The sequence below is a fragment of the Pongo abelii genome, chromosome 5 (assembly GCF_028885655.2).
Source record: "Pongo abelii isolate AG06213 chromosome 5, NHGRI_mPonAbe1-v2.0_pri, whole genome shotgun sequence".
Lineage (NCBI taxonomy): Eukaryota > Metazoa > Chordata > Mammalia > Primates > Hominidae > Pongo > Pongo abelii.
The window spans coordinates 116,857,193-116,929,281 of NC_071990.2; the positions used below are offsets into that span (position 1 = coordinate 116,857,193).

The 72,089-nt window shown below is 35.8% G+C and overlaps 1 long non-coding RNA gene across 7 annotated transcripts; it reads left to right on the forward strand.

The window, feature by feature from the left end:
- The first annotated feature begins 10,501 nt into the window (after positions 1–10,501).
- LOC129060047 (uncharacterized) lies at positions 10,502–30,854 on the forward strand. 7 transcript variants are annotated; one of them, XR_008526387.2, is made up of 6 exons: positions 10,502–11,007; positions 14,826–14,995; positions 15,616–15,783; positions 20,563–20,630; positions 21,941–22,018; positions 30,567–30,854. It is a non-coding gene; the product is annotated as an uncharacterized LOC129060047 (long non-coding RNA). The 7 variants fall into 7 exon arrangements; XR_008526389.2 differs by lacking the exon at positions 21,941–22,018 and having other exon boundaries at positions 10,504–11,007; XR_008526383.2 differs by lacking the exon at positions 15,616–15,783 and having other exon boundaries at positions 10,511–11,007.
- Positions 30,855–72,089: the final 41,235 nt, after the last annotated feature.

Sequence of the window (72,089 nt, forward strand, 5' to 3'; positions counted from 1 at the left end):
AGAATGGGAGAAAATATCTGCAAGCCATGTATCCAACAAAAGACTAATATTCAGAATCTATGAGGAACTCAAACAAATCAAGAAATCAAGAAAAAACAAACAACTCCATTAAAAAGTGGACCAAAAAGACATTTTTCAAAAGATAATATACAAATGCCCAACAAAGAAATCAAAAAGTGCTCAACATCACTAAATATCAGGGAAATGCAAATTAAAACCACAATGAGTACCATCTCACACCAGTCAAAATGGCTACTATTAAAAAGTCAAAAAAAAAAAAAAAAACAGATGTTGGTGAGAATGTGGAGAAAAGTGAACATTTATACAGTTTGTGGGAATGTAAATTAGTACAATCCCTATGAAAAAGAGTATGAAGATTTCTCAGAGAACTAAAAATAGAACTACCATTCAACCTAGCAATCCCACTACTAGGTACCTATCCAAAGGAAAAGAAATCATTATATCAAAAAGACCCCTTCACTCATATGGTTATCACAGCACTATTCAAGATAGCAAGGTCATGGGATCAACCTAAGTGTCCATCAACTGATGACTGGATAAAGAAAATGTGCCATATCCACCCTTCAGAATACTACTACATAGTCATAAAAAAGAATGAAATCATGACTTTTGCAGCAGCACGGGTGAGCTCAAGGGCATTATCCTAAGTGAAACAACTCAAAAATAGAATATCAAATACATGTTCTCACTCATAAAAGCAGGAGGTAAACAATGGGTACATAGGCACATACAATGAGAAATAATAGACTCTGGGGACTCCAAAAGGAGGGAGAAGTAGAGGGGGATGAGGGTTGAAAAATTACCTATTAGGTAGAATGTTCATTATTAGGGAGATAAGTACACTACAAGCCCAAACTTCACCATTACACCACATATCCATGTAATGAACTTGCCCATGTACCCCCCTGAACCTATAAAAATAAAAACAAATAAGAATAAAATAAAAAGAAATGCATTGCCTAATTTGTAAACATATGGGTATTTCCAATTATCATTTTGTAATTAATTTATAGATTATCCACTATAGTCAGAGAAAATGCTCTGCATATTTTAAGTTGAGGTTTGAAATGATTTGTTTTGTGGTCCAACACAGAGTCAATTTTTTAAAAAGTGTTTTATCTATGCTTGAAAATAATGTGTATTCTTTTATTACTGTATGCAATATTCACTAGGTCAGTTAGGCAAAATTTAATCATTGCATTGTTTAAAACTTTTATAAATTTATTAATTTTACATCTTTTTTCTTATCTCTTACCAAAAAAAGTGTGTTATCTTCCATTATAATTGTGCATTTCTACAATTCTTTTAGTTCTATCATCTTTACCTTATATTTTTATTCTATATTTTATTAAGAGCATATACATTTAGAATGATAATATTTTCCTGGTGAATAAAACATTTTATCATTATACAATGTGCCTTTCTGTTTCTAGTAATGTTTTTAACTTAAAATCTACTTTGTTATATATTAGAGTAACTTCACATCTACTTTCTCCTGCATCTCTTTATTTTGAGGGATGTATGTCTAACTATAATATATCTGTATGTCTAATTATAGTATATCATTTGTAAGCAACTTCTAGGTAGAAGTTATTTGGCCTTTTTGTTCAGTCTGACAAGCTTTGTCTTTTAGAACTGGAGTATATAGTCTATTTACATTTAATCAAAATACAAATAAATATTGGCTTAAATTCACCATATTTTTATTTGGTTTATAGTTGTATACATTCTATGTTCCTTTTTCTCTCCTGTCTTCCCTTTTACAATATTTCTTCATCATTTTAATTTTATTTCCCATTTATTAGATTATTTAAATTATATTACTATTCTTTTAGTGTTTACTCATAAAATTAGAATGTGACTTCTTGATTTATTAAACTCTAATAAAAATTAATACTGTTAAAGAATGAAAATGTAATTTATCATTCAACACAGGACACTTTGAGAGTGAAACAGCACCCTATCATTAATTATGCCTGATAAGAGGCCTAATGCAAACCAGAACTTACAGTCAGCCCATACGTTTACCACTTTCCAGGCAATACACGAACCATAGGACACAATTACTCTCTTTATCCTCCTCCTGATTTATGTGTTATATTTGTCGTGTATTTTAATTCTAAATATATTTGAAACCTAAAACACATTATTATTGTTTTGTATAGTGAATATTTATTTATATTTACAAATATATTTACTGAATCTCCAGACAAATGTGATTATTTTCCTTTTGCCTAGAGAACATTCTCAAGTGTTTATTTTGGTGTAGCATGGATAGAGATAATTTCTTTGAATAATTCTGTGAAAAAAAAATTTTATTTTCTAAAATATATTTCCACTGAATGTAAAATTATAGTTTGGAAATAATTTTCTTTCACTGCTTTCAAGATATCATTCTATTAACTTCTAGTTTCCACTATTTATCATAAGTCAGCTGTCATTCTTATCATTCCTTTTTGAGATTTAATGCGCCTTTTTATTCTGATTCTTTAATATGAATGTCTTTGTCTTTTGCTCGCAGCAGTTTTTCTATAATGTGCCTACATGTGATTTCCTTTATATTTACCATGCTTAGAGTTTTAGAACGTCTCAAAACCATAGCTCAATACATTTCTTCAGTTTTTTAAAATTCTCTATCATTTCTTCAAATTTCTAGTTTTCATTTATTATTTTTCATAGTTTCCATTTATCTACTAAAATTCTCCATCTTGTCTTTGAATTGTACAAACACACAGTCATTTTGAAGTGTGCCATATAACTTAATTTTCTGGATAACCTGTGCATTAGGTATCATGATGAATCCCCAAAGATGTCCACATCTGACTTGAAACCTGTGTATATGTTAGGTTACAAAGAAAATGGGAATTAAGATTCAGATGAATTTAGTTTATGAATAAGCTAATTTTAAGCTGGAAAGATTATTCTGGATTATCCTGAAGGATTTAATATAATCATAAATGCCCTTATCAGTAAAAAAGGAAATAGAAGAGGCAGAACCAGAGATTTGCAGTGTGAGAAATATTCTGCGTGAGGTTGCTGGCTGTAAAACACGGAGGAATGGAGCCATTAGTTATGAAATTCAGATAGTCTCCATCATCTGGAAAAGCAAAAGATATGTGTTCTCTTCTAGAGCCTCCAGAAACAACACAATCCTGCTGATACTGAGTTTAGCCCAGCGAGACTCATTTCAGACTTCTGTCCTCAAGGATTGTAGTTCCTAAGTTTACATTGTCACTGAGTTTATGATAATTTGTTACCACATCCATACATCCATCGAAAACCAATACACCTTGTTAAGTCTATTTCTCCCATCTTTTTTTTTTCTTTTATTTTAGTCAAATGTTGTCTTCCTATAAGCTTAGGAAGACATTTTTGTTTAAGTACCTGGCATTGTGTATAAAAAGTGTACAAATAATTTGAAGCTCCAACAGGGATTAACTTTTGCTTTTAGCAGGTAGCTAAGTTAAGGGCAGATCACCTTAGTCCAATCAATGATTAAGCTGATTCAAAAGTGAGCTTCAATTTTTGTTAAGGTTGCTTTATTTCAGGTTCATCTTTTCCTATTTGTCAACTATAATCCTGCATTTAACAAGAGATCCTTCTGTTTGGTAGGTTTTGACTTTAATTTTCATACCTCCAGTGCTCTGCTCAGCTTTGCAACTCCTCAGCTAAAAGTATAGAATTGGTAACAGCCTCAAGAAGAAAATCAGCACCAAACGTCAACTCCCTATTCATGGCTTCCTTGCTATTTCAGGTCTTGTTTTCATAAATTTTCACTGCCTTGGTGGCATTCTGTTACTATTAAAAAGTATTTCTTTAAATATTATGTCCAGCTTTTATGATTGTTCTAAGCAGAAAAGTTGTTTCAAACAACCCAGTCCTCCATTTTCTGTAGTTTTATTCTAGCACTGCCTCTTATGTGGAGGTGAAGACTCAGAGTAGAAAGTGTAATTAGAGGCCTCATTTTCAACTTTCTTGCTGGTATAGAAATATACTGAACATTAGGGATGTGTTGGTTAATGGTCGACAACCAGCTAAACATCTGTATTTCCTTTTTTTGCGGCATAAATTTCCCATCATAATTAACTTGAAGCTACCTTCATGGTTTTACTGAATTTGAAGTTTGGAAGAAATTTGCACAGTTTGCTCTCATGAACCAATGTAAGCCAGACCAAACACATCTCACGTCTGGAGGACAAAACAAAATTGTTATAATGAGTATGGAAGCACCCTTGTGCTAGCCTTACTATTTTATTTTTGAAAACCTTGTTTTAAGTACATTACTCATGTTCCTCAATTACTAACTGAACATACATCTCATAAACCAGTGAATGCTGAGTTCCAGACCCCAACCTAAGTGTCAATGATGTAATAGTGAGCAAATGAGACAGCACACCTCTTCTTAGGACTTACTCAGGTGGCTCAACCAAGGTTAAACACCCAAATAAATTATTAATTGTACATTGTGATAAGCACTATGAAGTAAAAGATAGGGGACAATAATGGAGATTCTATTTAAACAAGGGGAATAAGGAAGGACTTGATTTTAAAATGACACTGAAACTGAGACCTGAAGGATGAGGAGTCAATCAGGCTGAGTGGAATGAATTTATGCACCATCATTAAAATGCCATCTGTCAAACTGTTTACCTTCTGGAGAAAAAAAGCATAGGTAAACTTTTACTTTTACATGACAATTTTCAAATTATTGACAGAAATTATTATATTCCAACTTTTAATTTTTTAATGTAAATAGCTGTGACATGACCCACTCCTTTCTTCAATCTGATGTCTCCAAAATGTTTTTTTTTAATTTTTTAACTTGGTGCTCTCCCCTGAAATCTTTATATACTTGCCAATGTTTCCTATAAATTGAATTTCTATAATCCTACACAATGGACTATATACCTTCTGATCAGTGCTGAAGACAGTGAAACTTTTATCTTTATTATTTTGGGACAAAATTCTGTAATTATATTTACTGCATTCCTGAATATCTACAGTATGATGATAATATCACTAATAATGTCTCCAAAGTCTGCAAGAACTTAAAATGCCTTCCCAATGATAGTAATAAGACTTAATTATGCTCTTGTTAGTTTTAATATTAGACTACAGTTTGTTGTACTGTTATTCTTAAAATTGATAACATACTTCAGATAGTAGTTATTTTTTATAAATGCAAATAGTTGATTGATCATTATGTCCATTCACAACTCCTCTTGTCTTTTATGTTTGAGATGTTAACATACTAATGCATAGCAACTTGCTGTGTTGATTAATAATGTAGGATAAAAAGGGTGTAGTTAACTCAGTAGTTTTCAACCACAAATAGTTCTCCCAATTTGGCAATATCCAGGGATATTTTCGATTGTCATCCCAGGGACTGTACAACTGGTGTCTGCTGGGTAGAGGCCAGAGATGCTGCTAAGCAGCCTACAATATGCAGGATAGCCCCTTACTACAAAGGATTATTTGTCCAAAACAAAAGTGCTAGGTTTAAGAAACCCTGAATTAACTAGAATAACTTATGGACCAATATTTCTATCTGAATGATTTAACTATGATACCTATTTAAATTTTAAGTAGTAAGCTATGGTTACATATTACAGGATAGCCCCTTACCACAAAGGATTATATTGTACAAAAAAAAAGTGCTAGGTTTAAGAAACCCTGAATTAACTAGAATGATTTATCGGTCAATATTCATATCTGGATGATTTAACTATGATACCTATTTAAATTTTAAGTAGTAAGCTACATATTATTAAGTAGTAAGCTATGGTTACATATTACATATTACAGAATATTACATATTCTGATTCATATTACTTCACACATTTTTGTACGCTGCTTTGGTCCAAAAGAACTTCCATTTATCATTGAGAATGCAAGGCATATAGAACCCATTTCTGTAAATAGAGATCTCTCTATTTACTCTGTGAGTTTTAAAAGTGAATGTCAATCACAACAATTCAATGTTAATTATACACTTTTTAAAATCATGTTCATTTCATCATTTATTTTCAATAGGTTTTGCGCTATTTTCTGGCTAAGGTGCCCCTTTCCATTGCAAATTGTTTACCTCAAGGGAAGGAATTTGATAGTGTATCCAGTTAGACTCCTGCCACACTAAATGTTTCATTGCAATCTTTGATTTAAGCCTTTGTTATCTCCTTGTTATAAGGGTAGATTTTAAGACAAAATGCTACATCCATGGAGACATGGAGATTTAGGTAACATCCAGATTCAATTAAATGGCACTGGAGGTATTAGAGACACAGGTAGAACACAATGAACACTTACGATGGAGAATTCATGATGATCCAAGGCATCATAGACATTTTGTACTTTGAATTTGAAGGCAATTATATCCACCTAAATTTCCTCAGTAAGTGCAACAACATTCAAATACTCCATCTTTTATACTTTCAAGCACATATGCTTAGCTGACAGAAAAAAAAAGTTTCTGAGTTTTTCAGTCTGTAACCCTGAACTCTGTAGAGATCACTGAACTGATACGCAGTCTTTCAGAGGCCAGTGTTGATGACCAAAGATCGTGTGCAGCTCAGTTCTATGATGACTGCTCTTACTTATTCTCCATCTGCATCGTGGATAAACTTCACTTTGCAATGCGTGTCTGCCAGCTGCATGGCTGACCTGCATAATAATGGCAATGGGAGATCAATGGAATGAATGATGCAAAATTGATCTACTGATACGTTCAAAAATTCTGACACAGAATTGATTCATGGGACAGTAATGCTTCTAAGGCTCAAGACATATTTTCTAGATCTTTATTTTATGATGACCTAGCAGCCAATGAAACTGCTTAGACTGTAGTATCTGATTCAAATTTGCTCATCACTTTATACTGAAGATAAAATAACAACACATTTAATAGAAATGATAAGGCATACTTTCTGCCAAACTATAAAGAATTGTTGAATGCTTGAAAATATGACCCAGTTTATTGACCAGGATCTCAAGTGGCAAATGGAAGACACCTGGGACAAGTTAAACATAAGCTCCATGACAACAGGAGCATTACTCTGTGCACAGATGTACCACTGGGCCTATCAAGCCTGACATATAGCAAGTTCTCAGTAACTACTGAAGGACTGCATGAATATAGTCATTTTAATGGGTATAGCCCTATCTTTCATTTAATACATGTTTATTCCAGTTCCTAAACGAATGTTGTTTATTGGTTTCTTTTTCACTGTAACGTCTCACAATATCTAGTACTATTCCCACGTTCAATTGATAGTAATTAAATATCAAAGACTATATGACAATATGACAGGTTTTCCTCTCATAACAAATGTTATTAGCCTAGATTTTTCTTTTGAAAACAAACATAATACCAGCTATGCCTGTATCTACTCATAAGTATAAACATAGTATAAAAAGGCCTTTCAACCATCTTCCATTGTCACTATCCCTTTTATGACTGAAAACCTCTTCATCTTCTAAAACTGATGAGCTGAATTTTATTAAGAGAGATTTGTGGCAAGTCTCAAGAAGATTTGTGTAATATTCTCTCCTGTACGAAGAAAAGATCCTCCCATTCATCATCAATGGTTGATCAGAAGTGCTGTTTTAACAACATTTCTGATGATGAATGAGTATATCCTTCTTTCACATTAAAACAAATATTAAAAAAGCCATCTTCTTGAATCCTGAAAGAAATCTTTCAGTGCAGTTTAATCATGAAGGGTAGAAGTGAGATCAGCAGAGGAAGCCTGTGTGTGGAAGGAGGTGGCCCTCTCTGCCATCTCAATTTCACCATTCTATGATTAGCAGAGGAAAGGCTAAATCCCAATTCTGTGGTAGACTAACACATTAATAATACTAATCTTAAATGTATATCTCCGTGTCATATATATTAGGAAACAAGATGGAGACATTAAGCCCCAGTTAATAATCTTCATATGAAAGAATACCCCCAGGAAACATCACACGCTCATTCCACTTTACAACTATTTAGTTCACAGGTATTGCAATTGCTGTTAAATCCTTTTTGACTTATTTAAGCTTCAGGGCAGTATGCAAAAAATGCATTTTTTTAAAAGCTGGGACTTAATCATGATTAGTTCTTTTATTACATGATTGAGGAAGGATAAATGGCTGGCCACAGAATGCTACTTAATGACTCTGAACATTTTACACGGTCTGCATAAATGTCATTTTGAAATAGCTGTAACAATAGTGCTTCACTCACTAGCTTGGGGCTTTAAAGCATTTCCATTAAACATCTCATTCTAAAAGAAAAAAAGTCAAGTTATTTTAAATCTCACTAGGCTACAATTAAGATGATGATTTCTTCTCAGTGCAAAATATTGGCTGGAGTTTAGGGGTAAATTAAAACACAGATACAAGTTTCTCAATACTTTATCTCTTTTTAAAATCTGGTTTTTACTTAGAAAAGAATTTATCAAGGTTTAACAGGCATATCGTGTGTAAAATGTGGTTGTTATGCCAACAAATGTAGATGTTTAGAGTTAGAATTTTATCACTTCAGATGCACTGATATGGCAATAATAGAAAATTCTAACACAGAAATCACCCTTTATCTGCAAGGGAACATGTTTCAAGACTCCTGGGGAATGCCTGAAACTGTGAATACTGCCAAACCCTATATGTGTTATTTTTTCTTATATATACATACATATAATAAAGTATAATTTATAAATTAGGCACAGTAAGAGATTAACAAAAATAACATAATAAAATAGAGCAATTACAACAATATATCATAATGAGTTTTGTGAATGTTCTCTCTCTCAAAATATATGATTGTACTGTACCCATCCTTTTTCCTGTGATAATGTGAGATTATAAAATTTCTACATGATGAGTTGAAGTGAGGTGAATGATGTAAGCATTATAATGTAGTGTTAGGTTACTACTGACCTTGAACATAAGTACTACTGTACTATAGCAATCAATCTGATAACCAAGATGGCTACTAAGCACTCATGGGCAGGGTTAGCATATACAGCATGGATATGCTAGACAAAGGGAGGATTGTCTCAGGATGGCATGCAATGTAAAACTTATAAATTATTTATTTCTGAAAATTTTTATTTAATATTTTTGGACTACGGTTGACCACAGAGAAGGGGAAAGTGAAACTGTGGATAAGGGGGCACTATTATACTGGCCTAATGTAGAAGTTGGCATACTTCTGCAAAGAGCCAGATAGTAAATATGTTAAGCTTTGCAATCCATAACTACTGTCTCTGTCACAACTACTCAATTATACCATTCATAACTATCAACTCTGTTACTGTAGTGCAAGGAGCTATTATGCAATACATAAATAAATGTGGTGACCCTGCTCCAATAAAACTTTATTAACAAAAATGGGTGGTAGGTTGGATTTGGCCTTCAGATTGTTTGTCACCCCATGATTTAATCAACAAGGACCTATACTGTTTATTCAAAGTGAAATTTAGAGGCTGGCAGTCAGGGGTTTATTCAACAACTTTAAGAGTCTGAGCAGCAGGTCTTATTCCCTCTGCTACTCTAGGCCTACTTCACATAATTCCAAGATGACAGCTATAGCTCCAAATACTTAGTCCACTTCTAAACAAGAAGCATGAGTATTTTCAGGGAAATGAGAATGAGTCTTCCTCACATGCTTCCCTTCTTTGATAAGGAAAAAAAAAAAAACTTCACAGAAGTTTCTTGTACTTCCCCTTTTATCTCAGTCAGTCTGGTCATATGCCTACTCCTAGGCCAATCATTGCCAAAAGGGAATGGGGTTGGCATAATTAAATGAAAGCAGTTTATTCTTTGGGGCTGATCCTATTGCCATTGAAAAAGATGGCAGTTATGATACACAGATGAAGATAGAATGGCCCATTGTGTAGGCAATCAATACTATGCCACACAGACAGTACTGAGATTTTAGTTGTTTTGGTTTGTTTAATTGGTTAAAGTATGATATCTTTAAAATGTTTCAGATTTTATTTTGATTCATTTGTGGAATAATTAAAAATGACCCCATAGCTATCCTTTGGGTCTTTTGACCTCTCCGTTAAAGTTCTATGCATGGTCTCAGGCTGCACAGATTTTAGGCAGATAATTTTATTTTGCTGGTAATTTATCTATCTGAAAATTTGCAGGGAAAGTTGGGAAAGTATTACTGTAGATCCTGATAAATGGAATAAAAAAAAAGCCTACACTTTTTAGGGCTACATTCTCAAAACAAATTCTCTAAGCTTAAACAAGTATAAATTGGAAAATCTAAGTACAGAGACTCAATTCTGGTCCCAAGAAAAGTCACAGTTGAAGATGTATATCAGCCCCATAGGACTATAAGTTGTTTCCCTACAGGAGTGTGGCTGTATATGACAGTCAGCAAAGTGGAATCCAGGGGACCATTTATGACATATAGTCTCCAGTGAGGGAGGCTTATCTAAAAGAAGTGAAGTCAGGTACCCAGGAGTAGTCAGAACAAATTCTTTACTCTTAAAATGATTGTTTCTTCTAAACAGGATATGACCCCTTAGTTGAGTTTATTCCCCAACTTGTACTGCCTCAAGAAGAGTCTATAATTAATATCGAAAGAATTATTTCATCTAAAACCCTACAAAAAGTTGGACCACAAAGTAAACCAGACAAGAGAGGAGAGGTGATCTACATGTCTTTGCTGAGAACGTGACCTGGCATTAGAAGTCCGAAGATTCCAGAAAGCATGGCAACAGTAGAATCTCAGAAAATTCAATTCATGGGCAAAAATGCTAGCTGTGCCTGTCAAAGATACTGGTGCACAGGAGAGGCAAGGATGGGGCATGGGGGTGACTGAAGCACTCAATTAAACTGCTTGCTGGACAACAGAGGAAATGGTTCCCAGTGGATTGCAGGCCACTGGAAGAAATAGTAAGACACAACTTCATAGCTGTTTTAGACCTTGGCAGCAGAAATAAACCTGGAGCAGAGGAGAACAGAAATGTGTAAGCCTCACAAAACTACTTTGTGAGTACATATGTGGCATTTCCTAAGAACTCTGAAAAAAGGTGGGAGGCTCTATAGGCATTGAAAATGATACCAAAATGCGCTTTTCAAAGTTAATGAAGTAAGATAATATTAATGTGTTTAGAAAAGCACAGGTTGTCAGCATAAATGGAGCTTAAAAAAGATAGATTTTCCCATTCATCCCCTTTTTGCCTTCTAATGATCTGCTTATATAATTCCAACATGACTGGTTAAAACCATTTTCAAATAAGTCAAATTATTAATTACTTTTGATATATGCAACCCAGAATAGAGAGTTTTCCAACTATTAAATCTTACCCCAACATAGATTTGAGGGAGATTGAAACATCTTCCTTCCCAAAAATATTTTGGCCTGGTCTTGTCAGTAGCTGGAATTCTTAAGCCTATCCACAAATATTAACTGCTGCATCCTTTAGTTGCAAGGGCCTGCATGTTCTGGTCATTCTTATCTTATTACAAACCCCACTGGGCTAAGGTATTGAAGACCTGCGTTAAAATGCAAAAGCTACCAGGAAGAGATAAGACATTAAACAATTACATGCGATTAGAACCTTAACTCATCAGATTAGTCTCAATCGCTTAGAAAGACCCTTGAGAGAACCAAACATGGGTAAATGACAAATGAATTTTGATGGGGTAATAAATGGATAATATATATCTAAGAAAACAAATAGGAATGAAGCACTTCATCTCTGAGAAATGAAGTTTATAGAATTGGCAGAAAATATACTTCTATGTCATTGATCTTTCTGTTTTTGCCCTATTTCTACCTATATTTAACCAGAAATTCTAGTAACATCTTTCTTATTTTCTAACATACATATTTTACCTATATTTACCCAGAAATTCCAGTAACTTCTTTCTTATTTTCTAACATACATATGCACACATGTACGCCCACAGTTAGGCCAGAGTATGCTATTGAAACATTTCGTTTTAAGAAATGCAGAAACTGGAGGTCAATTCAACTTAGAGTTTTTCTAGTTGTAATATAATACCTATCATTTACTGAATTCTTAGAATGTAATGGACTTTGCGATAAATGATTTAAGTGAAAGAGCCAGAATTTTTCCATTTATCTGTCTGATTTTAAGGCAGGAGGATTTTTTAAAACTTATGCAATTTTTATAGTTGGGGAAAAAAAAACAAGAATCAGAAAATCTGAAAGCCTTGGCAGCCTGCCTTCCTGCCGGAACCAAGTAATAGCACTTTACTTAGAAAAGCAAACATTCTCCTGTTTGCCACACTTAGCTGGCTGCCTTCATTTAGGTCACTTGCTTCCATTAGAGGCAGAAACATGTCAATTTGCATAATATGCAGTCCTGCTAATACTGCCTCATATTAACTTATGATACAAAACTTATGATTCTATGTTAATTTAAAACACCATAAGCTTACAAATGAATAGCACTAAAAAGTATTCAAAAGTATTATCAGATGATAAACAAAATGACTCTATTATTATAACTTCTTGGGAAGTAAAACTTATATAAGGGTAGTAAAGTTATTCTCAAGTATTAGTACTAAAGCTTCTTTTAAAAGAAGCATAAAAAAACAGAAAAGTTATATCAAGATAAATAATTTTACCACCCAGTATCATTTCATAGACATTAGTAGTCTATAAAATTGCATCAAGTTTTATAAAGCCATCAGAATGAAGAGATTTAATCCTTCACAACATATTGCTGCCCACTTATAAATTTTTGTGATATCCAGAATTACTAAAGTTCATTTTAAAATATGCATGTTTTAAAATTGCATATATGTTAAAATTTAGAAATGAAATATTATATGTCCAATACACGTTTAAACTGATAACATTTTGGTATACAACAAGAGCAAAATCATTAAGTCATACCATTAGAAAAACAGAAATTCTAATCAGAAGTACACAGAGTAATACAGCAGTCAAATTCCAGTTCTTAGGGGAGATTATTTGCTAACAATAAATGATAGTACTGTGTGTCAATAGTCATTGAGACGGTTACACAGCATGAAAACAAGCTGTTAAGTCAGTTCAATAAGAGATAAAGATCAAACCAACTAGCTATCTGGCATCAGTTATTCAGATTAATCTATTGATTAAATTTGTTCACTGTTTCTAACAGTTGCTTTCGTATATTGTAGTAAAACTATAATTTCCTCAGTGGGATCTGGCTGAAGCTTCTCCCCATCATAAGCATGAGCCCAAAAACCAACATAAAATTTATCAAAGAAATGACCAAAGAAGTTGCTGGCAGTTTCCTCAAAGACCAATTAATATTTAGTAAAGAAGTAATGAATTTTACTTGAGACTGCTCTAGCAAACATATCATTCATTCATCCATCTGCTCGTGTATTTATATAAAAATTATTGAGCACCTACTATGCTCCATTTCTGTGGTCCTCTCCCTCTTGGAGGTTATAGTCTGATGGAGAAAATAATATTAACCTAAGAATTAAAACATGAATCAAACTTTTATAAGCACCAAGAAACAAAATGACACTGATAATGTACATAGGAGATTCCATTTATACTGGTAATTCTGAGAAGCTTATATGAGGAAATTACATTTGAGATCAAGTCCGGTCGATAAGTAGGCTTTCTTGTCCCACTGAGGTTCATTCACACTAATAACTCCAATTTCACTTGCTATAACCCTCACTGGCATAATGGAGATCCTCTAGTCTGTACTACCCTAAAGTTTCACTGAGTCGTTTCTAGAACTCCCAGTAGTGTCTCAAGTGAGTTATTCCTGAAGTCCCGTTTTCTGCTCTGACAAGCTGCACTGACACCCTTGCCAGAGGAAAAAACCTTGAGAGAGGCAACTCCTCAAGCAGATCTTTCTGAGAGAACATTCAATTCTATAAATGTTATGTACCAATTGTTTAGAAATGCAGTCTCGGCCCTACCAGCACATTTCTGTGTACCTGACAACCTATGGATCCTCTAATATGGCCTGTGTCTCTCTGATCTCAGACACAGATCTAGGGTGCTGGACCAAGGACAAGTGACCATTATCTGAGAAGGTCACATGTGCTGCTTCCACCTTCTCTTTTTTATTCTTCCCACTCCATCCCAGTTACCCAAAGAAACATCTCTTTTCTCCCTCCGCCTAAAGTATTCTGCTCCCCCAGGCCGGCTTGTCAACAGACAAACCAGAGCAGAGAACTAGCAAATTCAGATACGATACCAACTCAAGCAGAACATAATTTGTTTATTATACTTTAATTAGTTACTAAATGTGAACATCCATTTAACCAACAGTTTCCTTAATTAGATATTGTATTTAACCCACATTTCTCATTTCCATAGGTGACTCAATATTCTTTCCTGCTGGAATTGAGTCTTCTTTAATTTTCTGGCTCACATTTGTGTGTGTGTGTGTGTGTTTTTAATCACCTGTGGCACTGTTGAGAGATAGCCAAGTCCAATGTGCAGGAGTCCATTGATTGATGACTGGTCATTAACCACAAAGGGGACCATGAACCACATTTATGTAGAATGGAACAATGTTACAATGCCAAATGTAGTGAACTAATAATGATTTTCTTAAATCTCAAGTTCCCCCCTCCCAAGTGATAGTCTAAAATGAAAAGTTCTTAAAATATGTAATAGTATTTGCATCTGAATAAATCTTCTGCATTAATAAAATAACTTTAAATCAGTATTTTATATTACTCTCATCTTTATTTTCACTATTCAACTGAAGATTTGCTAATTTATCTGGTTGATAAGAAAGTCTAAGTCATCTAAAGAATATTTTTTAAAGATATTGCTTCATTACACTGTCCAACAAAAAGATTTTTTTTTCCAGAATCCCCCCAGAAAAGATATAAAATAAAGATAAACTGAAGATGCATATTTCTCATCATTAAGAAATTCCTGCATGGCTGATTGCAACTTGAAGTATCATGAAACAATGGCAGATGAATCCCACCAAAACTGTATGAAGCTATGAAGTTCCCAGAAATATCAAGTAAAAATGTAATTTTTATCTGAATACTTGAATATTATATTTAAGAAATAAAATAATGGTATTTAAGGTAGATGGTAATAAGCCTGAAGAACATTATATAATGAATGATGGGACTGTCAAGAAACAAAATCATCCATGGTCAGCTTAACTTTTCTGTCTTAACATTTGAAAAAATAAATCCAAGTTCTGTTTTCCAAATAAATATTTCGATTAATAAACCTACATATCTTAATGCCTCTGATGGGAAAAAAAGAGCTATGTGTACTTTTCTGCTAATTAGCTAAGAGTACACAGTATTTCTTGAATTAATATTATGAATTTAAAATTTTTGTTTAATGAATATTTGATTTCTTTCCTTTCCAAACATGGAAAGAGTAGCTTCAAAGAATGTTTTCTGTGTTGCTCAAAATTTAAATCAGTAACAAGAACATATTTACTATGTGACTAAAGAGTGAGATAAGACAGATTATATATTAAAAAATACCAAAAGTGAAAAAAAACTTTCTATTTTATTTGACATAAGATGACGCTTGATTTATAAATTTCTAGACACCAATCAATCACTAAACAGTTGGGTTTTGCCTAAAATAAGAAGAACAAATTCTTTTCTAATTTTTTTTTTTTATAGACACAGCCCGTATAAACCTTTTCTTGACCCTATCAAAGAGCTGAGGACTCAGAGCAACCACATAGCTCAAAATCCAAGGAAAACAGACGTCTGCAAGAATAGATAGGACAAAAGCACTGGCTCACTTAAAGCAGTGCCCAGGAGTAAAAAACACAAGTCATCACAGATGTAAATAAAAATAACGCATGTAAAATTTTTAACAAATTTAGAAAAGCCAGTAGTGTAAAAGTTTAGAATCCATGGAAACTGCAGATTTAAGAAGAGTTTGTACCCATTCTTCAGCTCTTTTCCACAGACAGCTAATCAGTACTTATGAGAAGATTAGGGATGAAGCAGGAGACTAGAGAAAGTCCCATTATTTTGTGATTCTGAAGGAGAGAAGCAGCCAGAGCTTCAGGAAAGGAACAAAGTTCTACCCACACCCTTTTCCCTATAGAAAAACAAAAACAACAAAAAATCCTGAAATCACTTAGGGCAGCAGGGTACAATGAAAACGCATTAAAGTAGAAGGAAGAATAAAAATTTAAAAATATCCCCGAAGGGGGAGCAGAAAATAATCCTGGGTGAAGGATTCTATATTCAGGAGTCTCCTACTGCCTCAGAGGGGAAGAAACCCCCACCTAAGAGCTACTAGTAATAAGATTGAATCGGTAATTAAAAGTTTTTCATCAAATAAAAGTCCAGGACCTGATCGCTTTACTACTGAAGTCTATCAAACATTCAAAGAAGAACTAATATCAATTCTTCTCAAACTACTTCAGAAAATTGAAGAGGAAGGAATTCTTCCAAATGCGTTCTATCAGGCCAGCATTGTTCTGATACCAAAACCAGATAAAGACACACACACAAAAAAGAAAACTACAGACCAATATCCCTGATAATCATAGACACAAAAATCCTCAAAAAATACTAACAGGCCGGGCGCAGTGGCTCATGCCTGTAATCCCAGCACTTTGGATGGCCCAGACAGGTGGATCACCTGAGGTCAGGAGTTCGAGACCAGCCTGGCCAACATGGTGAAACCCTGCTACTTGGGAGGCTGAGGCAGGAGAATTGCTTGAACCCAGGAGGCAGAGGTTGCAGTTAGCCGATATTGTGCCGTGACACTCCAGCCTGGGCAAGAAGAGCAAAACTCTGTCAAAAAAAAAAGAAAAAATCTAACAAAATGAATCCAACAACACATTAAAAAATTACTCCGTGATCAAGTGGGATTCATCTCAGGGACGCAAGAATGGTTCAACCTATGCAAATCACTAAACATAATACCTCACATCAACAGAATCAAGGACAAAAACCATATAATCATTTCAATAGATGCTGATAAAGCATTTGATACAATTCAATATCCCTTCATGATAAAAATGTTCCACAAACTGGGAATAGAAGTAATACAACTCAAAACAATAAAGGCCATATATGACAAACCCATAGCTAATATCATACTGAATGGGGAAAAATTGAAAGCCTTTCCACCAAAATCTGAATCAAGACAAGGATGCCTACTTTCACTACTTTTATTCCGTATAGCAATGGAAGTCCTAGAGATAGCAATTAGGCAAGAGAAAAAATTAAGGGTATGCAAATTGGAAAGGAAGAAGTCAAATTATCCTTGTTTACAGACAATATGATATGATATTTAGAAAAACCTGAAGACTCAACAAAAAACTTAGAATCGACACACACGTTTGGTAAAGTTGCAGGATACAAAATCAACATACAAAAATCAGTAAAATTGCAAATGCCAACAGAAAACAATCTAAAACAAATTTTAAAAATGGCAGTTTCATGTACAAGAGCTATAAAAATTTTTAAAAATACCTAGGAATAATTTTAGCAAAAAACATAACACACTTAAAAGAATTGAAATGATACAATTTCTCGACACAATGGATTAAACTAGAAATAAATTAGAGAAAGTTGTCCAGAAAAATCTTTAAATATTTGTTAATTATACACCATACATAACCTATGAGTCCAGAAAAAAGTTAAAAGAAAATTAAAAATTCATTTTTCATTAAATGAAAATGAAAACACAAAGTATCAAAATTTGTTACAGGCAAATAAAAAACTGCTTACACAGCAATGTATATCATTAAATATTTTAATTATTAAAGAAGGAAGAGTTCAAAAAAATTATCTAAGTATCCTCTTGAGGAAACAAAGAATGTAAGAATAAATTAAACCCAAAGCAGGCAGAAATAAGAAAATTCTGAGAGAAAAAAATTTTTAAAGATGACTGAAAATAACAATAAAAATGATAAACTTTTAATCAGATGCTTCAGGGTAAAAAATAGAAGACTAAAAAACCAATATTAAAAAGAAAAGAGAAGATTTCATTGATAATTCCTCAAACACTATAAGAATAATAATGGAATCTCTAAAAATTATATGTTTATGAATTCAACAATTTATATAAAATTAAACAACTTTAAGAAACAAACTACTAAAGCATGTTCAAAAGGAATAGATAATTTATTCTATAACAATAAAGAATTTGAATTCATAATTGCAAAACTTCCAAGAATAATTTTTGTTAAATTAAAATGTCAGCCTATTTCCTAGTGGGCTTACTAGGACATAGCTTACTAGTTATCAAGAATTCAAGTAACATATACCAATTTTTAAAAATCATTTCCAGAGAACAGAGGAGAAAGAAATGCATTCCAAGACATTTTACAAGACCAAGATTACACTGATGCCAAAACCAGTAAAAGACAACAGAAAACTACAGACTGACATTTTTTATAAACACTGATGAACAATCCTGAGGAAAATATTGGCAAATCAAATTTAGCATCATATGCAAAAGCTAATACATCATGACCAAATAGATTTTATACTTGGAAGGCAGGTTTGGTTCAACAACTGAAAATTAAGCAATGTAATTCACCATATCACAAGAAGAGAAATCATATGATGATTTCAATATACGCATCTCAACAAAAGCCTTTATGAAATTCAATATGTATTAATGTTAAAATAAGCAAACAAACAGAAGGAAATTTCCTCAACCTGACATAAGATATCTACTAAAAGCCTTCATATAATGCCATTCTTAATGACAGACTTAGTATTTTTCTCTGTGATCAGGAACAGGCAAAATGTCCATTCTTATCACTTCTATTTAACATGTTATTGGAGGTCTTATTCAGTGTAATAAATAAAAACAGAAAAATTAAAGACATAGTTTTGAAAGAAAGACATGATTACCTACATACAGAATCTCAACAATCTACAAAGAAGCTAGTATAACTAATAAATAAATTTAACAATTTTACTGAATACAAACTCCATATACAAATATCCATTGTATTTTTACATGCTAACAATGAACAATGGGAAACTGGAATAAACAGACTATTGAAACAAATAGAGTATTATTTATAACATCAGAAACATTAACTACTTAGATATAAGTTTAATAAAGTACAACTCAAGATTTATATACTAAAAACTACACTTATAAAGGAAATAAAAGAGGACCTAAATAAATTAAAATATATTTTAGGTTGATGGATCAGAAGACTCAATATATTAAGATGTCAATTCCACCCTAATAGATCTGTAGAGTCAATATAATTACAACAAAAATGTCAGCAAAATTTGTTTGTGGAAATTTGCCATCAAATTCTAATTTGGTAGGGTGGGAGGAGTGGGAAAGCAAAGGAACAGAATAGCTCAAACAATTTTGAAAAGATAGAACAAAGTTGAAGGACTTATACTGTTCATAGTGGTCAGCTTGGACTGCCATAACAAAATACTACATGTTGGGTGGCATAAGCAACAGAAATTTATTTTCTCATAGTTCTGGAGGACAGAAGTTCAAGATCAAGGGGCTAGCATGTTTGGTGTTTCCTGATGCCTCTCTTCAAGGCGCTAGCATGTTTGGTGTTTCCTGATGCCTCTCTTCAAGGGGCTAGCATGTTTGGTGTTTCCTGATGCCTCTCTTCTTGGCTTGTAAATAGTCATTTTTAGCGAGCTGTGGCCTCACATTACTTTTTCTGTGTGTGTGAGCACTTCTGGTGTCTCTTTTTCTTAAGGACACCAGTCTTACAGAATTAGGGCCCTACTTTTATGACTCATTCAACCTTAATTATCTCTTTAAATACCCTTCCTCCTAATAAAGTCACAAGGACTGCTAGAAGAAAATATAGAAGAAAATCTCTGTCATCTTGGGTTAGGCAAAAAGAAATTTAAATATGACACAAAAAGCATAATCTTGAAAAGTAAAAATTGGAAAACTGGACTTCTTCAAACTTAAAATCTCTACCTTTCAAATAAAACTTAAAATAAAAAGACAAGCCACAGATTGGAATAAAATATTTGAAGAACACATATCTGATATGATATAAAAGGTCTTAATGATAAGAAAACAAGCAATCTGATTTTTAAATGAGAAAAAATTGATATTTTAATTGAGGATGATATTTAAATGGCAATTAAGCACATCAAAAAGTGCTCAACATCTGTTGTCATTAATGATACACAAACTAAAACCAAAATAAGATAGCATTACATACCCGTTATTGTGGCTAAGACTACAAAAACTTGACAATACCATGTGCTGACAAGACTAAACAACTGGAACCCTCATATATTGCCAGTTGGGATGCAATATGCTACAATCACTTTGGAAAAGGTTTGACAGTTTCTTTTTTAATTAAATATACACTTACCATGCAAACCAGTATTTCCACTCAATATTTATACTAAAGAAAACAAACATATGTTCACAGAAAAACCTGCATGCAAATGTTTATTGCAGCTTTATACTTATTATCAAAACCTGGAAAAATGCATACTGATACATGTAACAACATAGAGGTATGTCAAAAGCATTATGCTAAATGAAAGAAGCCAGATTCAAAAATTACATACTGTGTGATTCTTGAATATGGTATTTTGGATACGAAAATTTATAAAGAAAGAAAAATTGGTGTTTTCCAGGGGCTGCGTGTGTTGGGTGTGTGACCAGGGAGGAAGGAGTACAATGGAGCATGCAGAAACTTTTTGAGGTGATGGACTGTTTTTTATTTTGACTGTTGTGATTACATGTCCACCAAAAACTTAGAGGAAGGCCTGCCTTTGTCAAAACTCATAGAACTATACACTAAAAGGATAAATTTTATATATTTAATTTTTTTTCAATAAACTTGACTGGGAAGAATTCCAGAATGAATTTCTTCACCCAGGTCATAACCATAGCTAACATTTAAGCTTACTTTCTTTTATTTCTATATGTGTATGTGCTACTGTGTGCATAAAATATACACATATACATACAGGGTTTGGTCTACAGTTCCTGGCTGATAATTCCCAAAGCCCTTGTTATAGTAAACAGAATCAATCTCTCTCTGTCTGTCTCTGAACTTCTCCTGCTCTCCTTTCAACTGGCCATGGCAGGATTCTAATCTGATCATGAGTCAAAAAACAATCATTTCAGAAAGAGTCCTGCTCCCTATCGTGGAGTAAAGAATGCTGCACAGAGGACAAGAAGAATCCGAACAGACAGGCCTTACTGAGTTTATATCACATCCTTTCTGTCCAATCACATTTCAGTATGGTTGTCCATGCTTCAATCCTGCCTCTCCAATAAAGTCCCTATTAAAAGGCCCAAGAGAACAGGGTTGGAGAGCTTCCAGATAGCTGAACATGTGGAGGTTCCTGGGGGGTGTTACACCCAGAGAGGACATGAAAGCTCCATGTTCCTTTGTATATGCCTTGCCCTATGCATCTCTTCATCTGTCTTCTTTTTAATATCCCTTATAATAAAATGGCAAATTTGTTTTCATGAGTTCTGTGAGCCACTCCAGCAAATTAATCAAACCCAAAGAGAGGATTCTGGGAATCCCAACTTGAAGCCAGTTGATCAGAAGTTCAGGATGGCCTGGACATGCAAAAGGTGTCTGGAGGAGTGGGCATGGGGGAACTTGGGGAACTGAGTCCCCAAGCTCTGGGATCTGACTCTATCTCCAGGTAGTGTTGGAGTTGAATTGGAGAATACTGAGTTGGTGTTCACTACAGAATTCATTGCTCACTTGGTGATGGGGAAAACCTCCTGCCTACATTTGATCTCAGAAGTCTTCTGTGTTGATAATTGTTGTCTAGAGAGAATAGGAAAAAGCACTTTGAGTGAGTGTGTTTTATACATAAACAGTTATCATGTATGCACATTTTTACCCTGCATTTAACACCCACTGAAGCATTTTCTCATCTTTAACTCATATTCCAAAATGTAATGTTAAAAAAATTTAGTATTATCAAATTTCACCTTATGGAAAAAGAACTAGTGTACAAAAATGTATTTGTTAATTATTATTAAAAGGTATAATGTTGGCAGCTGGCAAGATGGCTGAATAGGAATAGCTCCAGTCTGCAGCTCCCAGCGAGATCAATGCAGAAGGTGGGTGATTTCTGCATTTCCAACTGAGGCACCTGGTTCATCTCAATGTGACTGGTTAGACAGTGGGTGCAGCCCATGGAGGGCAAGCAGAAGCAGGGTGGGATGTCGCCTCACCTGGGAAATGCAAGAGGTTGGGGAACTCCCTCCCCTAGCCGAGGGAAGCCATGGGGAACTGTGCCGGCCCAGATACTATACTTTTCCCACCGTCTTCACAACCTGCAGACCAGGAGATTTCCTCCAGTGCCTATGCCACCAGGGCCCTGGGTTTCAAGCACAAAACTAGACGACCATTTGGGCAGACATTGAGCTAGCTGCAGGAGTTTCTTTTCATACCCCAGTGGCTGCTAGAACACCAGAGAGACAGAACCCTTTACTACCCTGGAGAAGGGGCTGAAGCTAGGAAGCCAAGTGGTCTAGCTCAGTGGATCCCAGCCCAACGGAGCCCAGCAAGCTAAGATCCACTGGCTTAAAATTCTCGCTACCAGCACAACAGTCTGAAGTCGACCTGGGATGCTCCAGCTTGGTGAGGGGAGGGGTGTCCACCATTACTGAGGCTTGAGTAGGTGGTTTTCCCCTCACAGCATAAACAGAGCCACCAAGAAGGTGTGCGGAATCCACCACAGCTTGACAAAACCACTGTAGCCAGACTGCTTCTCTAGATTCCTCCCCTCTGGGCAGAGCATCTCTGAAAGAAATGTAGCAGCCCCAGTTAGGGGCTTATAGATAAAACTCCCATCACCCCCTGGGACAGAGCCCCTGGGGGAAGGTGCAGCTATGGGTGCAGCTTCAGCAGATTTAAACATTGCTGCCTGCCAGCTCTGTAGGGAGCAGTGGATCTCCAAGCACAGTGCTTAAGCTCTGCTAAGAGACAGACTGCCTCCTCAAGTGGATCCCTGACTCCCGTGCCTCCTGACTGGGACACACCTCCCAGGACGGGTCAACAGACACTTAATACAGGAGAGCTCCAGCTGGCATCTCATGGGTGCCCCCTGGGATGAAGCTTCCAGAGGAAGGAACAGGCAGCAATCTTTGCTGTTCTGCAGCCTCCAATGGTGATAGCAAGGCAAACAGGGTCGGCAGTGGACCTCAAGCAAACTCCAACAGACCTGCAGCAGAGGGGCCTGATTGTTAGAGGGAAAACTAACAAACAGAAAGGAATAGTAACAACATCAACAAAAAGGACTTCCACACCAAAACCCCAACCGAAGGCCACCAAAATCAAAGACTTTGGTTTTTGATAAATCTTCGTAGATAAATCCACAAAAATGGGGAGAAACCAGCACAAAAAGGCTAAAAATTGCAAAAACCAGAACACCTCTTCTCCTCCAAAGGATCACAACTCCTCACCAGTGAGGGAACAAAACTAGACAGAGAATGACTTTGACAAATTGGCAGAAGTTAGGCTTCAGAAGGTGGGTAATAACAAGCTCCTCTGAGCTAAAGGAGCATGTTCTAACCCAATGCAAGAAAGCTAAGAACCTTGAAAAAAGGTTAGAGGAACTGCTAACTAGAATAACCAGTTTAGAGAAGAACACACATGACCTGATGGAGCTGAAAAACAGCACAAGAACTTCATGAAGCATACACAAGTATCAATAGCCAAATCCATCAAGCAGAAGAAATGATATCAGAGATTGAAGATCAACTTAATGAAATAAAGTGTGAAGACAAGATTAGAGGAAAAAGAATGAAAAAGAAACAACAAAGCCTCCAAGAAATATGGGACTATGTGAAAAAACCAAACCTACATTCAATTGGTACACCTGAAAGTGACGGGGAGAATGGAACAAAGCTGGAAAACACCCATCAGGATATTATCCAGGGGAACTTCCCCAAGCTAGCAAGACAGGCCAATATTCAAATTCAGGAAATACAGAGAACACCACAAAGATAGTCCTCGAGAAGAGTAAACCCAAGACACATAATCATCAGATTCAACAAGGTTGAAATGAAGAAAAAAATGTTAAGAGCAGCCAAAAAGAAAGGTTGGGTTACCCAAAAAGGGAAGCCCATCAGACTAACAGAGGATCTCTCTACAGAAACCCTACAAGCCAGAAGAGAGTGGGGGACAATATTCAACATTCTTAAAAAGAAGAATTTTCAACCCAGAATTTCATATCCGCCAAACTAAGCTTCATAAGCAAAGGAGAAATAAAATCCTTTACAGACAAGCAAATGCTGAGAGATTCTGTCACCACCAGGCCTGCCTTACAAGAGCTCCTGAAGGAAGCACTAAGCATGGAAAGGAACAACCAGTACCAGCCACTGCAAAAACATAACCAATTGTAAAGACCATTGACATTGTGAAGAAACTGCAACAACTAATGGGCAAATTAACCAACTAGCATCATAATGACAGGATCAAACTCACACATAACAACGTTAACCTAAATGCCCCAATTAAAAGACACAGACTGGAAAATTGGATCAAGAGTCAAGACCCATCGGTGTGCTGTATTCAGAAGACCCATCTCAAAATAAAGAGATGGAGAAATATTTACCAAGCAAATGGAAACAAAGAAAAAGCAGGGGTTGCAATCCTGGTCTCTGATAAAACAGACTTTAAACCAACAAAGATCAAAAGAGACAAAAAAGGGTATTACAAAATGATAAAGGGATCAATGCAACAAGAAGAGCTAACTATCCTAAATATATATGCACCCAATACAGGAGAACACAGATTCATAAAGCAAATTCTTAGAGACCTACAAAGAGATTTAGACTCCCACATAATAATAGTGGGAGACTTTAACACTCCACTGTCAATATTAGACAGATTGACCAGACAGAAAATTAACAAGGATATTCAGGACTTGAACTCACCTCTGGACCAAGTGGAACTAATAGACATCTACAGAACTCTCCACCCCAAATCAGCAGCATATACATTCTTCTCAGCACTACATTGCACTTATTCTAAAATTGACTACATCATTGGAAATAAAACACTCCTAAACAAATGCAAAAGAACAGCAATCATAAACAGCCTCTCAGACCACAGTGCAATCAAATTAGAACTCAGGATTAAGAAACTCACTCAAAACTGCACAACTACATGGAAACTGAACAATCTGCTCCTGAATGACTACTGCGTAAATGAAATTAAGGGAGAAATAAATAAGTTCTGTGAAACCAATGAGAACAAAGACATAACATATCAGAATCTCCGGGACACAGCTAAAGCAGTGTTTAGAGGGAAATTTATAACATTAAATGCCCACAAGAGAAAGCAAGAAAGATGTAAAATAGATACCCTAATATCTAATAGAGAAGCAAGAGCAAACAAATTCAAAAGCTAACAGAAGACAAGAGATAACTAAGATCTGAGCAGAACTGAAGGAGAGACATGAAGAACCCTTCAAAAAATCAATGAATCCAGGAGCTGGTTTTTTGAAAAGATCATAAAAATAGATAGAACACTAACCAGACTAAAAAAGAAGAGAGAAGAATCATAGATGCAATAAAAGATGACAAAGTGGATATCACCACTGGTCCCACAGAAATACAAACTACCATCAGAGAATACTATAAACACCTCTACACAAATAAACTAGAAAATCTAGAACAAGTGGATAAATTCCTGGACACATACACCCTCTCAAGTCTAAATTAAGAAGAAGCCCAATCCCTGAATAGACCAATAACAAGTTCTGAAATTGAGGCAGTAATTAATAGCCTATCAACCAAAAAAAGTCCAGGACCAGACAGATACACAGCCAAATTCTACCAGAGGTACAAAGAAGAGCTGGTACCATTCCTTCTGAAACTATTCAAGACAATAGAAAAAGAGGGACTCCTCCCTAAGTCATTTTATGTGGCCAGGATCATCCAGATACCAAAACCTTGCAGAGACACACAAAAAAAGAAAATGTCAAGCCAATATCCCTGATGAACATTGGTGCAAAAATCCTCAATAAAATACTGGCAAATGGAATCCATCAGCAAGTCAAAAAGCTTATCCACCACAATCAAGTCAGCTTCATCCCTGGAATGCAAGGATGGTTCAACATACACAAAGCAATAAATGTTATCTATTATGTAAACAGAACCAATGATAAAATGACATGATTCTCTCAATAGATGCAGAAAAGGCCGTTAACAAAGTTCAACATGCTAAAAACTCTCAATAAACTAGGTATCTCAAAATAATAAGAGCTATTTATGACAAACCCACAGCCAATATCATACTGAATGGGCAAACCTGGAAGCATTCCCTTTCAAAATGGGGACAAGAAAAGGATGCCCTCTCTCACCACTCCTATTCCACATAGCACTGAAAGTTCTGGCCAGAGCAATCAGGCAAGAGAAAGAAGAAAAGGTATTCAAATAGGAAGAGAGGAAATCAAATTGTCTCTATTTGCAGATGACATGATTGTATATTGAGAAAACTCCATCATCTCAGCCCAAAATCTCCTTAAGCTGATAAGCAACTTCAGCAAAGTCTCAAGATACAAAATCAATGTGTAAAAATTACAAACATTCCTATACAACAATAATAGACAAATGGAGAACCAAATCATGAGTGAACTCCCATTCACAATTGCTACAAAGAGAATACAATACCTAGGAATACAATTTACAAGGGATGTGAAGGACCTCTTCAAGGAAAACTACAAACCACTGCTAAGGACATAAGAGAGGATACAAACAAATGGAAAAACATTCCAGGCTCATGGATAGGAAGAATCAATATTGTGAAAATGGTCATACTGCCGAAAGTAATTTATAGATTCAATGCTATCCCCATCAAGCTACCACTGACTTTCTTCACAGAATTTTTAAAGTACTTTAAATTTCATACAGAACCAAAAAAGAGCCTGCATAGCCAAGACAATCCTAAGCAAAAAGAACAAAGCTGGAGACATCATGCCAACTGACTTCAAACTATACTACAAAGCTACAATAACCAAAACAGCATGGTACTGGTACCAAAACAGATATATAGACCAGTGGAACAGAACAGAGGCCTCAGAAGTAACACCACACATCTACAACCATCTGATTTTTGACAAACCTGACAAAAACAAGCAATGGGGAAAGGATTCACTATTTAATAAATCATGTTGGGAAAACTGTATATGGCTAGCCATATATAGAAAACTGAAAATGAACCCCTTCCTTACACCTTCTACAAAAATTAACTCAACATGGGTTAAAAACTTAAACGTAAGACCTAAAACCATGAAAACCCTAGAAGTAAACCTAGGCAATACCATTCAAGACCTAGGCATGGGCAAAGACTTCATGACTAAAACACCAAAAGCAATGGCAACAAAAGCCAAAATTGACAAATGGGATCCAATTAAACCAAAAAGCTTCTGCACGGCAAAAGAAACTATCATCAGAGTGAACAGGCAGCCTACAGAATGGGAGAAAATTTTTGCAATCTATCCATCTGACAAAGGGCTAACATCCAGAATTTACAAAGAACTTAAACAAATTTACAAGAAAAAACAAACAACCCCCTCAAAAAGTGGGCAAAGGATATCAACAGAGACTTCTCAAAAGAAGACATCTATGCAGCCAACAAACATATGGAAAAAAGCTCATAATCACTGGTCATTAGAGAAATGCAAATCAAAACCACAATGAGATACCATCTCATGCCAGTTAGAATGGTGACCACTGGCCAGGCGCGGTGGCTCACACCTGTAATCCCAGCACTTTGAGAGGCCGAGGCGGGCGGATCAGGAGGTCAGGAGATCAAGACCATCCTGGCTAACACGATGAAACCCTGTCTCTGCCAAAATTACAAAAAAATTAGCCGGGAATGGTGGTGGGTGCCTGTAGTCCCAGCTACTTGGGTGGCTGAGGCAGGAGAATGGCGTAAACCTGGGAGGTGGAGCTTGCAGTGAGCCAAAATCATGCCACTGCACGCCAGCCTGGGCAACAGTGCGAGACTCCATCTCAACAACAACAAAAACAAAAGAATGGCGATCATTAAAAAGTCAGGAAACAACAGACGCTGAAGAGGATGTGGAGAAATAGGAATGCTTTTACAGGGTTGGTGGGAGTGTAAATTAGTTCAACCATTGTGGAAGACAGTGTGGCAACTCCTCAAGGATCTAGAACCAGAAATACCATTTGACCCAGCAATCCCATTACTGGGTATATACCCAAAGGATTATAAACCATTCTACTATAAAGACACATGCACACGTATGTTTATTGCGGCATTGTTCACAATAGCAAAGACTTGGAACCAACCCAAACACCCATCAATGATAGACTGAATAAAGAAAATGTGGCACATATACACCATGGAATGCTATGCAGCCATAAAAAAGGATGAGTTTATGTCCTTTGCAGGGACATGGAAGAAGCTGGAAACCATCATTCTCTGCAAACTAACACAAGAACAGAAAACCAAACACCACATGTTCTCACTCATAAGCGGGAGTTGAACAATGAGAACACATGGACACAGGGAGGGGAACATCACACACTGGGGCCTGTCGGGGTGGGGGACTACGGGAAGGATACCATTAGGAGAAATACCTAACGTAGATTACAGGTTGATGGGTGCAGCAAACCACCATGGCAAGTGTATATCTATGTAACAACCCTGAACGTTCTGCACATGTATCCCAGAACTTAAAGTATAATACAAAAAAATTTTTAAAAGGGTATAATGTTTGCAAAGTTTGATAATCCAATTGCTATACAAATTCAAATGTTTTTGTCTTCATTTATTACTTATTCATTTGTTTTGTTTACTTTATCATTCAACACACACTTAAGCCTCACTGATAAAAAAAAAGAATAAGAAATTAAGTGAGTTCATGATCTCAAAGATGTGACTGAGTAGTGAGAACACAACCAATTCAATAAATAATTATAATCCTGGTGACATATGTTACAAAAAAGGTACAAAATATTTAATTCTTTATATTTTTCATAAGTTATGATGAGACTTTCATAGTCAATCATTTTGTACAGCTAATTACCATTAAGTTTAATTGTTTTGTAAATTTGCATTTATATGCCTATATTAATGAGATTTTCTTTGGTTATAGTGGGATTTTGTCTACGTACGCTTTGAAAATACTCCGTACAAGCCTATGATATGCAGCTTTAACATCATGCCATTCATTTTTTCAGTTGTCATATTTAAGCCATAATTCTCTTTAGTAAAATTCGTGCTCCTGAACCAGATTTCTCTTGGTGTGGAACCAGGATAACCAAGAATTAGAAGGACCCAACTCTTGGTAGGGCCTTTTCTCTATCATCAGAGGTCAAGTCTTTTGCACAATAGTCTGTTTTTAATCCTTAATTAGCAACACAGAAACAACAGTTTATTTCATGCTTTACCATATTTACCATGAATAGTTTATTTCAAGTTTACGTGCCCTCTGCAGCAAAGGTTTTTATGAACAGCCCAAACACACACACACACACACACACACCCCATCCATACTTCTGAAGAGCCTATATCTCATCTCTGAATAAAGCTGCCCAGAGAGAGAAGGTGCTGTGTTTGAATTACATTGTTTTGGGGTCCTCAGAATTGCACTGAGGTGTCCTCAATCAACTTGCCCTGCTTCCTCAGCTATCATGATGGATATTGTAAAATCAGGATGCCATAGCATAAATGATGGTACAGTATTATAAGGAAGCTGTTTATATGAGTTCGCTAGGGCTAACATAACAAAATATCACAGACTGGGTGGCCTAAACAATAGAAATTTATTTCATCAAAGTTCTGGAGGTTAGAAGTCCCTGGTCGAGGTGTCAGTATCCTTGCTTTCTCCAGAGGCGTCTGTCTTTGGCCTACAATTCATCACCTTCTTGTGTTTTCACATGGTTTCTCCTTTGTATACACACACACGCACACACACACACACAGGTCTGTGTCCTAACTTCCTCTTTTTGTAAGGACAGCAGTACTATTGGATTAGGGCTCACCCATATGTCCTCATTTACCTTAATTACTACTTTAAAGACCCTATCTCTAAATACAGTCATATTCTGAGTTACTGGGGGTTAGGACTTCAACATATGAATTTGGAACTGGGGGAGAATGCAATTAAGTCCATAAGACTGCTATTACATTTACTAAAGATATCCTATTTTAAAAAGTGTTCACCATATAATCATAGAAAGAGATGTACTACTGACTTTGAACTAAACAATTTATTGTTCTCTTTACAGAGTGATAGGTTTTCAAATAGTGCAAATCATGTAAATAATGTTGTTTCACATTTTGCTTTGACCACCAGGAACCTGAAGCTCAACTTAAATTACTGTGTTTTACATAACACTACAGTCTCTACTTAAATTCTAACTTTCTCCTCGATTTTGATCAATTCATTTACTTGCTTTGCCAGAATCTTGATTCTTATCTTTTATCCATTTTCTTGTATGCTGTATGCAATATGACACCCTGCATGGCCAGATTATATGAAAAAGCAAACCTGAAAAACACCTAACATCCAAGTGACTGAAACTATGCCCCTAACAGTTAAAGAAACATGACTAACAGAAATTCTTGAGCTTACAGGAAGGCAGAAAAACAACTTGCTGAAATGCTGAAACTCCCTTTTCCCAGGTTTGTAAGATAACAAAACTGGCTGAAATCCATTGGAACCAGTATGGCCGATTGGAGTTTGCACAGAATGAGCTTGCTGACTTCACATTTCCACCATACTTTTCATGATAACTCCCTGAAGTTGCACGTGGGACCCATGAGGTAGCATGAATGGATGACCGTGCATTCCCAAAGACTTTCCAGCTCTTCTCTTTCCTTCCACCAATCACCTACTAATCCCAGAATCCACTTCCTAAATGTTTTCTAATAAAATGACTCCCTTAAGGCCAGCACAGGGAGACAGATGGACTACTGTCTCCTTGTGAGTCAATTTGCAGTAAAATGTTTTCTTTTCTCAAAAACCCAGCGTCATAGTATTGGCTTCTAGCGCACGGGGCAGCAAGCCTCTTTTGCTTGATAACGTGACCACAGGTGACTTCACTGGATTTTTCTGAGATGTGGAAGATGTATCGCTTTAAGCAATAGCATATCTAATGAAAACTACATTTCTGTGGGCTACTTGACTCCAGTAGATATTTATTGTCTTTTGGTCACAAACTCCTCTAAAATTTGAGAAAAAAAGTTCTAAAACCTATTTCCTATCTAAAGACAGCACAGTGTTTGTGCCGATTAAGAGTACAAGGCCGGGCATGGAGGCTCACCCCTGTAATCCTAGCACTTTGGGAGGCCAACATGGGTGGATCACGAGGTCAGGAGTTCGAGACCAGCCTGGCCAACATGGTGAAACCCCGTCTCTACTTAAAAAAAAAAAAAAAAAAAAAAAAAAAAAATTCGGTGTCGTGGCAGGCGCCTGTAATCCCAGCTACTCGGGAGGCTGAGGCAGAAGAATCACTTGAATCTGGGAGACAGAGGTTGCAGTGAGCCGAGATCGTGCCATTGCACTCCAGCCTGGGTGACAGAGCAAGACTCCATCTGGAAAAAACAAAAAGAAAAAAATGCTGGCTTGACCCCTTAGTGGTTGTGATGCCCTAGGTAAGTTACATACAATATTTGTATAATACATCTCTTTTTTTTTTTTTTTTACTGTAATACAAGGATACTGTGAATATTTACATTCTAGTTTGCCATGATGATCAAATGAGTAAAAACCCTTAGAACAGTTCCAAACAAATAGGACCTGTTTGCTCATTATGAACTAATATCATCTGAGAAAAATGCACTCAAAAATGTGTGTATAGTGTTAGAATTTTCACAGACACCAAAAAACTCCCATTCCCCCATGTATTCCTGGGGTCAATGAGCCCCGATTAATAACTCCTGCGCTACACATTTTATCATAAACAGTACATTAAAAAGTTGAATTAAACTTATAAACACATAATGTTCCTAGTTTTAGTTTGATATTTGCTGAGCATCCACAGACTGTGAGACAGAGGAGTGCTGAAGTATTGTTATATTGTTTTGTGCTTTATTGCATTTTTTCTAAAGAAGTAAAAAGAATACTTAGTCCAAATGGCATTGGACTGTAAAGTGCTATTTGGCCATATTTTCTTCTGGAAAATACTGGGTATTAAGGCCTTTTTTCACTTTTTTCTCTCATAACAATTAGAGAGCATCTCCTTGGTTCAAGGCAGTCAGCTAGAGACAGAGATAAAGTGTTGGGTCTTTCCAAGCTGAGATTCAATGTGGACTGTGGCCAGATCAATGAAACCACAGAAATCGGTATTGATTACGAAGACAATCAAAAGGATGAACTAAAGGATGAACTCTTTGTGCTGGCTTCCCTACCACATATGGAAAATCTCAATCATCAGATTTCCAACTATAATTTATAGTAGCATAAACTCTCCTTTTTTCCTTATTTTATTCATCTAAAGATTGTTAAAGATACCATTTGTATGTGTTTCCATGCATGTCATTAACTAAAATAAATGGAAATACGAGAAGTGTTAAACTAAATTCAGCCTGTTTATGTTAACATAAAATTGTTTTTAATTTCTTTCCATCCAAATCCTCACATGACCAACTCATCCATGCAGCCTTAAAAAACTGAGGACCGAAAAAAAAATGAATGGGGTGTGCTTGATATGAGCAATAAAGAAGGAAAAATCCTTTCCGTGAAGGCTTATATTTTGTTACATAAAAGCTCTGCATTCTTCCATTATTGTGTTTTAAAAATACTCTTTAGTTTTCAAATAATTTTGCATTAGCTTTGTTTCAGCAGTGATGTTCTTTTCTTTGAAGCAGTTTGCCCACAGCTCTTTAAGCCTTCATGTGTAAATTAAAGGGAATGAAAAATAGCTAGCATGTGGCATTCTAGAGACATTTACACTCCATCATAATTGCCACAAACATTCTTGTTAAATTTAATTCATTGATGTACCTGGTCCAAACTATTTTTTATCCTAAGAATAAAGTACATAGATTACTTATTTTCTAATTCCTATTTACTAATATCTGACCAGTAAAAAAAAAAATTTAATTTAGTTAGGTAGAAAGTATTTATATGAAGTTCAACAATTATGGAAGAATTTTCTACATGGGCACAGCCTTAGTAGTTTCTGCTTCAATTTGACTTTTGTAAATACAGTTGACCTTGAACAACATGGGTTTGAACTGCATGGGTCCACTTATACATGAATAATTTCCAATAAATCTCTCCAGCCTCACCTTCCACCTCTTCTGCTTCTGCCACCCCAAGACAGCAAGACCAACCTCTCTTCTTCCTCCTCCTCCTCAGCCTTCTTGAAGATGATGAGAATGAAGATCTCTGGGATAATCTATTTCCATTTAATGAACCAGTAAATATATATTTTCTCTTCTTTATGACTTTCTCAATAACATTTTCTTTTCTCTTCCTTACTTTATTGTAATAATACAGCAAATAATACATATAATACACAAAATATGTTAATTGACTGTTTATGTTATTGGTAAGGCTTCTGGTCAACAGTGGGCTATTAATAGTTGAATTTTTCGAAGGTCAAAAGTTATACATGAATTTTCAAGTGCACAAGGACTGGGGCTTCTAGCCCCCAATTGTTCAAGAGTCAACTGTACATTGTATTAAGATACAATAAATAACCTTATACAAATTTAAAAATATATCTATAATAAAATTAAATTAGCAATGAGATTAAATAATTGTTTGAGGGTTGATGCCAGTGTTTCACTAAACAAAATAAATATCTTAAATTTCCCTTTATTATTTTAGGGTGAAATCATGAAACATCAATAAAATGAAAAAAAACAGACTCATTTTCACTACAGTGTTACTAGGAGAAATTTTTTTTTATTATTATACTTTAAGTTTTAGGGTACATGTGCACAACATGCAGGTTTGTTACATATGTATACATGTGCCATGTTGGTGTGCTGCACCCATTAACTCATCATTTAACATTAGGTATATCTCCTAATGCTATCCCTCCCCCCTCCCCCCACCCCAAAACAGTCCCTAGAGTGTGATGTTCCCCTTCCTGTGTCCATGTGTTCTCATTGTTCAATTCCCACCTATGAGTGAGAACATGCAGTGTTTGGTTTTTTGTCCTTGCGATGGTTTGCTGAGAATGATGGTTTCCAGCTTCATCCATGTCCCTACAAAGAACATGAACTCATCATTTTTTATGGCTGCATAGTATTCCATGGTGTATATGTGCCACATTTTCTTAATCCAGTCTATTACTGTTGGACATTTGGCTTGGTTGCAAGTCTTTGCTATTGTGAATAGTGCCGCAATAAATATATGTGTGCATGTGTCTTCATAGCAGCATGATTTATAATCCTTGGGTATATACCCAGTAATGGGATTGCTGAGTCAAACGGTATTTCCAGTTCTAGATCCCTGAGGAATCAACACACTGACTTCCACAATGGTTGAACTAGTTTACAGTCCCAACAACAGTGTAAAAGTGTTCCTATTTCTCCACATCCTCTCCAGCACCTGTTGTTTCCTGACTTTTTAATGATTGCCATTCTAACTGGTGTGAGATGGTATCTCATTGTGGTTTTGATTTGCATTTCTCTGATGGCCAGTGATGACGAGCATTTTTTCATGTGTCTGTTGGCTGCATAAATGTCTTCTTTTGAGAAGTGTCTGTTCATATGCTTCACCCACTTTTTGATGAGGTTGTTTGTTTTTTTCTTGTAAATTTGTTTGAGTTCATTGTAGATTCTGGATATTTGCCCTTTGTCAGATGACTAGATTGCAAAAGTTTTCTCCCATTCTGTAGGTTGCCTGTTCACTCTGATGGTAGTTTCTTTTGCTGTGCAGAAGCTCTTTAGTTTAATTAGATCCCATTTGTCAATTTTGGCTCTTGCTGCCATTGCTTTTGGTGTTTTAGACCCTAGAAGAAAACCTAGGCAATACCATTCAAGACATAGGCATGGGCAAGGAGTAGGAGAAATTTAACTCAAATGAACATTAATTGTGGTTTTGATATGTCCTTATTATGTAATAATTTAGGCTCCTATGTAAACACACTGGCACAAGGAAATTATACCTTCTGAAAAAATTAGTCACACATATGCTAAGATAGTCATTAGTGGAAAGAGAAAATAAACTAAGGAATGAAAGGGGCATTTAAAAACTAATTCTGAATTGAATAAAGACAAAGGAAACATGGAGGGAGCATGTTTTAATTTTAGCATTTAGCACTAGAAATAGATAATAAATCAAGACACCAGTCAGATCTATGATTACAAAAGCTAGAATCTTGACAAACTTAGAAGAGAGTGGAAACAAACCAACTTTCCATCATCAGATGAATAAATCAGCATAACGTGGGTATGCATACAATGAAAAATTATTAGACATAAAAAGGAATAAAGTTCTGATATATGCTACAAAAAAGGAAAAACCTTAAAAACCTTATGCTAAATGAAATAAGCCAGATACAGAAGGAAAAATATACGATTCTGCTTATCTGAACTGTATAAAATAGGCAAATGTACAGAGAGAGAAAGCAAATTAGAGGTTCACAGGAACTTTGTGGAGGAAAGAATGAGGAGTAACTGGTTAATGAGTACAGAGTTACTGTTTGAGTTAATGAAAAATATTGGTAGACAGTGGTGATGTTTTTACAACATTGAGAATGTAATTCCATGGAATAGTACACTGAAATGGTTAAAATGGCAAATTTTATATGTATTTGATCAGAATTTTACAAGAAAAGGACATACCATGGGCAGGGATGAGGAAGGGGCTATAGGTCAAACATAGCAGGAAAAAAATGCATATTAAGCACTTAGCATGGAGATAATGCATATATCTGGCACGTGTCATGTACTCAACTAACACTGGGTTGCTTTTAAAGGGGAAAAAGAAGGATTCTCATCTTTATTTATTTATTTTTATTTTTATTTTTTATTTTTCCATAAGTTATTGGGGTACAAGTGGTATTTGGTTACATGAGTAAGTTCTTTAGTGATGATTCGTGAGATTTTGATGCACCCATCACCCGAGCAGTACACACTGAACCCTATTTGTGGTCTTTTATCCCTTGCCTCCCTCCCACCCTTTCCCCCCAAGTCCCCAAAGTCCATTGTATCATTCTTATGCCTTTGCATCCTCACAGCTTAGCTCCCACATATCAGTGAGAACATATGATGTTTGCTTTTCCATTCCTGTATTACTTCACTTAGAATAATAGTCTCCAATCTTATCCAGGTCACTGCAAATGCCATTAATTCATTCCTTTTTATGGCTGAATAGTATTCCATCGTATATATGTATACCACAGTTTCTTTATCCTCGCCTTGATTGACGGGCATTTGGGTTGGTCCCACAATTTTGCAATTGCAAATTGTGCAGCTATGAACATGTGTGTGCAAGTATCATTTTCGTATAATGACTTCTTTTCCTCTGGATAGATACCCAGTAGTGGGATTGCTGGATCAAATAGTAGCTCCACTTTTAGCTCTTTAAGGAATCTCCACGCTGTTTTCCACAATGGCTGGACTAGTTTACATTCGCATCAGCAGCGTGGAAGTGTTCCCTGATCACCACATCCACGCCAACATCTACCGTTTTTGATTTTTTGATTATGGCCATTCTTGTAGGAGTAAGGTGGTATCGCATTGTAGTTTTGATTTGCACTTTCCTGATCATTAGTGATGTTGAGCATTTTTTCATATGTTTTTGGCCATTTGTATATCCTTTTTTGAGAACTGTCTATCCATGTCCTTAGTCCACTTTTTGATGGGATTGTGTGTGTGTGTGTTGTTTTTTTTTTACCGATTTGTTTGAGTTTGTTGCAGATTCTGGATATTAGTCCTTTGTCAGGTGCATAGATTGTGAAGATTTTCTCCCACTCTGTGGGTTGTCTGTTTACTCTACTGACAGTTCCTTTGGCCGTGCAAAAGCTCTTTAGTTTAATTAGGTCCCAACTATTTATCTTTGTTTTTATTGTGTTTGCTTTTGGGTTCTTGGTCATGAAATCCTTGCCTAAGCCAATGTCTAGAAGGGTTTTTCCAATGTTCTTTTCTAGAATTCTTATAGTTTCAGGTCTTAGATTTAAACCCTTAATCAATCTTAAGTAGATTTTTGTATAAGGTGAGAGATAAGTTGCATTCTCCTACATGTGGCTAGCCAATTATCCCAGCATCATTTGTTGAAAAGGGTGTCATTTCCCCACTTTATATTTTTGTTTACTGTGTCAAAAATCAGTTGACTGTAAGTATTTGGGTTTATTTCTAGGTTCTCTATTCATTTCCATTGTTCTATGTGCCTGTTTTTATACAAGTACCATGCTGTTTTGGTGACTATGGCCTTATAGTATAGTTTGAAATCAGGTAGTGTGATGCCTCCAGATTTGTTATTTTTGCTTAGTCTTGCTTTGGCTATGTGGCCTCTTTTTTGGTTCCATATGAATTTTAGAATTGTTTTTTTCTAATTCTGTAAAGAATGATGCTGGTATTTTGATTGGAATTGCATTGAATTTGTAGACTGCTTTTGGCAGTATGGTCATTTTCACAATATTGATTCTATCCACCCATGGGCATGGGATGTGTTTCCATTTGTTTGTGTCATCTACGATTTCTTTCAGCAGTGTTTTGTAACAAGTTTTCTTTGTAAAGGTCTTTAGCCTCCTTGGTTAGGTATATTCCTAATTATTTTAATTTTTTTGCAGGTATTGTAAAAGTGGTTGAGTTCTTCATTTGCTTCCCCGCTTGGTCGCTGTTGGTGTATAAGAGAGCTAGTGATTTGTGTACATTAATCTTGTATCCAGAAACTTTGCTGAATTCTTTTATTAGTTCTAGGAGCTTACTGGAGGAGTCTTTAGGGTTTTCAAGGTAAATGACCATATCATCAGCAAACAGTGACAGTTTGACTTCCTCTTTACCAATTTGTATGCCATTATTTCTTTCTCTTGTCTGATTGCTCTGGCTAGGACTTCCAGTACTATGCTGAAGAGGAGTGGTGAGAGTGGGCATCCTTGTCTTGTTCTAGTTCTCAGAGGGAATGCTTTCAGCTTTTCCCCATTCAGTATTATGTTGGCTGTGGGTTTGTCATAGATGGCTTTTATTACATTGAGGTATATCTTTTGTATGCCGATTTTGCTGAGAGTTTTAATCATAAAGGGATCCTGGATTTTTGTCTAATGATTTTTCTGCATCTATTAAGATGATCTTGTGGTTTTCGCTTTTAATTCTGTTTATGTGACGTATCACATTTATTGACTTGAAAATGTTAAATCATCCCTGCATCCCTGGTATAAAACCCACTTGATCATGGTCAGTTATCTTTTTGATATGTTGTTGTATTCGATTAGCTAGTATTTTGTTAAGGATTTTGGCATCTATGTTCATCAAGGATTTCTCTCTGTAGTTTTTTTGGTTTTTTTGTTTGTTTTTGTTTTTGATTAATACCAAAACTTTCCTGATTTTGGTAATAGGGAGATCCTGGCTTCATAGAATGAATTAGAGAGGGTTCCTTCTTTCTGTATCTTGTGGAATAATGTCAAAAGGATTGGTACCAATTGTTCTTTGAATGTCTGGTAGAATTCTGCTGTGACACCTTCTGGTCCTGGACTTTTTTTTTTGCTGGTAATTTTTGAATTACCATTTCTATCTCATTGCTTGTTATTGGTCTGTTTAGGGTATCTAATTCTTCCTAATTTAAGCTAGGAGGGTTGTATTTTTTCAGGAATCTATCCATCTCTTCTAGTTTTTCTAGTTTATGTGCATAAAGGTGTTCATAGTAGCCTTGAATGATCTTTTGTATTTCACTGGTGTCAGTTGTAATATCTTCTGCTTTGTTTCTTAATGAGGTTATTTGGATTTTCTCTCTTCTTTTCTTGGTCAATCTTGCCAATGGTCTAACAATTTTATTTATCTTTTCAAAGAAACAGCTTTTTGTTTCACTTTTCTTTTGCATTCTTTTTGTTTCAATTTCATTCAGTTCTGCTCTCATCTTGTTTATTTCTTTTCTTCTGCTGGGTTTGGGTTTGGTTTGTTCTTGTTTTACTAGTTCCTTGAGTTGTGACCTTAGAATGTCAGTTTTTTCTTTTCAGTCTTTTTGATGTAGGCATTTAGGGCTATGAACTTTCTCTTTAGTACCGCCTTTGCTGTATCCCCGAAGTTCTGATAGGTTGTGTCATTATTGTTGTTCAGTTCAAAGAATTTTTTAATTTCCATCTTGATTTTGTTTTTGACCCAATGCTCATAGGGGAGCAGGTTATTTAATTTTCATGTATTTGCATGGTTTTACAGGTTCCTTTTGGAGTTGATTTCCAGTTCTCTTCCACTGTGGTCTGAGAGAGTGCTTGATATAATTTCAATTTTCTTAAATTTATTGAGGCTCATTTTGTGGCCTATCATATGGTCCATCTTGGACAAAGTTTCATGCGCTGTTGAATAGAATGTGTTTTCTGGGGTTGGTGGATGAAATGTTCTGCATATATCAGTTAAGTCCATTTGTTCCAAGGCATAGTTTAAATCCATTCTCTGTTGACTTTCTGTCTTGATGACCCATCTAGTGCTTTCAGTGGAGTATTGAAGTCCCCCATTATTATTGTGTTGCTGTCTATCTCATTTCTTAGGTCTCTTAGTAATTGTTTTATAAATTTGGGAGCTCCAGTGTTAGGTGCATATATGTTTAGGTCTGTGACATTTTCCTGTTGGACAAGGCCTTTTACCATTATATAATGTCCCTCTTTGTCTCTTTTAACAGTTGTTGCTTTAAAGTTTGTTTTGTCTGATATGAGAATAGCTACCTTTGGTGTCCATTTGCATGAAATGCCTTTTTCCTACCAAGCCACCACTACAAGAACTGCTAAAAGGAGCTCTAAATTTTGAAACAAATCCTGGAAACACATAAAAACAGAACCACTTTAAAGTACAAATTACACAGGACCTATGAAACAAAAATACAAGGTAAAAAGCGAAAACAAAACAAGGTACACAGGCAACAAACACCATGATGAATGCCATGGTACCTCACATCTCAATACTAATATTGAACATAAATAGCCTAAATGCTCCATTTAAAAGATACAGAACTGCAGAATGGATAAAAACTCACCAACCAACTATCTGCTGCCTTCAGGAGACTCACCTAACACATAAGGACTCACATAAACTTAAAGTAAAGGGATTCTCATCTTTAAAAGGATGGAATTCACAGGACTGGAATGGCAGTATAAACTCTCGTTCCTCCATACCCTACCCTGGATGGAGCACAAAGCTTTAAATCAGTAGTTATTTGGTATGTGTTTGTTGAGTGACAAGTTGAACAAGATTGAACCTGGTTACCTTGAAGGGGTCAATATCACCTCTGCTTTCTTGGGGAAGAAACAACCTGGGGCAGCATAAATAATAGAGAATGGCAAAGCCCTCAGTAAAATAATAATAATAATAATTTAAAAATTTAAGTCAGTGAAGAGAAAAAGCATTGAAATCTCGGGTCTATGGAATTGCAGACTGTTCTAGCTAGAAACTAGAACTCTATATTAAACTCAAACTTTTATAGATTAGAAAATTATACTTAAGGAGAAAATGGAAATAAAAAGGATATGTGAAAAAAAAATAATATGAAAATGAGTTAACCACAGCCAAATAGACCCATGCAAACGTCTTTCGGTTTTATCAATATCTTTAAGTCAGAGAGTATTGTCTTGTACTACTTCTCCCATGCCTAGTATATTGCTTTGTTATATTGCATGAAGTAATCAGAAATATTAATTAGTCAGTTGATTTTGGTATCTATACACTAAAGGGATTAATGTAACCATGCTGCAAATATAAGAATAGGCAGAAGAGCAAAATTTCTCATCTCTGTGCCCAGTATGCATAATTCATATTAGACAACATTAAAAATAGAAATCTATAGACAAAAATGTCCTTATCCTTCTAGTTTATAGTTATGCTTTTTAAAAAGCAAAATTACTAAAAGAAAACCCATATTTTAAGAAAAAAATATATTGTAGTAACTATCCTTTTAATGGTACCTGTGTTCTATGTTGGAATATAGCTGCTTTTCTCTTCCCAAAAGTATGCTAAACAAACAAATCAAAAACCCCTACCAGGCTACATAAGAGCTACTAAGTAAACCATGAAAATATATCATATGAGATAAACAAACCCAATTAGAAGAAAAGGCAAAAAGTTTTAAGTGCTGTGAATAAAAGAGACACAAAATAGAATCAGGCTATACATAGATTACATATCTTTCTTCCAAGGACTCAGTCCCAAAGGAATACAAACCTCATCTATGGTATTCTAATGTCAATAGAATATTTGAACTTTGTGCCCATTATTATCCATATTCTATTAGAAAATACTTTTATCCTTAAATTTTCCATTCTTAGTGTATTGCTTCATGTTATCTATAAATATTATTATATTCAGAGGCCAAAGTTAACATAAAAATTTGTTTTATACCCCATTATTTTAGGACATAATTTTACTTAAAATCTGTTATGTTTGACCAAAACTTGTGAGTACCACTTACAAAAATTACACTATAAAAAGTTGCATACTTTCTTAAAAAGAAACCACAAACATCTAAGCTTTGCCTAAAATTGATGAACAAAATACAAAATTATTTTCAAAGTATGTTATTAACCCTATAATTAAGATAATAGTGTATTTTTTTCAGACATTGTCAATTATGTGTCCCATCTCTTCCACAATGATTCCATTAATATAATTATTTCACATACTTATAAATTGATGTTTACAAGAAAGCATATTATAAATTGCATTTTTTTATTTTATCAACATTTATTATGTAGATACATTGTGCCAAGCATCAAAACCAGCACTTAACTGCAACAAGCTCACAAACTGCCATAAATGCAATATAAAACTTCCTCTTAGGTAATACAAGTCATAAACAAAGTATTTAAAGTTTTATTATTTTCCTATCTAATAAATAATATTCATATTTATTTTTATATTAAAATATACATTTTTTTCATTTGACTGCTTTTGTAAATCAAACAAAAAAATTAGAATACAAAAACTGGCCTACCTCTACAGCTCTTATTTATCAAGATAAAATTCACACCACTCATCTTAATCCATAACTTGATGTTTATTTTAATGACAAGTGTTTGTTAGGCATGTATTGCGTGTCAGGCACTGGAGTAGGAGCCAGGGATCCAAAGATGACATTCATGGACTAATCTGTGTCACAAAGAAGTTCCCAGAATTGTGAAGAGGATTTTATTTTTCCCTTCCTCAGTTGTAACCTTCATAATCTGCCTAGGTTGTACCAGCTCCAAGTCTGCAATTCTGTCTGATACATTTCTGCTACCACAGTCTAGAATATTGCCACATGTTCATCCCTAATGCCTACTGAGTAACTTTCCTGATATTCATGATGTGTCACCCTGTCTACATTACAGAACATGGCCTCATCTTAGAAACTGCTTCATATGCCTTGTGGAGCATCTTTCTATCACTGACACACCAAGCTGGACATCACTGATAACCACTGTTTGTCCACACTTCCCTCTGGTACCCACCACTTATGTTTCAAGATATAATGCATCAACAAACTGACCACTCCAGCATGCCTTCTCCTGGATTACAACCCATTTTTGTTTGTGACATCCTCTGTTAGTCCATCCTTTTCAGGGCAGTTTGGGTGGTGGAAAGAAATATCTCTCATTTAGTCATTTTCTTCACAGAAGGAAATTCTACCCAGAATAAAATTCTATTCTGAATCTAAATAAAAAGTCAGAAACCCCAGTTAACCTCTTTCTTCCATTAATTTGTTTCATAATTGGTCTAAATCATAGTTAATGCTTATTTTTCAAAATATTACCTTCAACTTTTCCAAAGCTAACATTTCATAAACATGGAAAAAGGAAAGCTCGAAGAATTCAAATGACTTTTCCAAGGTCACATACTGCTAGTTAATGTTAACAATGGTATATTTTTTCTTACTCCTAAGACTGATTTGTGTGCTAAAATATCAGACCTGGAAGAAAAATCCAGTCAAAGTATTCACAAAAATTTCTGAGTCCTATTACTTGTGAGGCAGAACATTAACAGACAGACGTTAAAAATTATCCTCAATGAATCTAACTGATTATATACAGCTGATTATGTATCCCATAGGTATCTGATATTTTTCTAGTCTGTATACAAGATAATAGCATAAAAGTGGTATTTGCTCTATAAGAAAGAAGAGAACAAAAGATGCTTATGTAGAAAATGGGGGTCAAAAATATATATGCATATGTATACATATGTATGTATGTAAACACACACAGGGTATAAATGAAGATGTTAAAATAATGCCTATTTCTCAACCACGCCATCATTAGTTCATTTGCTATAAATATGAATATTTATATTAAACTTCTCCACGGGTCAATTATAGGGCCCACTGAAGACGGTTTAATATCAAAACTTAAAGAAACAATACAAACAAGTGAAAAATATTATTTCTAAAATAGGAGCTCCAAATTCTAAACATGTAGCACTGGCTGTAGTATCTGACATCTGTGTGAAATCAGTTTTGCCCAAAATATGCAGCTCATGCTGTGACAGTGACAGTGACGTGCACTGTTTAATGTCAGTTCAAGAGGAGAGGCCACAGCAGAGTGGAAAGGACCTCACTCAACATGCATTTCATGACACTATGGAATCACTGAAGAACCCTGACTGGAAAGTGACTGAACAATAGGCAGATATGACATTTGCTTTTTGACCATTTAATAAAAAGTCTACCAGGGTGTCTTCCCTTTTGATTAAAAGGGAATTTTTATTCATTTTACCATTCTGTATACCCAAATATTGGCCATGCTTTTTGTATATTCAGTGCAAGATGGCACATTAATCCAGTAACATTGTTGCTATATTGAAAAATATTTAACCATCTTTGTTCTGCTCTGAGAGGGCACTATTGTTGGGAACAGGCTACTCACATCCTGAACCAAACAGTGAGGACACGTGGACATAAATATGGGAATAACAGACACTGCAGGCTAGCAGAGGAGGGAGAGAAGGAGAGGGTTGTGGGTGGAAAAACTACTTGTTGGGTACTATGCTCACTACCTGGGTGATGGGGTCCATACCCCAAATCTCAGCATCAGGCAAAATGCCCCCTGTAATAAACCTGCACATGTACCCTCTGTATCTAAAATAAAAGTTGATATTAAAAAACAAAATGAAATAGCATAGTCATTTCAGTTAATGGCAAAAACTAAATTACACAATAATATTTTGCACTATTGCTGACTAGTGGTCATTCATTAGCTAATAGTTATTCCAATATTGTGAAATTATTTGTTTCACCAGTAGAATTCCTTCTTTGTGACCTACAAATGTAGGTGATATGATAATGACCTAGCACCATACCTTTAAAATTCCAAAAGTTATTTATTCCTGGTATGCACAGTAAGATTTATGCCTACTGCACATGATTATATAACCACCACTACTGAAGGAAAGCTTTATTAACCAAATATCTCAAGGAAATCAACATTCTTGTCAAGTCTCATTAACTGCATGAAGTGAGCTAGAAAGATAGATAAATGTGCCTTAAATATTTTTGTAAGTTCTTAATTTTATTTTCTGTAATACTTATTGTATGGTGAACGGTATAACCCCTGGTAAAGCCCAACAGCTATGTTCTTACAATAATACTTTGAATCTAAGAAAATAGTTTTCTGTAAACAAAATCAAACAGAAAAAAAAAGTTGCCATTATTAATCATGAAAAATGCTTTGGCATATCTATATGTATGTATGTAGGCAACATCACTTTCTTCTTCATTGATCATGCCTTGGCCTTAATTTTACACCTCATTCACTGAAGGGGTCTCACCTCACACAAATCTATAATGCTGATGGCTTTCACAGTGGGAAGATCTTATTAATTTATTAATCATTTTATTATTTTTGACATATTTAATTTCTCTCATTAATTACGTGTTTCGCAAATTACTGTGGTTGGTGGTCATTTTATGAGAATCCAATATCTATTCCTCTATTTCTCAGCAAATGCATATCCAAAGAAAATGTCAGTACTATGTCATCTCTAACTCAGATTTGTAGGCAACAAAGCTCTATGTATGGGAACTTTTCAATCTGGCAGGTAGACTAGGCTTCTACAGCAAGTAAATCCAGAAGTGTTGCCTGGTAGAGCTCTCCAGACCTTGTGGTTTAAAGAGATTCTCAACGGAGAGAAAGTCCTCCCTCCCCAGCAGTCCTATCGTCAGCATGCTATCTCATTGTGATGCTCTTTTTACTTCCCTGCAGTGTTCCTGAAATAATTGGAAATGAGGGAGAGCTTCTTGTCAGAAATGGTTTAGGGTCTTCTGTTATAGAAACAATCATCCACAAATCTTATGATTTGCTTCACCACAAGTGAGAAAATTAGCAGGTAGTTTATAAAATTAAACAGAGAAAACAAAGCTTTTGGCTCAAAATATTGTTTTACTAATTTACCTAAATCAGTTTTTAGCTGAATCAAAATTATTCTCTTTTTTACCGTTGACAAGGCATAAGAACAAAGACCAATTCAAATCACATTTTTCCTTTCTTAACGGTCTGCAACTTAGTTAACTTAATTGAAATAATTTGTTTTAAATTTGGGGTTAGAATATTGCAGGAAGCCTCGGTTAGGGAAACAGTCTCTTAGTGATCTATGGCTTTTGTGCATATACGGCCTTCTGCTCTATGATATACATAGAAGACAGAACACTTATTGAGGAGTTGCTTTAAAATATGAGGTTTAGCCCTGAAAATGAAAATTTTATTTTAATATTTTATTCACATAAATTATTTTATACATAAATAAAATGTAAAGATGACTATTTTGATGAAAGTTACTATTGTTCAATGTGATGTAGCAGAAGAGACTCCCATAGCACCCTCTGCCTCCTTTCTACCCAGAATAAAACAATACTTTCTTGATTTGCTATTACAATTGTATTGCCTGTTCTGGTGTTTTACAAGTCACACCTTACAATCGGAATTGACCTCTGCTTCCTATGGCTTCCACTCCTGAGAGCTGCAATTATGAGTGTGTCCTCAGGTGCTTTCCTCATTTAGACCTGAAACTCAATTTGTCCCCACAATATGTATTCTGTGTGGAGACAAGATAAATATAAGCAGGAAGAGAGCAGAAGGGTTTCCTATGTCTGGTAATAGCCGAAATAATTTGGAAGAAGGATCCCTGAAGTAGCTTTAATTACCCATGTAATCCTGAGTAACTATATCTTTCAAAGCCTAGAAAAATTAAGAATGCCTCATTTCTCTGGGCAAGATTGTACTCTGGTTATTTTTATTGCAAAGATATGGAAATTGCAAAATACCAAGAGCCAGACCCGTTAAAAAGTTCCAAACTCCCTTTAGCCTACATCCAAGTCTGTGACAAGTTAAATCTGGATATTACCCACACTGCTCTTGCCCATACTCAGTCTGAAGCTAGGATTTTTCAGTCTCTCAAAAGACCCTTGCCTCCAGAGAAAGTATCACACATTCCATTAAGGTGAAGAAATTTCATATATTCATCCATCCACCCATCCATCCATTCATTCATTCAATGCTATTCTCCTCTATATGCCACATGCTCCCCTATATACTGAGGGTACAATACTAAAACAAAATAAATAGGTAAATAAACCCATTTTTCTCATGGAGCCTACATTCTACTAGGAAGAAACAAACTACAGATACATAAGTATTTAAGTTAGAATTTATGGTGTAAATGCAATGAAGAAAATGAGGCCAGTTAAGGGGATAGAGGGACAGTGGGAATTGCCATTTTAGCTAACATAGTCAAGACCAAAGGGAGAAGGTGACATTTGACATTAAACCTGAAGGAAGTGAAGTGGGAAGTAACAGGGATCAGTCAAGTGTTTCACGTAGGTCATAGAGAGCCTTGCTAACTCTAAATGTGGTCTGGGGACCATGGACAGAAGCATCAAACAGGAGCTTGTTAGAGATACAGAATTTCAGGCCCCACCCCAGAACTCCTGAATCAGAATCTGTATTTTTATAATATCCGCAGGGGATTTGTGTGCACATTAATGATCGAAAAGGCCTAATAGTGTAGTAACTTGGTAGCTAAGTAAGACTGAAAAGCAAATATAGTTTCCAGTTTAGTTTCTATGTCCTATGCCTCATTTTTACATTATATATACACATTCATATCCTGCTTATTATAAAATGGACTAAAAGAAGACCACCTTATATGAATACTTTTTGAATTTCTATAACAGATATTTTTCAAGATGACAAGAAAAAGTTTATGTTTAGTAATATTATATTATGTATAGTAATATTGAACCTAGTTCAGAACACTGCATTATACCCTAGTATTGATCTGGAGTTGAGAGCAGGTGCTCAGCTGCTTTCATAGATGAGGAAAAGGGCTTTTCCTCCTGCTCCCTGGTACCAGGCACAGGGCCAGGTAAGGAAGCAGCAGTGACAGAGGAGACGGGAAGGAATGCATCCGCTAAGCCTTCTCTCCAACTCCACACAAAGTCAGAGCCAGGCACTGTGCCGGCTCCCCTACTGGGAGCCCCATTTGCCCCCACCTCGACCTGTAGCAGCCCTCTGTTCACCCCAGATGCTTGCCTCACTACCCTGCCCAACTGCTCTTCATCCATGCTGAACAGCAAAACCCTCTGCTTATGGCGCGCTTAACCATTCCCTCCCTCCCTGTGCCAAGTCTGTTCACAGGGTGCGGATAATTTGAAGCAGAATGACACCTTCAGGTATAAACCATCACTGAAGAAACACCATTTACAGGTGCTTATTACTGCCCCAGTTATCACTGTATTTATAACATTGCCTCACAAAAATAAAACAGCATTCAACAAAACTACAAAAATAAAAACTATCAAACTTGCATGATGATTTATGGAAAAACAACAATATGTCATCCTTTTTCTTATTCCTGCTCTTTCCTTTGAAGCAATTTACCAAAATTCTTTTTTTCTAAGGTAGCTTTTTTTTAATCAGAAATAAACCAGAGAGCATCTTACCAGATCATTCTTTCTTTGTACAACTGTATAGATTTCCAACCCATAAGCACAATACTAAAAGCTGTCATGGTGGTGTATCAGGGTTACAGTCATATCAGGAGTTTGGCTGAATTCCAGATCATTTACCATAGACCCCAAGTGTTCATTCATGTGAAAAAATAAGTGATTCTAATGCTTCTAATATACCCATAGGGCAAAGAGCACATACAACTCAGTGTTTTTTCTCTAGGTATACCAATGCCCTTTTCTGAAAATATTTTCAAGGTTCTGTATATCATTATATAAGCAGTTAATTTAAAATGCTCTAATTTATTTCCTTCTTAGAAATTCTAAATGAAGAATCCTTATGGCCCACTAAAGTGTTCTGAAAAGGAAAACTGATGAAGATAATGGAATACCTGAGAAAGACAAATCACAAGTGCTGTCAGACAATGGGTGGTGGTATTCTTCACCAGACTTTGATTTCCTATAGGGTTTTCCTGCCAGGTGTTCTGTGAAAGGTGTATTCATTGTTATACACCCCAAATCTCTATTCTAAGTCCGTGCTTTATTCCTGGCTGGTCAGCTGCAGATAGGCCCCTGCATGAGAGTATGTTTCTCTCTTCAGCAATCAATTCTATGACAATTTGTTATGGTGACACTTACTTAGGTAAACATGCTAAACTATTAGGAACTCCCCAAGTTACTGTGAGCACAATCTGATGTTGCTAAACTTCAGGTTCTGCAATTCTTTACCACTGTCCTAGAGCAATCCAAGACCTCTGTAACTTACAGAAGTAGAGCAAGACTGGAATATGCTTTGAGATCAAGCTAGCTGCTAGACAGTATTCTTTTATTCGTTATTGATTATTAACATTATTTCTATTACATTATTTATAGTATACCTAATTTCAAAACATTTACAGTACATTAAAACACATACATAGACTATTAACATTTGGGGGGAATAAAGATTTAGAATAGAGACTCACCCCAAAGGATAGTTTTTAAGCTTTTTTGATAGTTTAATAAAAGCTATGAATCTTCTCCACCTCAAAAAAAATACAGATTGAACATTTTGACATACAAGGTTTAAAAAAAAATCACAAACATTGAAAAATTCCTCAAAATTCCAGATTATAGAGAATACATTCCAAGACCAGAGGTTGCAAATTCAACTGCTTAGGAGACCAGGCAGGTAACAGAGTGAAGTGGGCTGGGAGGAATATGATGAGAAGGTGGGAGGCCTGGACCAGAACTGCATCTAAGCAGAGAAGCTGTTGAGCAGCTACTCAGTTCCTGCCTTCTATTTTCAATGTTTCAGTGTGGCTTCAGTGTTGTTGCCAAAGCTTCCATTTTTCAAGAGAAAACTCAAGTCTAGATTTTTGTGTAAAGTGTCTCAATGCTTAAGTTTTAGTGGCTAATTCAAATTTGTTTAAAATGTTATGCAGAAAGAGAAATACCAAGAAAAAAAATAAAATAACCGTAATTTTGGCTGAATGACAAATGTCTGAAACATAAATACTTTGTGTATTTAAAAAGAGATTTAAATTATACTGATAAGTACTCAGTAGCAAAAGCTGGTATTTTCTCATAAAAAATTAACTGGCTAAAGAAAAATCTTTCCAGTTCACCTTCGTTGGCTGAAAACTATAGTATTACCTGAAGAAAAGGCCAAGACTTCCCAAGGAAGCAGCTTTAGGTCTGCTTAAAGAATATGAAAGTGTGCATCATGAAGGCCACAGTTTCCCACAGAGAAAAACATTTTGGTCTGGGAATTCCTGAAGATAGTAGCTACAAATCAGTGGCTTCAACCTTTAAAAGGCCTTAGTATGGCTACTACAGCACGTTTGTCCTGGAGCAGACTTCATGCTGATTGACCAACCAAGATCACACTAGCTGCAAAATGCTCCCTCAGATGACTCTATGAATTGAACCACGAAATGGAGTTATTTGCCATTGCCCATGTAAGTGATAAAGAGCATCTGCCTAAAATAATCATTGTGTTTCTATCACTAAAGGCAACAGTAAAGGTTTTAGTCTGCTTGACTTGAAGCAAATTACTAAGTAAACCTAATATGACTATATTTCTCAGAGATTTTTCTATTCCCCTCCCAAATAGGTAGAAACCTATGATGGTGTGGATGAGGGTACCCTGAAAACCAGTAGGAAGACAGCCTCAATTATGCTCAAAAATACAAAATAAACTATTGAAAATTTCCTTATTAAACCAACGTATGCCTGTGTCCTAATGCGTTATTATACCACTAGGAAACAGTAAAACAAAAGATCAATTTCTATAGCCTAGTAGTGTTATTCTTTCCTGTTATTATAGAATGGTCTCATGAGGTGGTTGAGCATTTATCTAGTTGCAAAGCATCCAAATTTATTTTCCTCACTGTTCTGGAAATTCTATAAGCTACTTATTTCCATATAAGTTGCCCATTTTGCTTAAACTGGCTAAAGCCAGTTCTGCTCAAGAAAATCTGAACCCTAACTGATATAAAAAACCAGAATCTCAGAGGGATGGAATTTTCTTATGTTTTACAAGATGGGAATGTTGCATTCCCAGCCTCACTAAACAGTACCCTCCTCCAAGAATGGCATGGAAGCAGAAAAACAACCAAAACAGAAAAAACAGTCTGCAGACTGACACAAGCATTCCATCACTAACCAATGGTGTTTTGTTTTGTTTTGATTTGTTTTGTTTTGCTTTGCTTTGTGTTTTGTTTTTAGTTTTTTTGCTAACTGCCCTTGACCAGAGGGTGCAGCTCAATGTGCTGATGCTGTAGAAGATCTGAGAACTTTCGCATAAGTCTGGGTAAGGGAAGGGGTTGAATAACAATGACAAAATTGAATTTTCAGCTAGCTAAGCAAGATGGGACCTCTGAGTTAAGTGTAAATTGATTTTTAAATAAGAAATATTATTTCTTGCACTCTTGAATTTATTGAGTAAAATTCATATCCATAATAACGATAATATTTGTCATCATAACAAGCTTAACACTACTGATATAGCACATTTTGACTTATGCAGCATTTTCACTTATATGACTCAGACTGCAATTAGCCTGACTTACTATCAGCATTCCTGCAAAATATATAATAATTCTCACCTATATTTACTAGGACAACAACCATAACGTAGGATTATCAAAAAGAAATTCAAATTAAGGAAATACATAAAACAGCTACAGAAAACGAAGTTAGAGTAAAAATGAACTACAATATTTTATTGAAAAGAAAGGCAAGAAATTAAATATATTTCCAAAGCATAGGATCTCTGTAATATTCAAAACTAAACAATAATTATTAAGAAGAATCTGACTCCACTTGTTATCTTAAACTCAGAATTGACAGTCTCCTAGTATAAATTTTATTTTCTCAGAGCAAGCTGCTGTTTTGAAAATCTTGTCATTACTACTGGAGTGAGCTCAATGCTCCTAGGTATTCTTATTTAAGTAGCAAGATTAGCTTTCTCAGTACAGACCCAGGTTTTCATATTAACCTAATGTGGCATCTGGATAAGAGATGAACAGCGTTATGAGGAAACAAATGCAGTTTCTATTGGATCTTAGTGGTTTTACTCAGTCCAGCCCAAATAAAAATGAATCTAGCGCATAAAACACCACACATACATTGGCAAATGTGTATTTTCAAATTACAACATTTTAAAATTTAATGAAAATTTATGCATTTAATGAAGCAATTTTTTTCATCCAACAAATATCTACTAAGTTCTTACTCTTTGACAGCACTGTTCTTGCTTATACACACACACAGAGATAACACAGACACACGCAGCACTCGCACACACACAAACCAAGTGGTAATAAATTCTGTGCATGTAAAAGCATAGATAGGAACAGTTGCAAGGAGTGTTAATTAGGTAGATGTAGATGGTCAAGGAAGGCCTCTTTGACCTCTCTGATGAGACATTAGATCCGGGACCATAATGAAGTGAAGTTATGATTCATGATGATGTCTCTAGAAAAACATGATAAACCAAGAGAATATAAAATGCAAAGGTTCTGAAGTCAAGTATGCCTGGTGTGACTGAAGGGCAGAATGAAGGCCAGTGTGACTGGAGCTCAGTGATCAAGGGGAAATGAGGTAGAATATGAACTCAGAGAGACAGCAGGAGCCAAAATGGGTAGACCGTGGGATGGTCTTGAAGTTTATAATAAATGGAATGAAAAGCCTTTAGAGGATCTTGAACTGAGGAGTTACATAGTATAACTTTTATATTAAAATATCAATCAGGCTACTGTGAGGATAATAGATTATAGGAGGCAAAAGTGAAGAAGGCAGGTCCGTTAGAGGCTACTGCAATAATTTCAAAGCAAAATAACCGTTGTTTGGAATAGTGTGGTAGTAGTGGAAGTAGTAAATATGGATATATTTCAAAGGTAGAACAAACAGAATTTGCTGATGGATTGAAAGCAGGAGTCAGTAATGCCTCCAGAGTTTTCACCTGAGCACCACCAAGTAGACTGGAGTTGCTACTTTCTAAATCAAGGAAGACTACAGTAGGATCTGGGGCAGAAGAAAAATTTATCTTGGACATCTTAAGTTTGAAATGCTTATTAAATCTCCATGGGTAGACGTCAGAAGATAACTGTTCATGTGAGTCTAGGCTTCATGAGTCTATAACTCTGAGATGTAGCATTTATGTGTCATTTGAAACCATGGGAGTAGATGAGAAACTAAGCAATAAATGTTGATATAAAATAAAAGAGGGCCCAAAGCACTGAGCCCTATGACATTCCATTACTTAGAATTTAAAAAGATAAGAAGGAAAAAGAAAATAATGAGATTCGGATGGTGCATGCATTGAGGTAGAGGGAGAACCGAGAGACAGTGGTTCTAAAGAGCAATTGAACTTGCTTCAAGAAGTGGGAAGTGACCAGCTGTGCTGAATCCTGCTGATGGGTTGGGTGAGATGAGTACTGAAACAATACCCATTGGATTTTGCAACTGGATGGCAGTTGAGGCTGTGAAGAAAGCAATTTTGGAGGTGTGATGAAAATAAAAATCTTATGCAGAGTGAGTTTAAGATAAAATGAGAGAAGAGATAGAATAAAAGAATATTCATAGTTTAGCAATAAAGATAAAGAGGCTGTAAGTGGAGAGGAAAGTGAGAGCAAAAGAGTTTTTCTGGTTTTGTTTCTTTTTTGTTTTTTATCTATAAAAGAGAAGCATGTTTGTATTCTAAAAGTTAATTTCCAATAAATAAAACAAAATGATACTAAAGATAAGAAAAGAAGCATTAGCTAAGAGACTTTGCAAACCAATTGACTAGAAAGTGGGTGAAATGCATAATTGTACAGTTTGCTCTTGGATAGAAGCATGAACTGTTCATGCTTTGTAACAGGAAGGAAATGAGATTATGTCAGTACTAATGAGAAGACTGGTGGAGAAATATGCAGTAATTCTCTTCTGATGAATTACATTTTGTTAATGATGAAACATTAAGGATTACTCTTTGAGAGAAAAGAGGTTAGAGCAAGTATTGGAAGTTTGCAAAGAGAGAAGAAATGGAACGGAGACACTGGTTTTCAATAGGGCAGTAGTGAATGCAAACATCTGTATTTCCATACTTCCTCCAAAACACTCTACAGATCAAAAAGAGAGAGCAAATAAAACCACCCACAATGCATAACTACAGAGTATCTAGGATAAAGATAATACTACAGACTTCAACTTACATCTAAGTATGGTAGTTAACATCTAATAAGTAGAGTCAGCTTCAGAAGCCAAGGTAATTCAGAGAAGGGCAGAGACTTCACAGAAAACAAGAGAGGAGAGGTCGAGCATAGAAGAATACACATAAAATAACCCCCAGAAAAAGCGAGCCCACTCTAAGCAGGAAAATATTGAGAACTTCTCAGACAGTTAGCAGATCAGAGCACAAGTAAGAGGGGAATCAAAAGAAAGTGGCATAAGACTGCACATAAGAGGTAATTTAACCAAAAAAAGTGCAAAAAATATACTGAAAACTATAAAACATTATTAAGAAATATTGAAGATCTATATAAATGGAGGAATATGCCATGAACATGCATTGGAAGATTCAATATTGTAAGGACATTAATTCCCTCAAAACTAAGCTAAAAGTTCAAACTAATTCCAGTCAAAATACCAGCAAATCTCTGTACGTGAGTCTATAAATGTTTGTGTGCGTAAGTAGAAGAAGTTGTAAGAATTCATATAGAAATGAAAGTAATTTAGAAAGACAAAGAAAACTTAAGGAAGAATAAAACTGCATGGTAACAACATGTATTAAAAAGTACTAGTTAATACAGAGTATGGTCTGGAGCAATGATAGATAAACTAACAAATAAAACAGAGTAGAGTCCAGAAACACAACTGCACACATACAGTTGACTGCTTTATTTAAAAGCTGGTAGTGCAGTGAAAATGTGGAAAGAATTATCTTTTCAATAAATGGTGTTGGATCTAATTGTGTATCTGTATACATAATGTATATCCAAAATGTATCTATATTACAACTTGCCACCACACACATTTATTTTCAGAAGGATCACATATATAAGTGTAAATGCTAAAACAGTGACATTTCCCGAGAAAGACATCATTATGCCCTTAAAGTAAGCTAGATTTTCTTTTTTTTTTTTTTGAGACGGAGTCTCGCTCTGTTGCCCAGGCTGGAGTGCAGTGGCGTCATCTCGGCTCACTGCAAGCTCCGCCTCCTGGGTTCACACGATTCTCCTGCCTCAGCCTCCCGAGTAGCTGGGACTACAGGCGCCCGCCACCACGCCCAGCTAATTTTTTGTATTTTCAGTAGAGATGGGGTTTCACTGTGTTAGCCAGGCTTGTCTCGAACTCCTGACCTCAAGTGATCCACCCACCTCAGCCTCCCAAAGTGCTGGGATTACAGGCGTGAGCCACCGCACCCAGCCGATTTTCTTAAACAGAATGCACAAATCAGTAGCCAAAGAGGAAAAAAAGATAAATTGATCTGTATTAAAATGAAGAATGCCTATTCATCCAAAGACACTGTTAAAAGAGTGAAAGCAACTGAGAAAGCAGAAGATATTTGCAATATAACATAATCAACAAAGAATTTGTATACTGAATATATGAAAAATACCTACAAAGCCACAAAAGACAACTCAATTGAAAAAATGGACAAAAACATTAGATATTTCACGAAACAGCCAAATAAACATATGAAATTGCATTCAATCTTTTCCTCCAAGAAATGCAAATTAAAGCAACAATGTGATGCCACTATACACCAATCAAAATGGCCAAAATTAAAAGACACACAATGCCAAGTGTTTTCTCTTCTCATGGCCTGTTCAATGCTTACTCACCATTTTAGACTCAGCTTAGATAAAAATGTGACGTACTGTGAACATCTGCCAGCAGTGTACACAGATAAGCCACCCTGTCCTCTGACCTTCCATAGAACCTGTATCTCTATTTTTTGTTTTGCTTTGTTTTTATTTTGTTTTATCTTTCTAAAGGGCTTTGTCATCAGACAAAACTCAATTTAAATTCTGACTCTGAGATTTATTATCTCTGTATATGTAAAAATATTCCTTAACCTTAGTTTCTTAGTTTCTTTATCAGTTAAAATCAAGACAATAATTCATATCGTGTCAGTCCCTATCTTCATTACTACTATTTCTGCAATATCTTCCTACCCAACAAGAAGCTAGAACAACACTTTGGGAAAAGATATTTCCAAACCATTTCCATGTTGGAACAGGCTCTGTCTGCAGAGAATTCTTTAATTAAGGTATTTCACTAAAAATAAATAATACTACCAACAACACCTCATAAAACCATCAACTACCTGACCGAAAATGAAGAAATAACAATAGCAAAAACTGTAATTATGTCCCTCTGAGGAGACTGACATTTTTCAAAATGTATACCATATATAAAATACCAACATACAGAAAAGATTGAGAGATAGACTGGGCACAAAGAAAACTCTTAGATTCACCCTTGGAGTTTTCTTATGTGTTGGGATGTATTGGGAGGGGCACAAGATGGTAAAAACAGTTCTGGTTCTGCATTGTGCTACCTACTGTCATCAATGACAGCAAGTGGATTTCAGCTCCAAATTTGTAGTCATGGACTCAGGGCAGTGAGCCTCAGTGATTATCTAGGGTAATACTGTCTGGTGTATTTCCCTTGATTTTAATGGCAAAGCCTTTGATTTCATTCTAGTAGCACTAATTAATTATGCATTAACATTACCAAGTGAGAGAAAGATTTTACCCTAAATTTACAAAGACATAAAAAAGGTTAAGTAACTTTATCAAGGTCACACAGCAGGCTATCAACAGAGCCAGGCATAAGCCACTTGAATATTCACTAGTGAAATATTTAATATTAAAAACAAGTTTCCCCAAAATACTGTCAAGTGTAATGAACACTGCATTTTGTTTATAGGATGAAAAATGAGAATGCTCTGAGGGAAAGCAGTGAAATGACTCACTGTTGGGTCTAGTTGAAAGAAGAACACTCATTACAAATGTTCCTGTGTTTCAATCCACTTCCTAAAGAAATTCTGAAAACCTTTTACAATTTGTATGGTTAAGACATCCCACACTACTGTAAAATGGTCTATAGTCAAGAGTCTTAGCTATACTTGGAGTAAAAAAACCTGGGTTTGAATTCTGACTTTAAGTACCACCTGTGTGACCTTGGACAATCACTTATGCTCTCGGAGCCTCAACTCCATTATCTATAAAAATGAGAACAATAAGACAATAACTACCAGGGTTATTATGAAGGTTAAACGGAATAACAGAAGTGAAAACTGTGCAGATGGCAAATTGCTGTACAAATAAAAGGTATTATTATAGGGAAAGAACACAAAAGTATTTTCTCAGTTAGAAAATGATAAATGTATGACGGAAATTGGAATTTCACTTAGTTTTAACGCAAAAAAAAGCCCTGCCAAGTGGAAATAGAGATTTGAAGTAGGGAATGTTTAGCTACTTTTAACTGCATTGGAACGGTGTGCCCTTTTTGGTCTGAACAAATCTGTCCCTTACTCATTGTCAGCCAGCCTAATATAATAAATCCTGAGGGATGTGCTGAACTCATTTGGCCAAGGTTTTCAGCTTGAGGCTAAAAATCTTGTGGAGCAAGCACTCTGGCCTCACAAAACCACCGTGGAGTCATTAGTGTCCATACTGAGCAGATCAGGCTCTGATTCAGGTTTTATCGCAAGTAATACCTTTGATATATTTTTCATGTTCACTGCATTAAACATTAATATGTGAATGCCACAATAAAGGGTGCAGTTTTTCATTAAATAAATAAATACACACCAAACTTGAGCAAGAAAGGAACGATTTAAAATCAGATACCATATAGCAAAGAAAATAAACCAATGTTGTCATTACAGGTAAGAATTATAGACGACTTATACAAAGAAGGTGAAAAGGTCAGAGGGAGTGGATAAAATCCTTGACATGCCAAGCAAAGAAAACCATTTCTGCTTTTTTCTCCTCTGAAACCTGTAATGCAATAAACATAATTCCTCCAGTACATGTTTCATACAAAAAGGAGGTTCAGCTGAAAACTGTAGGTAAATCACAGCTAGAAAGGTAGCATAATTTATGTTAGAACCCCCCTCAAGATATCCCAGTGATCACTATATTGTTGTTTTTGCCTTATAAGAATTTGAAAAATCACATTAAAATTAAAATCAAGGACATACATGTAACACATTACACAACTTCTTCAGAAAAAATTTCTAAATGTATTGCCCTTAGTAATGGCTCATCATTCACATATTAAAATTTATTAAATGAATAACTACATTTTTTAAAATGTTATTAAGCCCAGGTGATTTTTCATAACCTCTCTTTCAAAACGAGGACACAGAAAAGTTACTATTTGGGGTTTTCTTTTGGTCAGAAAATATCATTCTGTTTTATTAAAACTTCTACATTCAGAGGTAAACCAAACTTATTTCTATTAATATGATGGTACAACCATGATTGAAATATTCTGATTATTTTAGAGCAGAAGAGACAAATTTGCAATTTCCAGTGTAATTGACTTGGCAATTGCTTTTCTACTCTAACTTGAATCTTAAACAGATGGAAAGGTGTGTGCATATGTGGAAGGGAGTTGGGGTGGTAGAAAGTGTGTAAAGATAGCTCTTGCGAGAAGAAAAATACATACTGACTACTGCTTTCACAAAATATCTATAGCAGTTTTGGCTAATTACTCACAGTTGGAAAAAATGAAAATATTTTTCAAAGAGATATTGAGTGGGTTGGAAGTGGAGGGAGAGAATAGTGGAAACATTGAAAAACAAGACTGTTGCTGAACCAAAAGAATAAGGTGGGAATGGAGTTCCAGGCATGCTAGAGAGGTATTTCTGAGACAGACTCAAGCCCACTGGATTTGCTGGATGTGGAAGGTGCAAAGAAAGGACAGAGTTGAATGACCCTGGTGTTTGGAGCTTAGGATTAGGTAGAGGAGTGATGCCATCAACTGAGTTCAAAATATAGGAAGATTGTTTTTGGAGAATTATCTGAGAAAAATATACACAGAGAGAAAGAACCATTTAGGTGAACAATTATAAATTCCATTTCCAGTGGGATAAGTTTGAGGTGCCTATGATTTATCCAGATGTATAAAGTTGGTATCTGGAACTACAAATCCAGAGTTAGGGAGGACTCTAAGGGAGAGCTTCTGAGACTTTCATGGGCATAGAAATCATTAGGGAATCTTGTTAAAATGCAAATTGTGATTCAGTAGGTCTGTGTTGAAACAAAAGCTTCCACCTTTCTTACTAGCTCTCTAGTGACGCCAGTGTTGCTTGTCCAGGGATGATACTTTTAACAGCAAGGCTCTAACTAACATGAAGAGTAACCTGTTCAAATAGGGTTCCTAACAAGTGAGGAAATAAGCCTCAGATATAGACAAGCTAGGGTGGTCCTTATACTGAAAAATATAGTATATCACCTAATACAGCTTCGTTTTGTTTTGCATCATCCAGATGGTGACTCACTAAGGGATATCTGAGCTTAACCAATCACAAAAAAAAAATTCCATTTAAAATGACTGCATTGAGGCCGGGCTTGGTGGCTCAAGCCTCTAATCCCAACACTTTGGGAGGTTCAGGCAGGTGGATCACTTGAGGTCAGGAGTTCAAGACTAGCCTGGCCAACATAGCAAAACCCCGTCTCTACTAAAAATACAAAAATTAGCCAGGCATGGTGGCGCACACCTATAATTCCAGCTACTCAAGAGGCTGAGGCAGGAGAATCACTTGACTTGGGAGGTGGGGTTTGCAGTGAGCCAAGATCGCACCACTGTACTCCAGCTTGGGTGACAGAGTGAGACTCTGTCTCAAAAAATAAAATAATAAAATAAAATGACTGCATTCAATATAAACTTCAGGTATAATATAATGAATGACTATGACTTCTGAAACTCCAGGGCCCAATTAGTGGTCATCTGATGGTCATGTTCACAGACTCCCCTGAAAAATACTTGGTTTCCAGTCAGTTTTTCCATCATCAAGAGGCAGGGACCATATTTGGGTAATTTTTATGTTCAACCCCTACCCTTCACACAGCCCTTTACTCACAATAACTGTTCACTGCATGTGTGCCTGATTAACCTCCAGCTCTAACATTCTATGACTCCTTAATTTTAAAGTTAGCATCATGGTAAATTCTGTCATCTCTTAATAAAAATACTCACAGTTACCTGGATCAGTATCTTCGCTGTGAAGCCATCTGCTCAGATTTCACTCTCCAATGCACACGGAGGGTTTCTCAGATCCAGAGCTAAGAGATGAACTAAAGCCTTATGAAGTAGGAGTACTAATTCTGATTCCTCCAGAATTCATTTGCACCTTCTGGCTTATAATCTCAACAAGATTCAGATTCCACCCTTTTGCAGCTAATACCATACAAGTGTATGGACATTCTGCTCTCATGTCTGAGCCTCAGGCATCAGCTGAGAAGTGAGCATACACTGGGTCTCAGCTGGCTACAACCACAAGCTCTGGATAAGGCCTTTGACAGCTTCTTGTTTACCACAAACTTGTGTCATAACCACTTCCCTGTGTGCAAGGTTTGCTCCTGCATGCCACACCTAGGTATCCCCATTAGCTGGAATAACCCTGAATAGCCCTGCCAGGGAAAGGGACTTCCTACACAGACATTATATTCCTTCTTGCCTCAGAGTGGTTTTTCAGCAATGTGTATCATTTCTATGAGTTCTTAACATTGACACATAGTTCAAATACAGAATATGTCATTTGCTATCTTCATCTTGACTTTGTGGCCAACTTCATTTCTTTGTCTTTTCACTACCTAAGCCTATCACTGTTGTGCACCACAAGTCTCCTGTCACAGTCTTCTGATAAGTTAAGTTGCCCTAATGGCCTTCTTAAACACCCTCTGTAGTACAATCTGTTCCTCTTGGCACTCACAAGCACCACCAGGTTCTGTGGATATAGTCTGTTTGTTATCCTTCCTGGCACTGTCATCATGCCCCAGTGATGGAGCTCATTGCCCCCGTGTTCTGTGGCTGTCACCATGAGAGAGGAGCTGTATGAGGTACAGCAGGATGTCCACCCAGACTCCAGTCTGATTATCACCACATTCTGATTACACCCAGAGCAACTTGTGAAAGTGCCATCTGAACACGTTGACAGGATTATGCACTCCTAATTTGAGAATCCACTGCAGAGCAGCAAAAAGCCCTAGAGTGAGGCACAGCCAAATGGCTTTGCTCCTCATAATAAGATGATGAATCTATACAGCGGGCATCAGGCCACTGCTAATGCTGCTCTTCGATGGAGTGCATTTGAAAACAATACCAACAATAACTTCTATTCTACAATTTGTCAAATGCAGCATGTACTGTGCAACCAGCCAGTACAGGTGCCCAGCTAACACCACAGGGCTTACAACCAAAGAAGACAAAAAAGTATACCACCACAACCAAAATGTCCTCTCAACAAGTCCAAAGAAGAAAACCAGATTTTGTAAACCCATTCTTAGCAATGATGTTAAAATGATCCAAATGACCTTTACCTCTCCCTCTGATTTTCCTGTTCAGCCTCACACCTCTATTAAATTATTCTTTTGAATTATTTTATCTGTCATTAGTGTGATTTTCTTTGCCCTTTCATGATGTGTCAGCCTGGGAAAGGCAAAGACCATAACTGATTTATTTTGATGCTCAACCTCCAACCTTCATGTAGCCCTTTGTTTACAGTCACTAAATGTGTGACTGACTAAATTATAGCTCTAACATTTTATGACCATTTTAAGCAAATAAAAAAATTCCTGTTTCTTCCAACGTCTTTCATATATTTACAATAAATATCCACCAGTAGCTTTTGAAGGGTTATATAATATTAGAGTTTGAAAAGCCTTAGGTATCATCTAATCCTATCCCAGGACCCTTTTGGTGAAGGAAAAGAAAGTACCAAAAGCTGAAGGAACTTTTCAAGGTAATGGGTTTTTCTATGGCACAGCCATAATGAAGCCCCGGTCTCATCTTTCCCAGCCATGCTCTGCACACTCACTGTGCTGTGATCCTTCTGAGCTGGTTGCCATAACTCTCTCCATCATGCTGCACTTAGCTTGGTTTCTTGGACTCCTAACCTATAAATATGCATAAAATTGGTGATATTTCTTTCCCACTAGTGTCCCATCAGCATGCTTTATAAGGTAAAATCATAGACATCTTCACCCCCAAATTTCCAAGCATCTTAAGGCTGTGACAAAAGAAATATCATCTGTCTTCAATAAACAAAGGTCCTTGATAAAGACTAGCCATTCAGAAAAACATCTCTGGCTGGGCCACTCTGCTTGGCATTATTCAAGCTGCAGCCCTTCAATGGTGTGTGGACTCAGCGCTTGTTCAGCCTCACAGCAATTACCAACAGGGTACTTGTGCCAGTGTCCACAGAGGTGGCAAGAGGTTTGCTAAGTTCTTTCCTTTGGTCTAGGAAGGATTTTATACTTGAGGAGAACTGAAAGGGGAGGATGCTTAGAAGAATGTCTTGTTTGGAACATGGTTGAACACAAAAACTAGGAAAACCTCCATTTAAAATCTGAACAACAGGATAATGATTAATTTATAACATTGATTCTCAACCCTGACCGCAGAGTGGAAATCAAAAGAGAACTTCTAAAATTACCAATACCTGGGCCTACTCCAGACCATCTGAATCAGAATTTCAGGGGGCTTGGAATAGGTATTACAACATTTCAAAGCTCCCCAAGTGAAGAACTATGCTGCCAGAGCTGAGATTGCTAAATTGCGCCTTGGTCATCCCTCTATGTTCATGCCCTAGTTCAGCTGTTCACATACTTTTCTTCACCATCCAACATGCCTGGGTACTAGGAAAGTTACCTCTTTTAGTAACAGAGGCTCATTAAAGCATTTAAGGGGGCAAGGGAGTACTTCATGAGGGCAATGAAGTAGATATCTTCTAGGAAAGCATATCAGAATCTCACTGGGAGGGAAAAGCTAAGAAAACTTGTGTGGGTTGAAAAATCCCTGCAGCTATTTCTCATCTCCAACCCCCTTGATGGTCACAGACTTTTATCAAGATTTTTCCTTTCTCCTTGGTAATACAGAAGTAATGTCTAATTCCACATCACATCATTCTGTATTAAATAAGGGTCCATGCTTTCCTTGATGCCCATCTTCAGATCAAGTCTGGTTTCATTGTTTTCGGCCAAAATCTGTTGCAGAACTTACACAGCAAAAGTGTTCTCTAACCTTATCTTTCTGATGAATTACAGCTTGAGAGTGTGTACCTAAGAATGCTAAAAAAAGAAAAATAATATTTTAGAGGCAATTCTAAAAATACATTATTACATGTATTATATTGTCATATCTAAAATAGCTTTAGCTCTGATTTTTAAACAGGCATTTCAAATATAGCCTCTTAAATTTATTTACTTGTCTGGGTTAGGCAAGAAACAACTTACTTTTGTGACTAGAGCATTGATCTCAAGTAAATATTAATTGAAATTTATTTGAAAGACATCTGACATGGATCCAAGCAGATTAAATGAGGAAAAAATATATCCAGGAACTGCTTCATCAAGCCTCCAAATGCAGGAGCATTGGCTCAAGGAAGATGGCCAGCTGGTCAAAAAAGCTTGAGTTTGAGAAAACTCACTGTATTCAGAGTCTAAGCTACTATGATCACTTTGATTCTCAAGTATCACCTTTCTGGAGATCTAGTGGGAAATATTTTATGTTAAATGAAAATATCAATCCACAAAGAAAAATAAAAACCAATTAATACAACCATCAGAAGTGAACAAGCAATTTTAGCACTCATCTTTTAAAATAGGGTGAACATTTCTTCTACAATTATCTTTCTTCAATTAGTACCTTTTGTTATGGGTTTATGGTAGATTTTCTTTTTAAAGCCAGGATAAAATGTTAAAAAATTGCAAGTTTAATCTTATTAGACTGGTTTTGTTGTTGTTGTTGTTATTAAATAGTGCTTTAAGAATTCAAAGGTTAATTTGAAAAGCAGGAAACAAACTATTAACAAAATATTTAACTCACTTAGTACAAGGAAATGGTCTGTTTAACTGAAAAAATATATATGAGCATTCAAAATTCGCTCTGTCTTCAAAGTGATGGATATTCTAATTACCTGATTTGATCATTTACACATTGTATGCATGTGTCAAGATATCACTCTGTATCCCATAAATATATACATGTTTTATGTGTCAACTAAAAAAGAAAACACTTGATAACAAACAAAAAAATAAACAAACCAAAAGCACATATATCAGGCAACTACCTGGGGATGGGCTTTGACTCAGTAATGGAACTCATGTATTCTCTCGAGAAGTTTATATCAAGTGTCATTTCCTCAAGCAAGACTTTAATACCCTGCAGACCAGGTTAGGTTCCTCTAACTCTCCCTTACAGCACCCTGTTCTTCTCTTTTACATAACTTTGTAAAGACACCTCCAAGTAATTTGTTGTATAATGAATCAATACCTATCTTCTTCAAGAACATTAGCTTCATCAGGGAGGTCACTGTATTTTGTTCACTAATGAATCCTCAGAAGTTCCAGCAGTGCCTGGCACAGAGAACATGCTCAATAATTATGTACAGAATGACTAAACAAATGAATATCAATAAAAGAGAGTAGACGGTGGCTCACACCTGTAGTCCAGCACTTTAAGAGGCTGAGGCATGACTATCACTTGAGGTCACAAGTTCAAGACCAGACTGGGCAGTGTAGTGAGACCTCATCTCTACTAAAAGTAAAAAAGAAAAAAAAATGGGTATGGTGGCACGCACATAGTCCCAGATACTTGGGAGGCTAGGGTGGGAGAATTGCTTGAGCTTGGGAGGTCAAGACTGCAGTGAGCTACGACTGTGCCATTGCACTCCACCCTGGGTGACAGAGTAAGACTCTGTCTTGAAAAAAAGAAAAAAAAAAGTAAGAAACAAAGAAAATAATAAGGAGGCATGCAAGCGAGATAAAGTAAGAAACCAAAAAGATGGCTATATGTCGAATTGGTAATTGTCTAATTTCATGGAGTGGAAAGATTTCTTTCAGAATCACATATTGATAAATTGTGTTTTTAAAAAGGGTAATGAGTTATTTTTAAACAGCTTGATTGATGTATAACTGATTTAAAATATATATGTTTAATATATACCATTTGATGAGCTTTGAACTTATGCATGCACCCATGATACCATCACCTCAGTCAAGGTAATAAATATATCCATCACCTCCAAGTTCCCTGTGTTCATGTGTGTGTGTGTGTGTGTGTGTGTGTGTGTGTGTGTGATAAGAACAGTTCATATCAAGATATTCCCTCAAAACTTTAAGTGTATAATCCCTATTACTATAACACCAACAATATAGTATTATTGATAAGTACTGTGTTGATCGGCAGATCTCTAGATCTTATTTTGTTTGTACAATTGAAACTTGACACCCACTGAGCAACAAACTTCCCAATATCCCCTCCCCTCATCTCCTGGATGGGGATTTCTTAAAGATCTTTCTTTATTGTTTATAATATTCTTATTGAGGTATAATGGACATATAATAAACTGCATATGTTTAATGTGTACAATTTAATAAGTTTTTAAATCTGTGTATACCAATGAAGCCACAGCTATAATCAAGATATTCATTATCTCAAATAATTGTCCTTGTGCCCCTTTGTAATTTCTTCCTCCTGTCTTTCCATGGGTTCTAGTCTCCAGACAATCACTGATGTCTTTTCCGTAACTCTGGATTAGCTTGCATTTTCTAGAATGTTATATGAATGGAATCATACAGCATGTACTTTTTTGTCTGGCTTTTCTCATGCAGCATAATTATTTTAAAAATTACTGCTATTGTTGCCTATATTAATAATTTATTCCTTTTTATTACTGAGTGGTATTACATTATATGGCTACATCACAATTGACTTACATTTACCTGTTGACGGATATTTAGGCTGTTTCCAATTTTTAGCTATTACCAATCAAGTTGCTATGAACAACTGTATGTAAGTCATGTGGGGATATATGCTTTCATTTCTTTTGCATAAAAAACTCAAAAATAGAATGGCTGAATGTTAGTATATACATATATGTTAGTATATACACATATGTATGTATACATAAATGTTAGTATATACACATATGTATGTATACATAAACATACGTGTATATATAAATTTGTATTATATATTTGTATAATTAAATATTTAAGAAAGTTTATTAAAATAGTCTTCTCATTTTACATTTCCAATCACAATTTGTGACAGTTCCAGTTGCTCCACACCCTCACAAAACTTCATGTGATCAGTTTCTTGAATTGTACACATGATAGGTATACAGTGGTATCTCACGGCTTTAATTTGCATTTTCCTATTAACTAATGATGTTGGGTGTCTTTTCATGTGCGTATTTCCACCCATGAATTTTTGGTGAAGAATTTCTTCAAATATTCTTCTCTCTTTTTCATTATTTTTATTTCTTATCGAGTTTTGAGAGTCCTTTATTTATTTGGGAAACAAGTCTTTTATTAGACAAATGAGTTACAAAATGTACAATTAGTCTTATTTGCTTTTCATTCTCTTAACAGTGTCTTTTGATGAACAGGAGTTTTTGATTTTTATGAAACCAGAGTCATGGCTTAAACACTGAAGAAGCTGTGGAGAATTTTGCCTGGCTGGGTAGTTATTTGCTTTTTGATTTACCAAAAAGTAGTGGAGTCACTGCTGAAACTTGAATCTGCATCACTAGGCATCACACTTCCCTCTCAGAGTTACTTTTCAAACTAGAAAAGTAGAGCAATGATCTCTCTAAGGCATTATACTGTGCACACTTCCTGAGCCTGAACAACACGTTAGTATTAGGCATTAACTTCTGAATAGACAACCTGTCTCAGAAGACCACTATTCACTCAAGTGTGTTACTTACTTTCAGCTCCATATCTCTGCAGGTTTAATGGTGAAAATCCAATAAGAAATATGGTTTAGAAAGAAGTTGCCACCTTTGTAGTTCTGCGGACTTAATGTGGACTATAGAAAATCTATTCCCTAGGCATTTGGCTAATTGAACACTGTCATCAAGGTTAGCATGTCCCTTTGTTCTTGCAAAATCAGTCAGAATAAGCCATTAAGTTTCTATTAGACTAGCATTAGTGGATTCAGTGTGTTGATCCCCTTCAGATAGAAAATTTATATGCAATAAATAATTTAACATTGAAATTTACATTACACAGAAGTTTCCTGGTGTGATATCAGGGATTATTATCTGGAACAAATTATAGGCAAAACAATTTTTTGCACAATAGCCATACACCAAAAGTAGAATTTAAAAATTACCATTAAACCAACAAACCCTAAACTGACATTAGACACTATTAATTCAGAAGAAAAAAATAATCAACTCTCTTATTTAAACATTGACACAAAATTGTAAGTTATATTTGGAAAATCAATATGTTTTCTGAAATTGAAGGAAAGCCAATAACAAGGAAAATCTTCACAAAGTCTTTAAAATATACTTATTTAAAACTAGGTATGCCCCTTTAACAACATTTGACCTTGCTTGTGAAGACAGCATCATTCCAGATTAAAACAAAAGAAGAGATTCAGCATTAGAATATACATCAGAAAAATATGTAATAATCTATGTCAGAGGAAGAGCAAAAACATAGACATTACTAGAAGAATAAAACATATATACCTTTCTAGATTTAGAATTATATGGCTTTATATTTTCTTTTCATCTCAATATATTTTCTTTCCTAATAGATATCCTGCTAAAAAAAACTACAATCAAGGACAATATATGGTAATGAAGGTAGATTCCCAGAAGTGTCTTCTAATCTATGGCTGCTTCTTGAATAAGAAAATGAGAGAGGAAGATGCATTATTGCCACATTAAGCAATTAAGGGAATATCAAGTTAGAGTGTCCAAAGAATGTTAAAAGTTGGTATAGTAAAATTTTTTCTCTGTCTTGAGTCAAGCATCACTCACTTTATTCACAATACTTTTTCAATAACATCAGTACAAGTTTCCTCTCAGCTTTCAAATGAAGTATAAACAACACTTTATCCTGGACCTACAGAGTGAAAAAAAAAAAATCTGTTTCCACTTCCACCAAGATCTAGGCCACATTTGCTCAGATCTGGCAGATAATTTCTTGCCAAGTCACAGAATTCACCCACAAAACAACTTCCAGAAAGTCAGTGCATCAATGTGTCAAATCAGAAGTTATGGGCCAGGCTCCATGGCTCATGCCTGTAGTCGCAGCTACTCAGGAGGCTGAGGCAGGAAAATCACTTGAGTTTCATAGTCTTCAAGGCTACAGTGAGCTATCATGGTGTCACTGCACTCCAGCCTGGGCAACAGCAAGACCCCATTTCTAAAATAAATTTTTAAAAAATAAAAAGTTGTGGTCTGGCAGCTGTGTAATATGTCACCAGCATGGAAACCAAGGAACCTGGGCTCTGGTCATTAACTATCTCTGTCAGGAAGCCACCTACAACATAAGACAGCCACCTTGGAAGACATCATCTGAGTAAAGTGAGATAGATTTATTTTCCCCTCCTTCTCCAAAAACCTTAGAACTGAAATCAAGTTGGATTTCAGTTCTAAGTGGGTACTGATCCTTCTGATTGCAATAACAAAAGCATCACAAAATCCAGGTTATCCATACTCCTTTCCTCACAATCCCTGATTTGGCAATGATCAGTTGAGGCCTCTATGTGCTTTCTCTCAGGAAGACCCCTTTGGGTCTGAAGTCTCAGGGTGAGCCAGGACCTGGACATGGGGAAACACAGCAAGGAGCTGGCTCTGGTTCTGACATTAGGAAGAAAGTTAATGGCGAGAAATATTTGGCAGTATCTCTGCTCTCATTAAATAATTACTATGTGTATTTTTCAGTGGAAAAAGATATTGCAGGAATGATGTAAATACCTTTGAAGCAGGGACATCAAATAGCCCCTAAGAGCATCATGAGATGTCACATGGAACTAATGACATAATGTTGGGAGAAAACTTTGAAATGCATGAATAGTAATAGCAATCAACATTTCTGTGAGATTTTTTATAGCTTAGAATGCATTTACCCTTCCTCTTCTGTAAAACAGTGATAATAATGTTACCTACACAATAGAGTTACAGTTAAATTAAATCAGTTAAAACTTGTAAAAAACCTGGAACACTGCTTAGTACATCCAGTATTATTATGTAAGTATTACACATGATAATATTATTGCTGCCATTATTATTGGCTGTTTTTATACTCCCACACAAGATTATTATCCCAGTATAACAGATGAGAAAACTGAAATTTTCTAATTGTGCGTTTTGTGTTCTGATACACCATGCTGTTAATACTAGCAATTATTACTATTATTATTACTAATTCAGTTAATATTCTTTTAGTACTAAAATGTATCTAGCAGAGAGCTAAACCTTACATACATGTTAGTACATTTAATTCTTGCTGCTATCAGATGAGGTAAACTTATCTGCATTTTATTAATGAAATGACTGAAGCCCAGAAAAGCTGAATACATTTATCAAAATTACACAACTTAGGATAAGTCAAGCAGGGATTTGAACACACATCATGTTGCCTAAAAAGCATAAATTCTTAACTATTCTTACTACTGTCTCCTATTCTGTTACAACCACACTAGGATTTGTCAGTTTTTCAGTTCAATCGCAATTGACACATGGATCAAATTAATGGGTCATAGAGGACCTCATATTCTTTCTCTTGTCTGGAGTCTGGTCTAACAAAAAAAGAAAGTGATTATTATGGTGCTGTTTTCAAAAGTCACTTATCCTCAAAATGTCAGTCCTACTCTTTGACATTTAACTCTTACTTTGCTGGGGGGTGAGCTGGGAGAAGTTGTCCTGTGTATTGTAGGATACTAAGCAGCACCCCTATCCTGTATCCACTAAATAGAGCACACCACTATACCCAGTAGTGAAAGCTAAACGTGTCTTCAGATACTGCCAAATGTGCCCTAGGGACAAAACTGTCTGATGTTAAGAATCACTGATTTCCTTGTGAAGATGTTCATACTTCTTAGAAGGTGATAAGCTTTATCCAGTAACAGGGATTTAAACCCATATCACAAGGAAAAATTGCGTCCAGGTTAATTTGGTGAAGATGAGAAATGTCAGCACAGAGAGGACTGCCTGGAGGTCACAGAGACAAACTTTAGCTTAAATCAGCTCAACAAACATTCACCAAGTGCAACCAGGCTCTGGGCTATGCTCAGGAGCTGTAGGAAGGAGCCTCACAACCCTGACCTTCAGGACCCACCAGTAGGTATCACCTTCTCAAAGTTTTGCCTGAGGCTAGCTCTGCCACAGTGAGACCTTTCTCAGATGGTTAATTCCTGTGATTTTAATTTAATGACTCTCCATTTGTTCTCTCTTCTCTCTTTCTGCAGTTACCTGGAAGGTGGGACCTGGATTTAAAATTTTAATAGACAGAGAGTAAAAGTGCATGTTCCTTGAGGTCAGAGTGCAGGTTATTTCTAACTTCAAAAGCATAAAACTCTACTTGGATGAAAACAAAAAGTTACTCTGTGGCCAAAACCTTGGCATTCTAAAAGTGTTTCACCTCCCAAGGTTTCCGCGGCTGTTTCAGGAGTTCTTTAGGTTTTTGTTGGTTATATCTGGGTTTTAGAAAATATTATTTTTAATAAGCATAGGTTTTTTTTTTCTTCTTTAGAGAAAGACCATATGAGTTCAAATCCTGGCTGTGCCACTTACTATTTGTGTGTCATTGGGTTGATTCCTCAAATTTTCTGTGCCTCAAATAAATTTTTAGATTTAGGAAAAATAACGGTGCCAACATCATTATGCTAGTTGTAAAGATTAAATCAGCTAATATTTATTAAGCACTTAGAGTAGTTCCTAGCACATAATAAGTACTCAATAAATGTTAGTTGTTAATATTAATAGCCAACATTCTGGCATCCATCATGTGCCTGCCTCTGTGCTAGACATGTTAGATTTGCTATCTTTTTTTTAAACCTTCACAGAAATCCTATAATGTAAATATTACTGTCTTTACATTGTTATAGATGTAAAACCTGAGATTCCAGAAGATAAATTACCTGCCCATAGTTAATAAATGTCATAGTAAACTTGCCCAAAGTCTTAGTAAATGAATTCAAAAGTTTTCATCCTTAGTTCAGACTCAGTAAGTTAACAATAATTAAACATGGAGGAAGAGACAGCAACTAAACACTGGGCACAGAGATGCAGAGGGTGGTAAACATAATGGTTAAGCCTTTAGAGACAAATAACCCTAGATGCTGGGCAGGCTTCTCTCATAAATGCCTTCGGTTTTGTTTTTGACTCCTGAAGAGGCATACTTCAGTTCTTTGGAAATTTCAGTTATGAGGGAGAATATGCGGTAAAAGATACTAGGCAAAGAGTTATAAAGATCATTTTTAAAAAAAAAAAATCTTCATCTATTTATCCCTTCAATGTGTGTATATAGTGATTGCCATTATAGGTTGAGTTGTGGCTCCCAAAACCCATATTTTAAAGCCCTAACCCCTGGTACCTCAGAATGTGACTTTATTCAGAAATAGGATTGTTTTAGATGTAATTAATTAAGATAAGATCATAATGGAGTGTGGTGGATTTCTAATCCGATATGACTAGTATCCTTTTACAAGGGAGAAATTTGGAGACAGACAAGCATGAAGGGAAAATTAGGTAAAGAAACACATACATAGGGAGAAGATGGCTGTCTACAAGCCAAGGAGAGAGGCCTGAAACAGATTCTTCCCTTACAACCATCAGAGGGAACCAAACTTACCCACACCTTCATCTCAGACTTCCAGTCTCCAGAACTGTGAGGCAGCTGTCCTCTTTGCAGTGACTCAGCATTTTAGGGTACATCTGTCTTGTGGCACCTCCACGCCAACACACTGCTTTAAGATTTTCCATTTTCTCTTCACGGGAAGAGAGCCCTGAAGAGCCTCATCCTGGAAAATAAGTGTCTTTTCTGCTATCAGCTAGACCATGCCTTTTCTAACTTCAAGAGGGCCGGTAAAGATAAACATCCTATGTCCAAGAAGGGCAGGACAACTAACAACACCCACTGTAAAATAGCTACATGCTTAGTACTATGGACATCAAAGTTAAAAAGCAAATAGAATCCTTACCCTTACAGGAAGTATGATATAAAGGAGGAGGCACGACTGATACATAACACAAACACAGGCAAATAATAATGGTATAAATAAGTAAATGAATCGTTAACACAGATTTTTTTAAATGCAGAAACAATTCAAATGGTGACAAGTGCCTTGAAAGAAAGTAACAGTGTACTTGATAATGAATAGCAGAGTGGAAGGGATACACCACACACAGCTATCTGGCGAGACTTTCAAGATGAGACTTGATGGATGAGGAAGAGCCAGCTATGCAAAGGGCAGAGAGCAGAGTCCTCCAAGAATACACCTTTTTATGTTATAATATCAATACTTTTTTTTTTTTTTAGATGGAGTTTCACTCTTGCCACCCAGGCTAGAGTGCAATGGCGTGATCTCGGCTCACTGCAACCACCGTGTCCTGGGTTCAAGCGATTCTCCTGCCTCAGCCTCCTGAATAGCTGGGACTACAGGCGCTCACCACC